The sequence below is a fragment of the Silene latifolia genome, chromosome 9, assembly GCF_048544455.1.
Source record: "Silene latifolia isolate original U9 population chromosome 9, ASM4854445v1, whole genome shotgun sequence".
In the NCBI taxonomy this organism is placed as follows: domain Eukaryota; kingdom Viridiplantae; phylum Streptophyta; class Magnoliopsida; order Caryophyllales; family Caryophyllaceae; genus Silene; species Silene latifolia.
In genome coordinates this window covers 72,689,353-72,761,441 of record NC_133534.1, presented here as the reverse complement: position 1 = coordinate 72,761,441, position 72,089 = coordinate 72,689,353, and the positions used below count along the sequence as shown (strand labels likewise).

The following is a 72,089-nucleotide window of genomic DNA, read 5'->3' as shown; positions in this document are numbered from 1 at the left end:
AATGAATCATATGCTTAAGAGCATGATGAGTCATTGGCAAGCCATAGAAGAATCGTCATGAATTCTCGAGGAGAACTAATGAGCTATTCTAGTGTTTGACAGAACACTCTGTTATGTGACAAGAAGTTGCACATATTGAAGTTCGAACACACATAAGGATTTATGAAAATCCTAAGCTATTCAAGCTAAAAGGAGGAATAAGAAGTTTGAAAAGATACTTGTTATAGTAAGAAGTTACTCAAAACTAGTATTTTCTAATATGCTAGGACTTATGAGAAGTGCTAGGCTAATCATCTTGACAATTGTTGCAAGACCCTACAAAACGTATACCTAGTGCATTGCGAGTTGGTAGAACACTTGACCGGTGCAAGTTATATCTTCCACCACAATTCGTTGGTTATGTGATAAACAACAAGTAAGTTCTTTCAAGATAAAGAACTAAACCTAGGTTGGGAACCTAGATGTGTACTTGGTAAAGTTCATGCTATGAGAGATAACATGAATATAAAGGATAGTTGTAACACCCCGGTTTATAAAAGAAGTCCTCGTCAAGACATTCCCCCATAAACCGGACTGTTACCATCTCGGTTTCCCGAGGTAGTGAATAACAAGTTAAACTCCAAGGCAATTTATATAATATTTAACTTAATTATTACAAATTCTCTTTTCAAATTAAATTACAAGAACTGACGTAAATAAAAGTGAAGTCTTCTAGTTGATGATCTAGTTACTAGGTCGTCTGATCCAGTGTCTCACGCCCATCAAGCTCCCGTCCTATCTCTTAAACCTGTCAAGTCTGCTCCCCATAAAACGGTTCATCACAGGTGTTCACGAATACACAGGGTCAACCACGAGGTTGAGTAGGGAAAACAATAAAACAATAAAATATGATATGCATGATACTCCGTCACCTCCATCTCCATCTCAACTCATCACACACATCTCATAACCGGACAACCCACCCATACCGATCCCGGTAGACTATATATCGACCGAAGCCGATCCGCCACTCAACGGTGAGGACACCAGGGCAAGTCTGCAGAACCCGCTGGGCCTTATCATAACATCACATCGTATCTCAACATCGTCACCACTACCTCATCCTCCAACTCCAATGCATATGAAATGCTCAACGGTTATTAATGCAATGCAATATGTATATAAATCATCGAATCGATAAATCATAAAGTCATGCCCGTTACCCGATGTTGTGATATCATACTCAATACGATCAAATCAGTCAATCACCTTTCCGAATATAAATGATAACGTAAATCAACAACCAGGAATCAAGTTAACACAATTCAACAATGACGATAATAGGACAAGTGTATTTCCCTACCTCAAAGTGCCAGCAAATCCAATTAAGCAGTTAAGCAGTCCAATGGACAGATGTCCAATAATATTCCATCTCAAAATCGTTCTCTGAAAGATAAATAATGATAACAATTACTTAACTATTCCCGTTCCCAACATAGAGGGTTATTAATGATAGGACTTCCTAAAAAAAATGGAAACTTTCCCGATATAGTAACTTTCCTTTAAACCCGACTCAAGATAATTAATTATGATTAATTATTATTTTATCTTAACAACTCGGAACTAAAACCCAAAATGGTAATTAAAGGATTAACGAATTATGTGATTTAATAAAAACCCGAATCAATCATTTGAATAACTCGACACCCGACTCAAAATATGTCTTTAATTATTTTAATACACTCGGGAATCAATTAAATAAATTATTTAATGACACGGGAATTATATTAATTAATTAAGAGTACGACCAATTACGAAATTCAACGATTAACTATGAAAACCCGTTTCAAAAACAACTCGAATAACCCGTCATCACCCCCGTCCCTTCACACACGCTCACCCGCCACCACAGGCCACCACGTGGCCGTGTCAACCGCCAGCCCACACACCCACTCGCCCTGACCACCAACGGCCACCCCCATGGGGTCGATCGCCGCCGGCGAGTCAAACCAGCCGCCATTTGGCCTGGTTCACCACCACGGCTCACCAACACCCCCTGTTCTCCCTTTACCACCACCGCAGCCCAACACGTGTCCCCTGCCAAACAACCACCGTCCTACTCTCCGTCAACCCACGAACACCGACACCACAAAGACCACCGTCTCGACCTCCCCTAGTCCACGGTGGTACCACCCAAAACCCCACTGTCTAAACTCCCCGAAAACCCGTGTAATAACCCGTTTCTACCACCCCCGTCGATGCCGCCAATCTCCGCCCCTACAACCACCTATGACCACCCTAACCACCACCACTATACTCGCCCTATACCACCCATTATCATTACCCCGACACCAACCACCAGCAACCTCACCAAGACACGAACAACCCTCCCAAAAACCCGACGACGTAAATGAAAACAGAGAAGGGAGGTGAACGCTTACCTTTCCGCCACCACAACGGCCACCTATAGCCACCTATGAACGTCGACAAGCTTCCCTAGCTCTTCCTTTGCAGGTGCCCTCAATCACCCACGGCCACTCTCTCTCTCTCTATATGCGTGAGGTTTGATGTGGAGGTCGATGAAGGGAGGGAGGCGGCCGAGGGAAGAGGGAGGCGGGTTGGAGGGGGTTACTATTAGGTTTAGGTTTTGGTTTAGGTTTAGGGTTATGGTTAGTGTTAATTAGGGTTAATTGGGCCTTAGTGTAATATTGGGCTGGACAGTTATTGGGCCAGCTCACATGTGTCAGCTCACATTTCGAATTCCATATAAAACCGTCTCAATTAACTTATATCGATATAACGCGGGTTAAATAAAATAACTTAATGAAATTATCGACTCAATAATTTACCCGACTTAATTAGTAATATGAATTGTATAATAATTAATATATACTAATATCCATTTAATTTATTATATAAAATACGGAGTATTACAGTCTTCCCCCCTTAAAATGAACTTCGTCCCGAAGTTCGCTCCCGTACCCAAACCTCAAAATGGTATTGTATATCGTACCTACGGAAGTCACGCATTTCTAACTTGGTTAACACACCCTTTTGACACATCAATTACACATAACAAATACGAAATGTTACATTCTGCCCTCCTAAAAATAAACTTCGTCCCGAAGTTTAACTCATCATTACTTAGCCAACTAACTATAACTAACAACTACCTGAGAACACAAATGTTTAACAACTAAATAATCACCTGAGAACATCATTGTCTTTCCATCTCAATTCCGATCTCAAACTCAACATAAACTCATTAACCATGGTCGCACTGGACCGCAAACGTATCTCCCGTAACCATAACTCAGCTCATAGGCTAACTCATAACACATTACCGGTAGTTTAATCACACTCTCCTTTTACACATCAATCAACTAACCGAAGTAGGAACAAAAATATATAGGACTCATTTGCATAGATACCCCACAACTAAACGTCAACTAGGTCACTATAACCTACAAACAAGTGCAAATTAAGCATCAAGATTTTACAATCCTCCCCAACTAAAAACATGGTTACGTCCTCGTAACCTTCATTATTATAACAAGGTTCTCAAACTATCGCTAACAATGAAAAAGGATAATGATTCGCAACTCACGTTCAAGTTAACTAATCCTTACCAAGACAACCAATATACCAACTCTCTCAAGGAAGCTACCGTTACCAGTAAAATTATTAGTAGTTATTCATTTTACTAATCATTGTAATCTCACACCTTAGAAACATAGGGAATCAATCAACATGAGAAAAGAATTAGGGTCAAAACTTGATAAATCGATTTATGAAAATTTATAACCTAATAGGTCCAATCTGTCTTTCCTTTTCTTAATTGTACAGATTTAGGTCAAGACACGGAATCAATAAAATGAAGACAACCAGTTTCGCAGTACTTATCATCTTTGAAATATTTTTTAATCCTCATAACAAAAGGGTTTGGTATTTATTCATAAATGACGAAAGCACATTGATTGGCAAATTTTTATAAACTTATTGGTCGAGTCAAACAAGCGATTAAACAGCGATATTGAACATAAAATTTCGTTCTTGGTATTGAATATATTTAAACTGCACCCAACACAATGACATACAAGATTAATGTATTTAACGACACCAATTTTACAAATATTCGTTACCTGTCATGCTAATATTAATGTACGATGTTGACACACAACTCACTTAAATCACCACATTACATTTCATGGTTTGACATTCGTATTTAACCACAACCCACCCATTCGCTATATGAACGAACAACATGACTAATTTATCCCACTACTTATGACTCCGTTCTAGTTTCATTCCTCCAGACTAGCAATTATCATGGACACATACAAACAGACACTGGCTGGAATTCTCATTCCGAATTTATACTCACACGACAAAATTTGACTTTATTTTTCAAAACTTTTACTTTCCTACTGAACGGTGAATACTTTCTCGACATAATCTTGTAACAGGGTCGTCATAGAATCCATTTACAGCTTACTACGAAACTCGAAATCAGATAAACTTAATTCAATTCCTTTAACAAAACAAGCTTAGGTGTCGACTCATATATCGTAATTTACAGGTTCATCTTGTTTATTTCAGTCCTATCTTTATTAATGAACGACCATTATTTAAAACAATGCATATCATGTGAATTATCAAAAGGTTATCCCTTTATAATATTGCCAACATAGTTATCATAACCAATCCTTATTAGAATATAATTGATAGTGATGACTCGAGAATATAGATATGCTAAATGTCGTATTATATCAAACAGTTTCCTTTACATCATGCTCCTACAATTGCAAGAATCCCTTTAGTATTTTATGACAATGCAATGATGAACACATCCACTAAGAATTAACAACACTGTTTATTTTCATGGTATAGGTTTTAGGTTTAACTGAAATAATTTAATGCATTGAAAGTAATAAGTATAACTTTAGGCACACAACTCACATGAAAGTCTTTAAAACTCAGATGACATCCTACATGTGGGAACATTTAGACATAATCATTACTACCATCCATGTGTAAACATTTAAACATAATTATTATAATATTCATGCGAGTATATTAGAACAATCAAATTGACTTTTAACGCCATCAATTTTACCAAGATATGACAATATAGTTTTATTTTTTATATATATCGGACCACTATGCAAATATGATGAACATATCCGAGATATTACAACATGCCAAATGTATATAACGTATGCAAACAATCTGGACTCGTATAGAATATTTCACCCTCGATTTAAATCAAATTAAGCTATCCAATTTTACTCATACTATCATGCCAACAAGGTTATCAACTAAGTTTTAATTTTATCACTTGTTAAGATACCTCACTATCGAACATGCGTGCTACTATCGTCGTATAAGGACATTATAATTTCACATTACTAAGACTCATGAATCAATCAAACAATGTCTAAAACTTAACATAGAATGCACATTTTAAATGTTTTGATTTACGTTGTACCTTCCAAAAATCACGAATAATTAATTATTCGATTAAAACTTGATTCATATTACCTTTATAAAACGCGGTGAGTTCAAAACACAGGGAAAAAGAATTAGGTTTAAAGCACAAGAATTCCATTTTTAAAGAATTTTACAACTCAGTTTGCTAAATTTATTATTTAATATTAAGACATCAAGATTTTTAGGGATTTATCAATTCGAAAACATATGCGAATTTTATGATCGATGGAGTTGGAATTATGCGAAAATTATTAATACAATTTAAATGAGGATTTTTTTTTTTTTTTTTTTTTTTTACAAAATCGTTGGTCAAACATCACTGCACAGAAACTTCCTAACCACAGCTTACTAAAATGTTAATTACTCCTAGTCTGTATATCCTATAAGCGTGAAACTGACGTCAAATGAACACTAACTCACGAGGCTATCTCTCATAAAATTTTCATCCATGGGTAATAAACAGAGAAGAAATGACAGTAAGGTCAATTAAAGAGTAACATCAACCAAAACGAGTTTTATCACTAAGTCATTCATTTCTATGTCCCAATTCTTTCCACTATACTATCGATTCTAATCCATCCTGACTTAAATCTAACACTGTACTTACGTAAACATCTATCCCATAAATACCCTTCGCATCTTGATCTACTCATTACATCTAAATCACGATTGTGATGACTAGAGATATGGAATTCTATCGTGTTTCTTATTACTATCACAAGACTATACTAACATGGCTTTGGGATCACATAACCGCATATTACTAGATATAGTAGTACTATCAACACATCATTCATACAAAAATACTTACCGTAGCGTTGTCCTGCAATAACCAATGTATCAATCAATTAACACTTAGGCAACGATAGATGAATTTCCTGTTCAACCTCAAGCACTATTCTACCCTTTCTCTCGTATACACTCATGGTTTCCGGTTCAACTGAGAGGACCAAAGGTTCGGTGTGAGGGGGCCCCTAACTCATACCTTACCGTAGTATGCTCCTAACAGTTCTATCCCGGGTTCATTTTAATTAGACACATCCTATGTTCATTGGGTTCATTGATTTAGGCCTGAGGATCGTTCGCTCTGATACCACTTTGTAACACCCCGGTTTATAAAAGAAGTCCTCGTCAAGACATTCCCCCATAAACCGGACTGTTACCATCTCGGTTTCCCGAGGTAGTGAATAACAAATTAAACTCCAAGGCAATTTATATAATATTTAACTTAATTATTACAAATTCTCTTTTCAAATTAAATTACAAGAACTGACGTAAATAAAAGTGAAGTCTTCTAGTTGATGATCTAGTTACTAGGTCGTCTGATCCGATGTCTCACGCCCATCAAGCTCCCGTCCTATCTCTTAAACTCGTCAAGTCCGCTCCCCATAAAACGGTTCATCACGGTGTTCACGAATACACAGTGGTCAACCACGAGGTTGAGTAGGGAAAACAATAAAACAATAAAATATGATATGCATGATACTCCGTCACCTCCATCTCCATCTCAACTCATCACACACATCTCATAACCCGGACAACCCAGCCATACCGATCCCCGGTAGACTATATATCGACCGAAGCCGATCTGCCAGCTCAACAGCTGAGGACACCAGGGCAAGTCCTGCAGAACCCGCCTGGGCCTTATCATAACATCACATCGTATCTCAACATCGTCACCACTACCTCATCCTCCAACTCCAATGCATATGAAATGCTCAACAGTTATTAATGCAATGCAATATGTATATAAATCATCGAACGATAAATCATAAAGTCATGCCCGTTACCCGATGTTGTGATATCATACTCAATACGATCAAATCAGTCAATCACCTTTCCGAATATAAATGATAACGTAAATCAACAACCAGGAATCAAGTTAACACAATTCAACAATGACGATAATAGGACAAGTGTATTTCCCTACCTCAAAGTGCCAACAAATCCAATTAAGCGATTAAGCGGTCCAATGGAGATGTCCAATAATATTCCATCTCAAAATCGTTCTCTGAAAGATAAATAATGATAACAATTACTTAACTATTCCCGTTCCCAACATAGAGGGTTATTAATGATAGGACTTCCTAAAAAAAATGGAAACTTTCCCGATATAGTAACTTTCCTTTAAACCCGACTCAAGATAATTAATTATGATTAATTATTATTTTATCTTAACAACTCGGAACTAAAACCCAAAATGGTAATAAAAGGATTAACGAATTATGTGATTTAATAAAAACCCGAATCAATCATTTGAATAACTCGACACCCGACTCAAAATATGTCTTTAATTATTTTAATACACTCGGGAATCAATTAAATAAATTATTTAATGACACGGGAATTATATTAATTAATTAAGAGTACGACCAATTACAAAATTCAACGATTAACTATGAAAACCCGTTTCAAAAACAACTCGAATAACCCGTCATCACCCCCGTCCCTTCACACACGCTCACCCGCCACCACAGGCCACCACGTGGCCGTGTCAACCGCCAGCCCACACACCCACTGCCCCACCACCAACGGCCACCCCCATGGGGTCGATCGCCGCCGGCGAGTCAAACCTGGCCGCCATTTGGCCTGGTTCACCACCACGGCTCACCAACACCCCCTGTTCTCCCTTTACCACCACCGCAGCCCAACACGTGTCCCCTGCCAAACAACCACCGTCCTACTCTCCGTCAACCCACGAACACCGACACCACAGCACCACCGTCTCGACCTCCCCCTAGTCCACGGTGGTACCACCCAAAACCCACCTGTCTAAACTCCCCTGAAAACCCGTGTAATAACCCGTTTCTACCACCCTGTCGATGCCGCCAATCTCTGCCCCTACAACCACCTATGACCACCCTAACCACCACCACTATACTCGCCCTATACCACCCATTATCATTACCCCGACACCAACCACCAGCAACCTCACCAAGACACGAACAACCCTCCCAAAAACCCGACAGACAGAAATGAAAACAGAGAAGGGAGGTGAACGCTTACCTTTCCGCCACCACAACGGCCACCTATAGCCACCTATGAACGTCGACAAGCTTCCCTAGCTCTTCCTTGCAGCGCCCTCAATCACCCACGGCCACTCTCTCTCTTTCTATATGCGTGAGGTTTGATGTGGAGGCTGATGAAGGGAGGGAGGCGGCTGAGGGAAGAGGGAGGCGGGTTGGAGGGGGTTACTATTAGGTTTAGGTTTTGGTTTAGGTTTAGGGTTATGGTTAGTGTTAATTAGGGTTAATTGGGCCTTAGTGTAATATTGGGCTGGACAGTTATTGGGCCAGCTCACATGTGTCAGCTCACATTTCGAATTCCATATAAAACCGTCTCAATTAACTTATATCGATATAACGCGGGTTAAATAAAATAACTTAATGAAATTATCGACTCAATAATTTACCCGACTTAATTAGTAATATGAATTGTATAATAATTAATATATACTAATATCCATTTAATTTATTATATAAAATACGGAGTATTACAATAGTGCAATGTAAGAAGTATGAACACTTGGACACATGGTATGTTCACTTCTATTGCAATCGACTAGTGTCTACACACTTACGATATACATCACAAGGTTGTAATATGGTATTGACTACCCGAATGTGATGTCGACATTCGTCGTTTGAGTTATTATTAACTCACCTTTTACTTTGTTACATCCAAACGGGTTGTAGAGACAATTGAACCCCGTTAAAGTGAACCCGGATTAGCATTGTATTCGCCCATAGTGACTTACATGAGGTGACGTCTCAAAGTGACTAGAGTGTGATGCGATTGATGGCAAGTTCAAGTGCCATGGAGTCATGTGAGATGACTAGTCGATCACATAGGCAAACTGTTAGGAACACTTTGTCGGGCCTTATGACCGCTTATAGAGTTCTAGCAAATTTATATAGCCTGGTCGTGGTGAGAGCTACTATAGTATTCCAATGAGTCGATTCTTTTGACTAAAGACTGTTTGCCTAAGGTGGCACGGTTTCAGATTAACTTTGATTTATGTTACTACGACCTTCGTAAATGGGGTCAAATGGGCATATTTTGGGTTATGATGGTTGTGGCTAGTCGAAGGGAATAAGTGCGATAGGAATTATCCACCCCTTGTCAGGGTTATAATAATATCTCAGCGCCACTCGAGGAGTAATGAACTGGAAATGCGTGGCCACGCTCGGAAGGTATCTATGGTAGATAAATCCGGTCAATCGGTTATTCTCCAGATCGAGGAAACCACTCTCGATATGATCACTTGCAAGTACGACCTGAAAGACACCTTGCATTGAGTGGGAGATAGTAATAGGACAAGAGAATTGGTGACGCACACTTGTCGAGGACAAGTGGGAGATTGTTGTAATATGTGTCCTCCGACAATAATGCGATCACAACTGTCGATCACGATGATCACATGTTTAAGTCTCATTTTAAGAATATATGTAGGAAGTAATATTTTACAGTCAACTGGTCCACACATATCGGTAATGATTGGCTGACTAGAGTTTGACATTACTGTCGTGCGACGGTGGTGATCAGTTGATGCCCTTAGGTCATACCTAAAGGATAACACTCTTAATTGATTATTTAATTGATCGTATAACGATAAGGGTTAATTAAATTACTTAAAATTGACGGACGATTTTGGAAGTAATATTTACGTGTCTCAATGTAATTTGATTAAATAAGATACGGTCTAAGTAATCGAATTATTTTATTGCTTAGATGAAATTATTGTTTACGGAAACAATTGAAACTGAATGAATAATTTATTATAAATACAAGACGTTGTGATTTATAATTGGTAAACCGTTTTGGTACAAGTAATTATGAATTACTAAGTCGATTTTGTACATGACGTATTTTTATTAATACGTTGATTTTTAATATGTTAAAAATACATGACAAATTCACATGACTAGTGACATGTGACAATTGACAAATGACAAAACATAAAATGGACCATCCATTTTATGTCAGTGCCGAAAAAAATGGAGGGAATACAATGTTTAAATTGTGTTAAATAATTAAGTGGAGAGCATAATGATTATAACTAGTTTGTAGCCATGCAAACCTAGTTTTTCTTGAGAAGAATTACTTGCCCATGCATTGGCTCACTTCTCCTCTCCTCTCCTCTCTCCCCACCGGTTTTCAAAGAATAATATAGAGAGTTTTTCTCTCTAATTTTATTCATTCATACTTCACATATTATTTCTAGTGTAGGAAATAAAAACTCTCTATATCTTAAGAAATACTAGAGAAATAAAAACTACAAAATTATCCTCTCTTGGCCGAAATTACAAGAGACAAAAACAATAGTTTGGGGTCAATTTTAATAAAATTAATATTGTTCTAGTTCAAATAATATTAGTTTTTAAGAGGTTATCTTGGGTATACATCTTTGGGAGGGATTCTATCTTTGAATCCTTGTTCTTCCATTTGTAAGGAAAGCTTAAGAACAAGTGAGTAGGAGAACTTATTTGTGCCCATATATCCGAAAACTCATAGTAAGGAAAACGATTTCTTCTTTATTCCTTTTCATGTTTGCATGCATAAGATCTAAATTAATTTAATGACTAATTTAATTGTAACATATATGAATATGTTGTATAATGAGATTAATAATTTCTAACAAACTCAACAAAAGTATTCTCGACCATAGCCGGATGTGTTTTGGGCTAAAGATAAATATTAATGTAATTTTATCGATTAAGAGTTCTAAAAGTAGAATCGATTAAAGAGTTAATCCACCGAGTTATATTGATGAGCGTTATATCGCCAAAGCGTGCCCAAGTTAATATGAATTTGGATCTTGGAATCATTTATCATAGTTGGGTAGAGGTCACTATGTAAATGCTTTACTTGTTAAATTATTTACAAGTATTATTATAACGATAAATGTTTTGTTTTTCCTTATTCCGTTATCATATTGTTCTATTTCTTTACCTCAATTTATACGATATCATTTCGATTTTATTTCAAATCTCCATTAAAACATCGTAAATAAAGACAAAATTTGAATTTTCTTCTTAAAAAAAACCTCGTATTATCCATTGTAAGGATCTCTTGTGAAGAGTATAGATAAAAGTTATTCATGAGCAAAAGGGTTTTTGATTCTTGACTAACATATCTACTTGAAATGGATTATTTCTCATGTGCTTAATTGAGTTAAGTACTTTGAAATGTTAAATCATTTTGGTAACTAGATTTGTTGGAAATCAAAATTGACCAAAATACCGCAACCACTTCAATGAATTTTAAGACTAAACGAATGAATTGAAGAGTAGTCTTCATGAAATTAAATTTTGCTTCTCCAAGAAAAAACTCATTGAAATGAGTGGGAGCATTGTCTTAACCGTTAAGAAAAGGACGAGGTTCAAAGAAGTAAAATTAGAATGGAATTGATACAAGGTAATGATAAGTAATGATAAAAGTAAAGTTATTGAGAATAACGATACGAAACCTATCAATCCCGACCGATACAATTTCCTTTGAAGTGTTAGACACTGAAAGGAAACTACCCAAAATTATTGAAAGAATAAGCAAATTAGTTGTGGGACATCTAATGAGACCTTCTTCTCTAAATGTTTATTTGATTGACATAAGTTTTTCTAGTACTACTTCGTCATTATTATAAACCGATGGTGGTTTTCATCATTGTATTTGATATATAGGATGATTAGAATATGACGACTAGCAACAAATGATGTCGAGAGATAGAGTCATTATGTACTCAATCTAGTTTTGGGTTTATATTTATACCTTAATTATGACTATTAAGTGAATAAACTCTAAATAAGAATATAATTTTGTTACGATACAAAAGGGGTTTCACTTTTGTGACCCCACACACCATGATTTGATGTATGACTAGCCCATTATCAAGGTGATCATATTCTAAACCAAACTAGAATGATATATCATGTAGATGATGCAAAACTCAAATTGGTAACCCAAGATTAAACCTTAAATTCTGGAACAATGAACGCAAAGAGTTATCGAGTACTCTTGGAACCATTAGATTGTTAATCTTATGGTATATGCGTATCTTGAATTCAAAGCAAGAAGTCTCGTACCTTTGGTTTAAAAGGAGATCGAGGTTGTAAATCCAGAATAGGTTGATCATTTTCTTTTACCAACGATTTAAGTTGACAGTAATGTGTTCACTTAATAAGGTAAATAGAGAAATCTTTGAAGAAGTTCAAAGAGTTCCAGGAATCACGATTTAATCGTGATGGGATTATCAAAGTGAAGACTTTGATATAAGCCAAAGGAAATGTGATATTGTATCACAAGTTAATCTCTCTTTGCACGCATTATGGGATAATGTGTGGTTGGATAAAGAAATCAAACCCTATTCGATATGGTTTGAACTTTAATCAAGTTACTTTGAGTTACTTGATCCTTTTGGGGATTTTATCATTTTGTCTAAATTATTTTTCCACTAAATCTAAAACGATTCATATGAGATATAAAATGGTAGGGTACCATGCTTGTAAGTTTTCACAAGAAACAAATGCTCATTTTTTTCCTTACAATAATCACGAGTACAACGGGTTTGTGGCTCGTCAACCTGTCTTTCTAGAATACAAGTTTATTTCTAGAAGACAGAGTGAGAGAAAATATTCAAGAGCCACAAAAGAATTGTGTCAAAAATTGTATGTCGCAAGAAACTGTATTTTCTTGGCTACATGATGTTGTTTCTTCGAAACCTAGGAGGTTGAACTCATCACTTGTTGAAGATGATGAATTCGTGTTACTTTTAGAAAGTAAAGAGCTTGCAACTTACAAAGAAATTGTTTGATTCAAGTTACTTCTGGAAAGTAATGATCATATGACTTAAATGAGAGTGTTTAAGTCACAACTCAATACAAGGCTTAGAGCCATGAAAATCCGAAATAAATTCCAAGTGGAATTGTTGGATATCAAAGAGAGATATCAAAGCTTGATTAGTTGCAAAGTGTTTTGCACTATTCATATCTTCTTAGGGATTGTATTTCATTATGATGAAATATAGCGAGTGAATCTAAAACCCACTTCTTCAATTAGAAGGAATGTATTCAATACATGTCATGAGTTTTGTAGATTCTTGCAATCCTAAAATAATGTGCAACTTAAGAGATTGTCTGAAGTAGGACATCAATGAGTTGGAATCAACATTTTGATCATGTTATAAAACTTTTCTCAATAGGTTGAGAAGTTGTGTTTATACATGAAGTTTAGTGGGAGTTACGGAAATTTTAATTAGTCTTATATGTGGATGACATATTGATCATTGGGAATGATTTGACACTTTTGGAGTATTATAATACATCTTCAATATCCGGATTTATGGAGATCAATCCACATGATATTAGCGTCAAATAAGAAGTCTTATGTAGATAAGATTCATGACTAGTTCAATCATGTTGAACATATTTGATTGATTCCTTTTGCTTCTGCTGCCGGATCAATTAAATGAGTAATGATGTAAAACACTTCATATACTTTGAGTATGATGAATTGTTTCAAAATCGAATTTAAGTAATAGTTACCAAGTAGCCATATAGATTATTCTTAAGTATTTGAGGAAGCATTAAGGATGGAAAGTTAAGTGTTTTTGATGCAATTAACTAATTTGTGAAAGGGTGTTACACAAATGACAATTGAGATTACGAAAGGTTTCAGACAAAACCATATTCAAAACACGTGAAGATGGTTAAGGAACCATTGTGTCTATGTTATTTAAGAAATAGATTTGCTAGAATCGTTCTAGGCAATAAAGAACAATGAGAGATATTTACAACAGAAATTGAGTAGACTTGCAATCATGAGATGTGCAAGAAGGATGAGTCCCGCACACTGTGAAAACAGTGGGAGCTATTCTAAGGCTAGAGGGCCTATGTCTAGATTGGATCTAGACACGTACTCAGAAAGTTTTGTAATGCAAATGTATACATTACAAAGGAAAACGAGTATGTAGTAAGGTTGAGTAAGGTACAAGAAGTTGATAAAACCTACTAACCAAAGCCTTCTCATAGGCTTAACATGATGAGTCATGTCATATGTCATTTCAATTGGATTGAGATGAACAACTACGTACAAACATCAAATTGGAATATAAGAATATGAAGTAGTAATCAGGTATTGACTATTCATATGTAATAATCACATTTGTCGTTCGAGTTTTTAAATCTAAAACTCCTTTTATACTTTGTTACATCCAAACGGGTTGTAGAGAAAATTGAACCCCGTTAAAGTGAACACGGATTAGCATTGTATTCGCCCAGAGTCACATACATGAGGTGACGTCTCAAAGTGACTAGCGTGTGATGCGATTGATGGCAAGTTCAAGTGCCATAGAGTCATATGAGATTACTAGTCGATCACATAGACAGACTGTTGGGAACACCTTATCGGGCCTAACGACCGCTTATAGAGTACTGGAAAATTTATATAGCCTGGTCGTGGCGAGAGCTACTATAGTATTCTAATTAGTCAATTCTTTGACTAAAGACTGTTCGCCTAAGGTGGCACAGTTTCAGATTAACTTTGATTTATGTTACTACGACCTTCGTAAATGGGGTCAAATGGGCATATTTTGGGTTATGATGGCTGTGGCTAATCGAAGGGAATAGTGCGATAGGAATTGTCCACCCCTTGTTAGGGTTAAAACAATATCTCAGGGTCACTCGAGGAGTAATGAACTGGAAATGCGTGGCCACGCTCGGAAGGTATCAATGGTAGACAATTCCGGTCAATCAGTTATTCTCCAGATCGAGGAAACCACTCTCGATATGATCACTTGCAAGTATGACCCGAAAGACACCTTGCATTGAGTGGGAGATAGTAATAGGACAAGAGAATTGGTGACGCACACTTGTCGAGGATAAGTGGGAGATTGTTGGAATAAGTGTCTCCGACAATAATGCGATCACAACTGTCGATCATGATGATCACATGTTTAAATCTCATAATTAAGAATACATGTGGGAAGTAATATTTTACAGTCAACTGGTCCACACATATCGGTAATGATTGGCTGACTAGAGTTTGACATTACTGTTGTGCGACAGTGGTGATCAGTTGATCCGCTTAGGTCATACCTATAGGGAAATACTCTTAATTGATTATTTAATTAATCGTATGCCGATACGAGTTAATTAAATTGCTTAAAATTGACGGATGGTTTTGTGAGTAAAGTTAACGTGTCTTATTGTAATTCGATTAAATTAAATACGGTCTAAGTAATCAAATTGTTTTATTACTTAGAATAAAATATTGTTTACGAAACAATTGAAACGGATTGAATAATTTATTATAAATTCAAGTTGTTGAAATTTATAATTCGATAAACCATTTTGGTACAAGTAATCAAGAATTACTAGTTAAATTTTGTATGTGACATATTTTATTAATATGTTGATTTTTAATATGTTAAAAATAAACTATAGTGTAACATGTCATGTAACATGTGACACATGACAAAATTGACAAATGACAAAATAAAATGGACCTTCCATTTTATGTTGTGTGTGCCGAAATGGAGGGAGTATTAGAGTTAAATTGTGTTGATTATTTTAAATAAGGGAAACACAATGATTGTACTCTAGTTGTAGCCATGCAACCCTATTACTTTTGAGAGGAGCAATTTTTCCATGCATTGGCCACAATACTTCCCCCAACCGGTTTTTAGCATGAAAAATGGGAAAAGTTTTTCATATATTCACTACTTCATCATCTATTTTTCTAATGTTAGAAAAAGTTGTTCAACTACTCTCTACAATTGTGAAATAATTTTAGAGATAGAAAACTCACAAAATTCATCTTCTCTTGACCGAAATATAAGAGAACAAAAACCCAATTTTTGTGTCCAAATTTTAAGTAAGATTAGTATTATTACTAGTTCATAATAATATTAGTTATTAAGGGTGTTCCTTGGGTATAAACTTATGGGAGAGATTCTAATTTGAATCTTAGTTCATCCATTGTTGGAAAGCTCAAGAACTAACAAGTAGGAGATCTTGTTGGTGCCCAATAAATCCGAAACACCAATGTAAGAAGTGACGATTTCTTCTCTACTTTGTTTTATGTTTGCATGCATAAGATGTTGTTTTAATTTTATGACTAAATTAAACTATCATACTATGAATATGTATACTAATGAGATTAATGAATCCTAACAGATTATGATTGAGACCGTCAACTACATAGACATCACTGATTGCGTGTGATTTAGAGATTCCAACTTTACCCACACCAATCACTTTACCCTTTTTGTTGTCCCGAAACGTCACTTTTCCTCCGTTGAACGGTTTGAGTGAAAGAAACAAATTCTTATCTCCGGTCATGTGTCTTGAGCATCCACTGTCAAGATACCATTGATTGTTTTCTTTCATTATTTCCTGCAAAAGGATTAGATACAGTTTTTAGGTACCCAAGCTAGGTTGGGTCCTTTTCGGTTAGTTACTCTATATACTAAATCCTTTCGTACCCAGACTTGTCTTATGGTCGTATTTCTAAACCTTGGGTAGTTTTGCTTAGGTGGAATTCTACGTTTAGGGATTTCTCTAGGTCTGGGAGTTTCTCTAGGTCTAACATAACTATTCTCCTTATCAATAGGTTTGCTATGTTTAGGTCGACAAGGAGTTTGTGAAATGCTAGGTTTCTTGGTGTAGTCAAACGCCATGTCATAGAACCAACGAAAGTGGTTATTTCTTTGTTCGTTAGATTCATCTATAGGGGATTCATCATCCTCGACCGTTGTGTCAACCGTTTCAGCATGGTCGGTATTTTTCTGTATATCATGCGCTCTTTTGACACAATTGTCTTGGATGTGACCCGTATGACCACAGTAATTGCAAATCAGATATTCAGGAAGATCAGCATATTTCCTTTTTCCGAAATCAAAATCCGAAGGTGTTGCTTTGCATTTAGAGTGATCTCTACGGCTGTAGCACTCATGTCCTAACCCCATCTTCATATTATTGTCAGATTGTTCGGTTAGGAAGTTTAGGACTTTTGTGCTACCTTCCCACTTGTCATGGACTTTCCTAGCATGTAAGAGTAAGTCCTTTAGGGTTTTGAGTTCTTCTTGACATTTCGTGTGATCTAAGTCATTTTCCTTTTTGTAATTGTCACGAAAGTCTTGGAACCTTTTGTTAAGAATGAATACAACATCCGAATGTTGTTTCTTAACATTGATCATGTCAGTTATAGATTCTTTTAATTGTTTTGAGAGAGAATCTATCTCTTTATTTTGGTCTAAGATCACTGCTTCATTAGATGTGACCTTAGTCTCTAAAAGTTCTTTGGCTTTTCTAAGTTCTAAAGTTATAGCTTCATTAACAATAGCTTTGGCTTGAAGGTGCTTAATATTAAGCTTTAGGTCTGAAGTTATAGCTTCATTAGCTATAACCTTGGACTCTAATTCCTTCTTTTCAGCCATAGCAGTATCTAATGTTGTAGCTTTATCAGCTGTAACTTTAGATTTCAACTTCTTAGCTTTGGCCTTTAGCGTATGATTCTCCTCTGCAATATCAAGAATCTGTTCCTTTAGATCTTTTAATTCCAAATCCTGTTCATGACATTTATCGAGGGATTGCTCAAAAAATTCAATTAAGGCTCTTTTAGATAATTTATTAACGTGTTTTTTGAGTTCCAGATAACTTACTTCTTCATCGTCATCTTCTTCCGATTCTCCAAGAAAGCAATAATTTGAATGTGAGTTAGTGCTTTCATCGCCGCTGTCGGAGATTAGATCAAAACCAACGCTGCTGAGACAGAGGTTGGCTACTTCGTCATCTTTGGATTCTTCATCGTCTTCTGAGTCAAGATCTCCCCAGCACGAAGCCATCATTACTTGTTTGAACTCTTTCTTTGTCTTCCCGTGTTTCGCCTTGTCCTTGATTTTCTCCCATGTTGGACAATCCTTGAACATGTGATCAGATTCTCCACACTTGAAGCAACCTTTGTTTGCAAATAATGACTTTGATTCTGTTACTTTCTTGTTGGACGACTTGTTGTTGTTGTAAGATGATATTGCTTGTTTGTTTCGAAAGATCCTATTTTTAAAACGGCGGACAAACAAGACGGTTTCATCTTCTATGTCGGAGTTAACATCTTCGCTTTTCAAAGCTATACTTTTACCTCTGCTTGGTTCAGCTATTAGGTTCATATACCTCTTATTAGACTCCTCTAATAGTGAACTAATTAACTTCTGAATTATTTGTTCTTTAGATCTAGTGCATGCATAACAAAATAAGAGATTAATAAGAAAAATAATGTCCCTTACATTATTATTTTCGGATTTATGGGCACAAGTAAGGTCTCCAACCTTCACTTGTTCTTAAGTTATGATGAGTATTAGGATGATCCTCGAAAATCCCAATGTAGATATTCTCCTCTTGATTGCACCCAAGATTAGCCCTTATCTCTACTAAATAATATTTGCTAGATATTTGTTTAGTAGTCTACCTTAAAATTGATTACTAGTACTCATATATTACACTAATAAAATTAGTAATCTTTATGAACAATTGAGATTGAATCTTCTCATATTTTTTAGAGAAAGATTAAAGAGTAGAGAGAATAATGCATGTATGAATGTTGAATGTGTAAGAGTGTAGAATGAAAGAGCCAAAACTACTCTTAAAAGAGTAGTGTGGCCGGCTCATGTAAGGCCATGGAAGGCATCTTCCTTTTTTTTCTCTCTTATCAAAGTGTAGGTTGTGTAAGGTTAGCTAGTTGTGTAGGTTCTATTATTTATCATTTTATCACATAAAATAAAATAATCACAACCCACTAACACTCCCTCCATTTCGGTCCAACACATAAAATGGACTACCATTTTATTTTGTCAATTTGTCATTTGTCACACAATATGTCACATGTAATATGTTACATGTTATTAATTAATTTAATGCATATTTATCACATAAATATCATTTTATAAATTAATTAAATTATATATAACAAATTGACTAGTGATACTTGATTACATAAATAAAATGGATCATATAATTATAATTCACAACATCTTGTAATTATAATTAACCATTCATTCTCATCTCTATCGTTTCACAAACAATAATCAATTTTAGTAATAAAGAATTTCAATTACTAAAATAAATCTTATTTAATCCCATTACAATAAGATATAAATATTCTCTCTCACAAATGAATTGTTCAATTTTAAGGAATTGATTAACTTGTATCGTCATACAATTAACCAACTTTACGGATAAGGGCATCATCCTTTAGGTGTGACCTTAAGGGATCAACTGACCACCACCGTCCTACGACAGTAACGTCAAACTCTAGCAAGCCAATCGTTACCGATTAATGTTGATCAGTTGACTATATAAATGAATCATCCCTTACGTATTCTTAATATGAGATTTAATTATGTGATCGCACTATTATTGAGGACACATACTCCAACAATCTCCCACTTGTCCGAGACAAGTGTGCGTCACCAATTCTCTTGTCCTATTACAATCTCCCACTCAATGCAAGGTGTCTCGTAGGTCGTACTTGCATTTGATCATATCTTGAGTGGTTTCCTCGATCAGGAGAGTAACTGTCTGACCGGAATTATCTACCATAGATACCTTCCGAGCGTGGCCATGCATTTCTACTTCACTACTCCTCGAGTGGCCTTGAGATTTCAATTAACCCTGACAAGGGGGTGGGCAATTCCTATCGCACTATTCCCTTCGTTTAGCCACAATTCATCTTAACCCAAACTATACCCATTTGACCTCATTTACGACAGTCGTAGAGCATAAATCAAAGCTAATAAGAAACTTGTGCCAACTTGGGAGAATAGTCTCTAGTCAAAAGAATTGACTCATAAGAATACTATAGCAGCTCTTGCCACGACCAGGCTTTATGAATTACCAGAACTCTATAAGCGGTCACTGCCCGACAAAGTGTCCCATACAGTCTGCCTATGTGATCGACTAGTCATCCCATATGACTCTATGGCACTTGAACTTTCCATCAATCGCATCACACTATAGTCACTTCATATAATTAACTAGGGGCGAATACCATGTCAATCCAGTTCACTTTAATGGGGTTCAATTTGTCTTTACAAGCCATTTGGATTTAACAAACTAATGGGTGAGTTTAATAGAACTCGAACGATAAATGCGATTATCATATATGAATAGTCAATACACTATTACTACTTCATATCTCATAATCTTTAGTGTACCTTTTACACTAGTCGAAATGCAATAAAAGCTTGGCAAGTGGATATACCCTATATCCATATATTCCAACTTTGTCAATTGCTATTTCCTTTTATTCAATGTTATTTCTAATAACTTGAATTTATCTCTAAGTATTTGTCTAGTCTTCTTACTAGACTTTGACTCTTTAACTTGAAAGATGCTCCCACTGTTATCACATAACTTGTCATAAAGTCATTTGTAGAGGGATTCACCCTTAATCCCTACATTGACCATTTTATCACAACTTACTTAGATTCCTTTTTTAGAATTTGCAATGCGCGAAACTAAAACACTTTTCTAGTCTCTTACTCCTAAGTCAATAAGACATCCTAGGATTTCAACAAATCCCTTTTGGTTTGGAAACTAAATTTTTGTGCAACCCTTCAACACATAACTTAGTATATCATCCAAACATATGAACAAATCCTCAATTGTTCTTTAAGGCTTTCACAAGCCATATTATGGGAATTATATTGTTATTGACTTATTATGCTCCTAGCATATAATTCATCATGGTATGTGCGTCTGTTGGCATACATGATCATTCTAATGGCGGAATCATTAGCAATCGATTTCATGTGATCAACAACTTAATAGGTTCAGTGAACAACTATGACTCCATCATAGTAATTCCACTTTCATCAACATGAATAACCTACTCAACCTTGTTGATGTTAAACAGATATGAAAGATCTTATCATCATAAGACTCTCAATTCTATGCCAATATTCTCTCACATAGATTCAGAAATCTAAAATACATCGCACCTTTTCCTAGTCTCCCAATCACTCTTGACAGAAGAGAGCATTGGTACATTATTCTCAATAAGTAATATGTCTTCAACATATAAGACATAGGAAAAAATAATTCTAGCTCCCACTTAACTTCATGTATAATCATGATTCTTCAATCATGTGAATGAAACTATTCTCAATTATCACATGAACGAAAAGTATAATCCTTTGATACTTGCTTAAGACCATTCTAGGATCACATAAGAAAGCTACGCATAATATGTTAGGATTCTTAGATCTTCATCTAAGATTTTGTGTTCCAAACACATCCTTCTCTAAATTCCTATTTTAGAAAAGCGAATTTTTAATATCATTCGCCATTCTTCATCAAAATGAAATGTGGCGATTCCTAACATAATTTATCTTGATCAACATCTTCATGTAAATCTATTCATTTAAGTACTCTAAAGCTCTATTCACTTTTTAAGGAGACCCTCGCCTTAAAGTAAATCTACTCTTGAGTAACAATTTTTGGATTGTAATGCTATGGATCGTATGTAACAAGGTCGATTTGGGATAAGGTCATAATACCATTACTTTCACAAAGCAACATTTAAACAACAAGACATGTGTGCTAAACTCCCACTGAGCTATACTCTCACTCTATCTTTATAGATTATAGTTCCATTACTTTCACAAAGTAACTCATTAACTATAAGACATGTTTGTGACGATCTAATCTACTCCCACTCTATCTCTTAGAAATACTTCTATCTTCTTGAGAGATAGCTTTGTGAGTTACAAACATATATGGTGGAGTAATTGGAAGTTCGTCTAGACTGATGAATTTGCACATAAAAGACCAGCTCTATCATGACAGCTTGATTCATGTCATATGCCGGTTAGATCCATGTAATTTGTTAAATAGACTCTCTATTTCAGGTATCTCATGGTTGACCATCGGTTTAGAATTATGTGTCCGTTTTGGATTGCAAATTCCCAAAATTCAGTTCAATAACTCAAATTGACTCATATTAGTTTGATCTTATGGGTAGTGACACATGGTCATAATCCATATTTAATAAATCAAATTCATTACTTAGATCTTTGCCACTACGATCGGATCGTAATGCTTTAGTAATTTGTTCAATTGGTTCTCTACATCATTTAGAAATTTCTCAAAATGCTTCACTTTATATTTGATTAAGTAAATATACCCATATCTACTTAAATCATCGGTAAAAGTGACAAAATAGTCATAAATTCCCCTTGCGGTGGTGCTCATTAGAACACATACATCGGCATGTATTAGTTCCAACAAATCACTTGCTCATGTCCCTTTACCACTAAAGGGAGTACAAATCATTTTGCAAAGGAGACAAGATTCGCATATTCCATATGATTGTAAATCAAATGGTCCAATAATTCTAGTCGACACTAGGGTTTAATGTGTTTCTCATTTATGTGACCTAATTGAAAAGGCCAAATGTACAAATCATTTGGATCACTAGTTATGAGTCTTTTGGTTTGTATGTTATAGATATCTTTAGTTGAGTTGGAAGTGTCTAAAACATGAATACCATTAAGAGAATTGACTTAGCTCCCAGCAATGTCAATTTTCAAACAAAATACAGCGATTGTTTTTAATGGCGAAATATGAATCCTTCTATGTCTAACATGAAATAATGTTTTCGATAAAATGGGTACATAATCACCATTATGTAGATTACAACTCAAAACTATTAGCTAAAACAAGTACACAAGTCCCTCTCGAAGTGGCGGCTACCCTAGCTCCATTTCCTTGTCGGAGATTTATATCACTCTTGTTTAGCTTTTCCACATTTCCAAGTCCCACTTGGAGTAATAAGTCCAACTTTGATATCTCCAAAATACTTGGGGCAATTTCGCTTCCAATGGCCCATGACATTACAATAATGACATTCTTCATAAGATTGGGCACCCTTCTTGGTCTTGGTTGTGGTAGTCTCACTATCCATTTCCAAATCATTATCAGGTTTGGGTTCCTCACCCATCTTTGCCTTTTCCTTTATTAATACCATTACTCCTTTTAGTTGCAAGAACATTCTTACTAGAACTCCCACTCAATTTGATATTTCTCCTTGCTTCATCAAACAAGGATGCCTTGGTTTTAGTGAGATTTTTCTTCACAGGGTTTTCTTACCAAAGGGGTAGACATAAATATAGGAGTGGGTGGTATAGAAGTGGTAAAGTGGGAAATATTTCCATCCTAACCAATGCCAAGGCGTAATTCTATAATCGTATCATTGTCATACTCGGAGCATTTTTCATTGAATGATTGGAGCCATGAATTAATGGTGATTGGTGTAAGAGTATTAGATGAATCCATTGCGTATAAATAACTACAAAAACGGAAATGAAGGAAATAATTAACATCTATCGTTTTAATAATACTTGTAAACAAGTATTGCATTTTTATAGTCACCTCTACCCAACTATTATAAATGATTCCCAGATCCAAATTCATATTAACTCGGGCACGGTGAGCCGATTCATCCCTTATTAATATAACTCGGTGGATTAACCCTTTAATCGATTCTACCTCTAGAACTCTCGGTCGATAAAAATTACTTTAATATTTATCTTTAGCCCGGAACACATGCGACTACGGTCACGAATACTTCCGTTGAGCTCAATCCAAATTTCGATGTAATAACATTTTATTACCCACTTATCCAACGTAACAAGTTTAGTACCCCGGTGAGCCGAGCCTACTTTCTCATGAAATTGGGACTCATGGTTTCTACTATTTGGTAAGGCTAATTCTCAATTTTTATAAGCGAGAGGTCATGTCAATTTATTATCTATCACGTTTTAAGTGAACTAAAGCGGTGAACTACGATAATTATAATTGACATGGTTGATGACTCGATATGATATGCATGTGTTGTTATGGCGATTTGGCAATGCATGCAACATATTAAAAAAACGCAAAGCAATAATAAAATTCCTAGTATGGCCGTCCTAAAATATAAAATCAAATAATCAATTACAAATTCGTAAACCAACTCCTTTGGTCCCTTGAATCTTCAAGCGGCACGCCTCCCAAGAACACTGTCTTTGTCGGAACGCCTTTCCGAATGGCACCGTCTTGAAGAAACTCCATGATTACAAATAATAATAAAAATACAAAGCTATTCCTATTATACATTTGTAAAAAGGAAAAACTACTAAAAATAAAAGTGATACGAGATCACATTAAATTACAACCGAATCAATATTCCCTTTCATTACGGGTAATATCGATTAAAACTAAGGCCATACTAAGATAAAATTACATAATTCAAAATTATATAAATAAAAGACATTCAACAATTGAAATATGCAGCATTATAATATGTATCTATCATGCCAAATTATATGCCAAATCGCCCTATTTAACTTATATCGTATATATAACCCGGTCTTATGGAAATGCGTGATAATAACTTCTTAAAATCACAAATTAACACTTAAATCACATCTAAGCTCAAGTTAATTATCCTAACACTCTTAGGACTCAAATATTAGTCATCACTCAATTTTTGACAATAATTCAACTTGATTTAATTTTATGCTCATTTTTTACCTTAAAATCATAATATTTATGAAATAAATACAAATTAAAATATAATAATTTCAAATTTTAAATTTTAAATTTCTGAACAGTCTGAATATTTCCATGACACTCATAATGTCAAAAATCATGGTTAAAATTTTCGAATTAATTTTGAGAAAATATAGTTGTAATTTATCGGTTTTATCTCATAAAACATCTAAAGTATCCAAAAATTAATCTAATAAATTTTACAAATTTAGATCTGATAATTGGAATATTTATGCAACCTAAAATAATTTTCTCATGTCATGCAATTCGTTTTAGCTATTTATGCTAAAATAGTCACTATTTATGCCATTTTTACACGAAAAATTTATAAATCAAGCTAAATTAGATCATTTCATCTCAAAATTTACATACACTCTGTAAATCATGCATGTGACAACATATTAAAGTTTCATGGCCTGGTTCGAAACTTAACTATTTTTAACCATTTTAGCTCTTTTAATCCATTTTTATATCATAAAAATCATAAATCATGCTATGTTAATCAAATTAATACGAGATTTTACACACAACTTGTAACATATTCATATGAGATCATATACAATTTTTAAGGTCAGAGAGTAAGTTTAACCAATTTTAGTCATTTAAGCTCCATTTATGCCATTTTTTACACTAGAAATTCATAAGTCATGAAATATTAATCACATTAATATGATATTTTACATGCAATACATAAAATATTCATGTGAGGTCATACTAAAATATCACGGTCAGTAGTGAAGGTTAACTTATTTTAGTGAATAAAAGTTCATTTTACTCATAAAAATGTAATAAAATCACTAAAAAATCATTAAAATGCGCAATAAATTTCCATAAATTATAAAAATGACCTAAAAATATTTTAGGACCAGAATATATAACATGCATCATTATTTCGTGAATTACTCTTATAAATCACAAATTTTTAATTTTATATGTTAACATTTTAACTCGGAAAAACAATAACCGATTATGCATGCAACATCCAATGCTCTGATACCACTTGTTAGGTTCATATACCTCTTATTAGACTCCTCTAATAGTAAACTAATTAACTTCTTAATTATTTGTTCTTTAGATCTAGTGCATACATAACAAAATAAGAGATTAATAAGAAAAATAATGTCCCTTACATTATTATTTTCAGATTTATCGGCACAAGTAAGGTCTCCTACCTTCACTTGTTCTTGAGCTATGATGAGTATTAGGATGATCCTCCAAAATCCCAATGTAGATATTCTCCTCTTGATTGCACCCAAGATTAGCCCTTATCTCTACTAAATAATATTTGCTAGATATTTGTTTAGTAGTCTACCTTAAAATTGATTACTAATACTCATATATTACACTAATAAAATTAGTAATCTTTATGAACAATTGAGATTGAATCTTCTCATATTTTTTAGAGAAAGATTAAGAGTAGATAGAATAATCCATGGATGAATGTTGAATGTGTAAGAGTGTAGAATGAAAGAGCCAAAACTACTCTTAAAAGAGTAGTGTGGCCGGCTCATGTAAGGCCAAGGAAGGCATCTTCCTTTTTCTTTTTCTTTTTCTCTTATCAAACTGTAGGTTGTGTAAGGCTAGTTGTGTAGGTTCTATTATTTATCATTTTATCACATAAAATAAAATAATCACAACCCACTAACACTCCCTCCATTTCGGTCCAACACATAAAATGGACTACCATTTTATTTTGTCAATTTGTTATTTGTCACACAATATGTCACATGTAGTATGTTACATGTTATTAATTAATTTAATGCATATTTATCACATAAATATCATTTTATAAATTAATTAAATTACATATAACAAATTGACTAGTGATACTCGATCGCATAAATAAAATGGATTATATAATTATAATTCACAACATCTTGTAATTATAATTAACCATTCATTCTCATCTCTATTGTTTCACAAACAATAATCAATTTTAGTAATAAAGAATTTCAATTACTAAAATAAATCTTATTTAATCCCATTACAGTAAGTTATAAATATTCTCTCTCACAAATGAATTGTTCCATTTTAAGGAATTGATTAACTTGTATCGTCATACAATTAACCAACTTTACTGATAAGGGCATCATCCTTTAGGTGTGACCTTAAGGGATCAACTGACCACCACCGTCCTACGACAGTAACGTCAAACTCTAGCAAGCCAATCGTTACCGATTAGTGTTGATCAGTTGACTATTTAAATGAATCATCCCTTACGTATTCTTAATACGAGATTTAATTATGTGATCGCACTATTGTTGAGGACACATACTCCAACATCAGCGTCATCTTTATTAAGAGTAATTTCATGGGACATGAGAGCACCAATGAGTTCTTGGTAGGATAGGTTTTCAAGATCTCGCGATTCCTCCATTGCTGTGACTGGCACGCCACTTTTTAGTCAGGCTCCTAAGAACCTTCCTTGCAATGTCCTCGGTATTGAACTTCCTTCCTAGGTTTTTCAGTTCGTTTATTATGCTTGAAAACCGTGCAGACATGCTATCCAACGACTCATTAGGCTCCATAATGAATAGCTCATATTTCAGCATTAGCAGATCTATACGGTGCTTCCTAACAATGGAAGTACCTTCATAAGCTAGTTCAGGACCATCCCATATCTCCTTGGCCGTAGTACACGATGAGAACCGATCGAACTCTATAGAGGTCATGCCATTTTCCAATAGACTTATTGCTTTAGAGTTCTTTTCAGCTTTCTTGTAGTCGGCCTCGACATAGTCATCTTCCTTCTTCTCATAGGTAGTGCCTTCAGCGGATGCAACTAGAATTTTGTGCGGTCTATTTTGGATAATCCTCCAACACTCCCAATCATGACCTTCACATCGTGAGTCATCACGTTTTTCCATAACCCGTAATTCTTCCCATCAAAGACGGGACACGTGAGGTATTTGGAATCCATTTATCACGTGATAGGCAGCGGAATATAAAATGATAAGATAAATAAGAACAAGATAGATCAGCCTCTTTGCGGTTAGGCAATCAAGAGCACGAGGCTCTGATACCAATTGAAGAGTCTATCGATCCAAAATACTCTAGAGGGGGGTGAATTGAGGATTTAAAACTTTTACTTTTTCAATTGTATGAAATTGATTAATTATTTAAAGTTTATTGATTAAACTTTAACTAATTAACTATTGAATGAGCAATAAACAAATGAACGAAAGAGAGAGAGACACACAGTTTTTGAAGTGGTTCAGTTTCACAAATCGAAACCTACGTCCACTATTCTCGATTAATAAATTTAGCACCTTTTTACGGATTACAAATTTACTAACCCAACTCGTAGAACTAACTCTAGTTGTAACTCAAGTGAGTACCGTTAAATACTCGAGTGACTAACTTACGCTAATAAGAAAGCATTAATGATTCTTGCAACGGTTCACGTTAATGACCAAGTAAGAAATCTATTGAGCACTATTATCTTATAACGATAACTAACGAACGAATAAACGAGTTTATAAACACACGACCTTTTTCGAAAATAGCAAATCGTTTTTCTAGCTTTTGAAACACACGGTTTTGCCTTAAAAATAAAATCAATTTTATGCTTAAAGGTCTTACTTTTAAATGTTGCAAGATGTAAAGTATTTATAGTGAAGGATGAAGCATAGCTCACGGTTTACCCAAAAACCCTAACAGCCGAAATATAGATATGTAAACAAATCATATCTTTTAATATTTCTTTCCCTAAAACCCTAAGAGATAATAAAGGATATTCCAAAAGATAAAATATAAATTATCGTTCTATTATCTTTTCCATAAATCTTAAGATATGATAAGATTTCTATAATAAAAATATTTTTATCATAAATCACCATATCAAGTTAAATATAATAGATATGTTAAAATAATTCTAGAGAATAAAATCTTAACAATAGTAAGCTTTTATACCTTAGGTTACACGAAACAACAACAGCTCATAAGCCTCGTTATCCGTGAAAAACCCTAGCTCGAAATTAGGTTAGATTTTTAGGGTTTAGGAGTATGCTATATTAAAACCCTAATTAGTAACATGGCTCAACTCATAAGTTAATCCAACATGATTACTAATTACACGTTTAATCATAAAACCATACTCCGTATTAAGCCGGGCTTATTAAATAAATACTTTTGCTAGAACATTTAAAAGAAACAAAAAAAAATTTCAAAAAACATTTTGAAAAAATTTTAAGTCGTGTAGTATAAACTCAGCATCTCAATGTTATAGTAGAAGAGCTAAAACATTGAGCTCTTTCACTAGTAATGTTATAGCTGTCAAGCTATAACTTTACCTGTATAAGAAATTCATTCTTATGTTATCATTACGAGATAATCACCTATACTATTCTAATCTTCTTAGGAGATCTTCGAGCATAGGCTACTTCATCATCCAGGCTTGATTAATCTTTAGACGAACTTCGTCTTCTCATAATGCTTGAATAATTCTTATATAATCTTGATCTTTGATTGAGGCTTGTTCACGATATACTTCCATCACAATTCCTTACTGCTCGTAATGAATAAATCTAATCTAAAAGACTAAACAAACAATTACGCGCAACGAGTATATAAAATATAAAGTACTCTTGACATCATCAAAACATAAACATATAACTATATGGTTCAACAACTACACAGTTACCATCACCATAAATACTCCTCCTTTTTCCACCGCCTATCACCATCATTAATCCCTCAAATTTTTTACTCAAAAAATTTACCAACACTCAACCTTAATCATCATCATGTCTCCACCAACAACTCGCCTCAACTCACCATCAACTCGGTCCGCTACTAAGACCGGGTCATCCAAACCACCATGCAACAAACCCATTCAAGCCACAAACACTTTCACACCTCAATCAAACCCCAAACCTACTAATCCCGATCATAACCGAATTGATACTAATCTCGAGGGAAAGCGTCTAAAGTTTAACAAGGGTAAGAAGAAGGTTGTTGGTATCGAGGGTTCGGTTGACGAGATCGAGGTTGTGGTTAACCGAGATGGTTCTCAAAGAACCTTGTTCCAAGAATATATGCCGAATGCAACGATGACGGGTCTTGATAAGGTTCGATTTACCACGGAGGAAAGGACTCAGGTAAACCGTGTTATGAGATACGGTATTCATGGAGGACGGTCCTCTTCCGAAAAGTGGTATACAAAGGTTGAAACTTTACAATATTCGAAGGATTTCTTGACTTATCAAGAATGGACAAAGATTTTCTCCTTAATCGGTCCCGTCTATCCTATCGAGGTAATTCAATTTTATGCTTCGGTTTCTTTAAAGAAGAATGTGTTGCATGCGGTGGTAAATGAGTTGGAAGTCACCATCTCCCTTGATGATTTTCGTAGTCTGTTTTCCGTCCCTGATGATGGGATGGAAATCAACCCAAGTGCGGAATGGGGGGATGTGACGGAGGAGGAGAAACTTCAAATTAAGAGGTCTTTTGATGATGGTGCTACGGGGTCAAGTAACATGTTGCGGGTCCGTTTACTCCAAGTTAAAGTTCTTTTTAAATTTTCTTTGGAATACGGTTGTCCCGAGGAGAGGAGGTCGTGATAAATTGTCGAGCTATGAGATGGTTTTGGTCTCCAAATGGCTTGAAGCTGTTAAGGTTAGTCTTCCCCGACTTGTTTTTCATCGCATTGCCCAAACATCTATCTCCGTCACCGAGGAAAAATTCTATACTACCTTGGATTTACCTTTTGGGATGTGGATTTCTCGGATTTTTGAACACAAGGGGGTTGTCGGTCCTACTAGCTATGGGGTCATGGTCAAGGACGAGATGTGTGATACTCATCTCAAATTAATGAAAATTGCTGCGGTTGGACCCGACTTGATCTTCTTGTCTAAGGGTAATGTGGTGGAAAAGTCGTTGGATGTGACGGTGGTTGTGGAACAGAAATTGGACTCATTTATGACGAGTATTTGTGAAAAATTAGATGTTCAAAATAAGTCGATTGCGAAATTGGTCGCGGGAATGGGAAAGGAAAAAGATGGGGCTCCGGTTTCGAATGGTTCCGGTAATGCCGAGGTCCTTGCCTATTTAAATGGGTTAGAAGGACGTATTGAAGCTATGGCTCGTGATACGGCTAGAGCGGCTAAGGAGTGTGTTTGTCATTTCGGATCATTGGCTAACTTGGCTAGTCAAGGAGGGGCTATTTGGCGTGAAGGGAAAGCTATGCATACGGAAATGGGACTTATTTTCGAAGCTGCTAAGGCCTTGTCGATGAAGGTGCTTAATTTTGAGGCGTATCTCACGGCACAAGCCAATCATGTGCGGTCTTGCTTCGATCGTCTCGACTCTCTTGAGTTTAGGACTCGTCCCGGTTATGTGAACCACAATGTCGTGAAACGCGACTAACCCTAAACCCGCCCCATAATCCTCTTCCTTGCTCTTTTCCTTATTAGCCTTTATTAGACTTTATATTTTGGATACTTTGTCTAATTCGGCCCATTTTGGCTTAATTCTCTATTTGGCCCATTAGGCATTAAACTTGTTATCTATTCGGCCGTTTGGCATTAGACTCCATGGTTTGTAGTAGACGTATTTTATATTTTGCATGCTTATCGTAGATTACTTTCTCGTTTTATAATCTTTGTTTGCATGATTAATAGTGTCTCGATCTATATTATTCTAGTTGTTTTATATCTTTTCTCGTCTTTTCGATGATGTCAAGAGGGGGAAGAAAATGACTGTGACTTAAGTATTTGCCTAAGCTTGCTCCTTTTCAGAACCTTTAATTTCTTAAGGTCCTTAGATGCTATACTTTGTATATAAGTGAATTGTTCTTGCGGTCAAGTAACTATGACTTTTATAGTATTATGTTGAGGGGGAACTTACACTTAGTCACAAATTGTAAGAGATTTATCATCATCAAAAAGGGGGAATTTGTTAGACCATATAGTTATATGATTGTGTTTTGATAATGACAAGTGTGCTTATATATATACTCTTGCTCGTAATCGTTTGTTTAGTCTTTAATAGATTGATTAAAGTTTACAATTTAAGCAAGTAATGTTATAGCAACCTTGGCTATAACATTGAAGATTTGTGAAGCATTGTTTAAGTAATGTTATAGTAGCTTGAGCTATAACATTGAAGATTCTTAAAGCGTCATAGTAACTGTAACAAGTTTCAAGTATGATGACCACTCAACTAAAAGGCTCGATTAAGTCTATAACAAGCTCAAGATGAAGAGCTTATGATTAAGATAAAAAGAAGATCCTACCACTGAAGATCTCCAGGAAGATTAGCTAGTATAGGACTTCATCTAATAACGGTATCTTAAGAAGTAATATTGGGAAGGTATGGTTATAGCTGTTTCACCTATAACTTTACTTACCAAACTTAAGGTTATAGCCATTCCTACTATACCTTTGGGTTGGATTTTAAAGGCACAATTTTAATAGTTTTAAAATAACTTTTCAAAAGATAAAATTCTTCAAATATGTTTCGAAATCATGTGTATATATGATAGAGGTGAAATACGGGTTGTTTAGAGTGAATAATTTACGTTATCCAATTGGTTAGTAAAATGACTTCTGGGTTGTCATGCTACCCAGGGTTTGCTAAATTATCTAAACCTAACCCTAATCTACCCCTAGATATTTTGACCTAGGGTTTCGGCCAAGGAAGGCTTATGAGCCGTGTGGAGGCAAAACTTACTCCTTATGCAAGTAAATCCTATTAGGTCAAATCTATATTATTGCCATAAGATATCTGATACTATCGTTTAGTACCAAAAATAAATACCTAAGTACTACTAACAGAAGTCAGCGGTAAGTAGGGTCGATCTCCATAGGGAGGCGGTCACTATCTATTTCTCAATTTAGTCCGTCTGAGGTCACAAGATGGGGGGTTTGAGTTGAATAGACTAAACTAACTAAAGTAGGAAGAGATTTAAGAGAATAACTATAAAGAGAAAGAGCTAGGATTGTCGGTTCATCAATGTAAGTTAGATGGTGACAGTTTAGGGCACATATCAGTCGCGTGTACCAGTCTAAGGGGCAACCAAATATCTTCTTCCAGTCTCAATTCACCCTAAAACACTATTGGCTTAGCTTCCGCCCTCACTAAAGCATCATAATGTTCACTACAGGTTTCACCCCTTCCAACCTTCCGGTCTAGGTCAAGGCTTACCAAATCAATTATCTAAATGCGTCGACTCAATCAACAAATTGGAATTATATGCAATGATTAACAACAAACACATGATAGCAACAAAAGACCTGTAAACCTAGTTAGCAACTAACAACAGTTGATTGAATCCCCAAAATCCTAGCTGGAGAATTAGCTAACATAAATAGAAATAGATCAAGAACAAGAGATGAATAAGAAACAAACATAATAAAGAAACGAGCAAGAGAGAAATAGCATAAAAGAGAGAGAAAATTACAAGGATTAAGGTTCGGAAAAGAGTAGCAAAACTTCCCGCAGTATTGAAAAGTAAAAAGCACTCTCTAAACCTAATGATGTCTATCCTATTTATAGGGATGTCTATCCTATTTAGAGGAAAGATAAATATTAACCTAATACGATATTAAAACCTTGCGGCAGATAGAAAGTACTTGATCGAGTGGTTCAAAACTCCTCTATCGAGTAAATTATAGCAAAAACTCTCGATCGAGCAGAAAACCTACTCGATTGAACACTATCTAAAATAAGCTATTCGATCGAGGACTTAAACTACTCGATCGAACACTATTCTACTCGATCGAGTGGTTTCCAGCGCATAATTCCTACTTCGTGCACTAAACTTCAAACGGCTGCCATTTCTTCGTTACTTGGGAAAACAGAGCGTTTCTGGTGGCGTTGGAAAGCTAAGAGGACAAGATTTCATCTTCAATTGGAATCACCTGAAAATCAGTTTTATAACTCGAGATATGTCTCTTCAAAATAGACACTAGTAATTTGAAGTTCTTCCCTTGCTCGCCTAGCTATCTTACTTCTTTGTGCATCACAATTAGTAGTTTCAAAGCTCTGACTTAACTCATCTCCTAAATGCATGAATAGGGACATGTTTTAAGCTTGATTATGCTCCTTTCCGGTTCATACCTGCAAATAATACAAGAGAAACCAAAGTAGACAATTCGGGGGACATTTGTAGCTAAACACTACTAAATAAGCACAGGAATGCGTGCAAATGAAGTACGAAATGCCTATATAAAATGCACGCATCAAACTTCCCCAAACTAAACCTTTGCTTGTCCCCAAGCAAAATATATGCAAAACTAATGGAATAGAAAAGAAAACTCAGACCTAGCTACAAATTGTCCACTTAAACCGATTTAATGCAACAAACTAACACTTATAGCAAAAACTGTCAAATGCAAACGAGTTGTAAGATGTTTATAATAAAGCTGAACCGTCGACCTTGCAAGACCTTTAATGATGGACTCTCACGGGTCATTCTTCTCTCATGAAGCAAAGGGTAAGCATATGAGTGTAAGAGAGAAAGAAATATAGTCGCTCACCTAAACTACGACCCACATAAACATGCATGCAACTAATATGATAGACAATTCTAACTACCGTACATACATTCCAACCAAACAAGGTCTGTCACAGCCGAGCGCTTACAAAAGAATGGTTAAGTGAGGCTACAGGTAAAAAAAAGGCAAAATGATTATGGGATATGTGGAGGTAAAGCGTCAAGCTAGCACATAAACAGACCATATAAGAACATCCAATTCTCAGCTGATTAGAAAATAAAGCACAAGTGCCCTTCTTTTGACATTCAAACTCACCAAACCGAACCAAACATACTCCTCAATAGATATAAATAAAGCATAGGAGTAAAACCGTCAACAATCAAACATCTTTTTTTTCAATATTTTTATTTCCCACGGTTTCATGTTCTTTCTCTTTCTTTTTCTGTTTTTCATTTTTTCTCTTCCTTCTTCACGTTTTTTTCATTTTCTATTTTTTCTTTCAATTTTTTTTTCTCATCCTCCTTTTCCGTAAATTACCAACTCCTGATAATACAATATAAACCAAACTTGGCACAATAAACAATATACCACAAAACAATTTAAACTAGCTTGACAAGGCCGGCTAAATTTGGATGTAGTAAAGGGTCAAAAAGGCAAATTTGGCTAATGTGGTGTTAAATGGGTAAAAATGATAGAAAAGGGGAATGTAGGCACCTCCCCGCATGTGACATCAACCACTAACCCGAATGTATGCAGGCAATAAGCAATTGAATTTCATATACGTGCAAATTAATGAACATGTTATGCAAGGAGCAACTACTCACAATCCTACATGAAACTGGCCATAAATGACACCAGTTTATAAGGCTCTAAATCTTAGAAATTATAAGTAGTTTGCCAAAATTTTCAGGTCAAGTCTATTCGTTCAGCTAAATTTTAACATTAACTCGTAGATATGCAAAAGACAAAGCTAAAAGATAACAGTTTAATTCAAGGCTTAAGCAAAGTCACAAATCATAGTGCAATATCCTCATTGAAATCTACCGTTCCGACTCGACCTATATGCAAAAGTACACGTGAATTTTTTTTTGATTTTATAGATTTTTGAGATTTTTTTGAGATTTTTTTTTGAATTATTATGGAAATAAACGACAATGCATACATAAATTAAACGTGATAACTGAAATGCAATAAAAACAACATGTAGACACAAATATGGATGCATAACCTCCCCAAACCAAACCGTACAATGCCCTCATTGTACTCAAAAATAGGGAAGGGAAATGCAAACTAAAAAGAAGAGTGAAGTTGTAGAAAACTTACAAGATTGCGCGAAGTAGGGACCTCCCCAAACCAGCCAGCAACATGGGAGGTCACGAACAGCTGCATAAAAGCAACACTGGAAGCGAATCAAAACAGGCGAACTTGGTGCTCGATCGAAAAGATTAAGTACTCGATCGAGTACATTAGACTCCAAAAGTGGTCGATCGAAGGAGTCAAGCACTCGATCGAGTAAAAAGAGTGCTCGATCGAGAGCTACCTGCAGAAAAATGTCGACCAAAAACCAAGCCTAAATCCTTCACAATCTATGGTTTGAAAACCATTTATTACACACACAACAAAACTAAAATATTCGAAAATCAACTAAAAATTAAACTCCGGGTTGCCTCCCTGACAACGCTAGTTTCAGACAAGTCCCAGCTCGACCATCTTTTCTTCAACAGCCAGTCCAATTGAGCCCAGTCAAAACAGCTCAAAGCACGCAGCAGCCGATCAAATAACTGCACATGTGCTACACAAAACTGTAAGTAGCACCATAATAAAGAAAGAGCATATGAAAGCAATATAAAGTACCGTCTCAGCCTAATAAATTTTCGATGACAAATATGGTGAAACCTTATAAGCTTATTTATCCAACTAGGAGGGGGTGGAGTATTGAAATATATAGCATAAGTCATACGAGGTAATTTACTTTTAGTCATAACAATAATCATGAAATCATATTTAATTACCTCAGGTCGGTCGCTCCTAACGTCGGAATCATTGATAAAAGAATGTAATACCTCTTCCGTGCTAAAAGCGTTCTCTAACTCAGCTACCTTATCATTCCCCTCCTCTGTGGGTTCTATCCCATAAATCGGAGCCTCTAAAGTATCCAACTCGGCTTTGAAAATGGGGGATTCACCATAACCATTTTATTCATCCATATCGTCATCCAAAATGGACCAAAGTGACATAACAATGCTCTCCTTAGCCATATCACTCGATCGAGAATGCATAGTGCTCGATCGAGGAGTTTCTTCATCAAAAGTTCTCGACCGAGGAGTACTTACCGTTCGATCGAGTTGTTCTTCCTCAGCAATATTTGATCGAACACTCACATCTGGTCAATCGAGCAAATCTTCCTCCAAAGTGTTCGATCGAGTGGTAGAATCTTCTCGATCGAGTGGTGAAATCTGCTCGATCGAACCCCTTATGCTGAACCGTGGTGAATAATTCGAGAAAAGCTTCATCTTCATTAACACCCTCAATTTCCGAGTCATACACGTCTTCATCAATAGACAACTCAGGTCTTTCATGGGAAAGACTATTGTCGGTAAAAAAAGCATATACCGTCTCTGAGTCCCTAGAATCCGACTCGGCAACTAATTGAGCTAGTTGAGATTTAAGTAGCTTGAGGTAAGCTTCTCTAGATTTATCAGATTCTTGCACTAGAAGTGCAAGTGCCTTCACCAAGGACTTCAATTCAACAACGTCTTCATTCTCTTCAATGGGAGGAAGGAATTGTTGTTGCGGGGGCCAGATAAACGGAGACTTTTGATAGCCTCGTTGCTGAAGCGGATGTGGTGGCACATATGCAAAGGAATGAGTGGCTTGCCTACGCTGCCTAAACGCATAGACTTCATCGCGCCAAGTTTTGATACGGTCGTTTCCCGCTAGACAGATAATAGCATTGTGCCCTGCAGCACCACATCTCTTACTGTAAACCACCTGCTGCGCTATAGGATAGAACATAGGTGGAAGATCAAAGGTACTCAAGCCTTCCCTTTGATGATCTTTTACCTAGAACTGTCTAGGTAGGACCTGTAGGGCCTATCAAAACACCACTAGAGAAAAAGATGAGAACTGCCTCAAGCAATTAATCCCTTGAGGCTAAAGACAGACAAATATAAACAAGTAAATAAAATAGTTGCCTCCCCGACAACGGCGCAAAAATTTGATACCGTCGTTTAGTACCAAAAATAAATACCTAAGTACTACTAACAGAAGTCAGCGGTAAGTAGGGTCGATCTCCACAGGGAGGCAATCACTATATACTTATCAATTTAGTCCGTCTGAGGTCACAAGATGGGGGGGTTTGAGTTGAATAGACTAAACTAACTAAAGCAGGAAGAGATTTAAGAGACTAACTATAAAGAGAAGGAACTAGGATTGTCGGTTCATCAATGTATGTCAGATGGTCACAGTTTAGGTCACAGATCTGTCGCGTGTACCAGTCTAAGGGGTAACCGAATATCTCCTTCCGGTCTCAATTCACACTAAAACACTATTAGCTTAGCTTCCGTCCTCACTAAAGCATCCTAATGTTCACTGCAGGTCTCACCCCTTCCAACCTTCCGGTTTAGGTCAAGGCTTACCAAATCAATTAGCTAAATGCGTCGACTCAAGCAACTAATTACAATTATATGCAGTAATTAACAACAAAGACATGGCAATAAAAGAACTGTAAACGTAATTAGCAACTAACAACAGTTCATTGAATCCCCTAAATCCTAGCGGGATAATTAGCTAAACATAACTAGAAATAGAGCAAGAACAAGAGATGAAGAAGAAACAAACATAATAAAGAAACGGGCAAGAGAGAAATAACATAAAAGAGAGAGAAAATTACAAGGATTAAGGTTCGGAAAAGAGTAGCAAAACGTCCCGCAGTATTGAAAAGTAAAAAGTACTCTCTAAACCTAATGACGTCGTTCATATTTATAGGAAAGATAAATATTAACCTAATACGATATTAAAACCTTGCGGCAGATCAAAAGTACTCGATCCAGGGGTTTAAAACTCCTCTATCGAGTAAATTATAGCAAAACCTCTTGATCGAGTAGAAAACCTACTTGATCGAACACTATCTAAAATAAGCTATTCGATCGAACACTATTATACTCGATCGAGTGGTTTCCAGCGCATAATTCCTGCTTCGCGCACTGAACTTCAAACGGCTGCCATTTCTTCGTTACTTGGGCAAACAGAGCGTTTGCAGTGGCGTTGGAAATCTAAGAGGACAAGCTTTCATATCCAATTAGAATAACCTGAAAATCCTTTTTAGAACTCGAGATATGTCTCTTCAATGTAGACACTAGTAATTTGAAGTTCTTCCTTTGCTCGCCTAGCTATCTTACTTCTTTGCGCATCATAATTAGTAGTTTCCAAACTCCGACTCAACTCATCTCCTAAATGCATGAATAGGGACATGTTTTAAGCTTGATTATGCTCCTTTCCGGTTCATACCTGCAAATAATACAAGAGAAACCAAAGTAGACAATTCGGGGGACATTTGTAGCTAAACACTACTAAATAAGCATAGGAATGCGTGCAAATGAAGTAGGAAATGCCTATATAAAATGCACGCATCAATATCTTCATATCTTATCAAATATATTAGATTTACCTTATTTACTTAATCAAAATATTTAGTAGATTAAATTAAGAAGAGATAAGATTTGTTTCTTATGAAACAATTCACCTTGCCTCACGGCACCTCTAGGGTTTCGATCAAAACCCTAGTGTTTCTCCTCTACTAAATATACTCATGATATTCATCAATTCAAATTAGCTTTCCAAAATATAAAAATCCCTTGCAAACAATTTGAGTTTAAATTTCAATTAAGTATTTTTATTGTTTTGCAATTGAAAATCTTTTACGAAAAGTCGTGCTCTTTAATTTGCGTGTTATTTCATAAGATTACGTTATAAGATAATAGTACTTAATATTGTTTCTACTCGTTCAATTGTGTGAACACCTAGAGGAACAATCAAGTGCTTTCTTAGTAACTTAAGATAGTCAAAATCGAATATCTAGTGATATTCAAATTGAGTTATAGCTAGAGTTAGTTATACGAGTGGGTTGATAATTTTGTAATCCGGAGAAAGGTATTAAAATTATTAATCGAGAATAGTGGACGTAGGCTTCGACGTGTGAAGCTGAACCACTTCAAATATCGTGTGTCCTTGCAGTTTTCTTTAATGTTCATTTCATTACGTTTATAATCGTTTAGTTAATTAGTTAAAGTTTAATCAATAAACTTTAAATAATTGATTATTTAGGCATAAAATAAAAAGTGGGCACAAGTTTTTAAATACTCAATTCAACCCCCCCCCCCCCCTTCTCTCTCTCTCTCTCTCTCTCTCTCTCTCTCTCGAGTATTTCGACCTTGATAGACTCTTTAGCCACCCACACGCCAAGCCGATCTGTGGACATGCGGCAGTCTGAAAACCACGTTTGGAGGCGTAGAAATGCTTTCGACCGGATCGCCTTAGATTGGTCGGTTTCGTCTCAATGAAGGTATCGAAACGATGCAGAGATGTTCAGAGTCGCCACCAAGCAATTATAGGATGCTTGGAAACCGTGCAAAATCAACTTTATACCTTGGTCAATCAAGGCAAAAAGCGGTGCTTGACATAGGTACTAAAGATAAGGACTCGTCCCCCTTTAGCATCTTATCGCTAGAATGACTCTCCTATGCCCTGGATAAGGCCATCCACTATCCAAAGGTTATGAGTAAGGGGTGAGGGTATGTATTGGGAAGCTCTTTAATCGAACACCCAATCCCGCCCGCGTTAGCGGCCTCTACTAATCGATCGTGGTTGCTAAGTCCAAAAGTTGATAAAACGGTAAATGCATGAATGCGCATCCAAAAGTTTAACCTAACATGTGAAAGTTTGCTAAGTCGGTTTGTTTATCCAAATATCAAGTAATTGATGTCGAGTTGGATTTAGATTGATTTGCATGTGAAAACGAAAATTAAACATATATTTACCAAACTCGGATTATGGCGCTTAACACGATCCATTTATTGTTAAAATGAAAGAATAAAAGGATGAATAAGAAAATGTTAAAATGTTTAAAGAGTGTTAACTCGTCAATCTATTCCATGTAGATTCGGGTTAACTGTAATCGGGATCGTCCTAGACAAGTGCTAAAAATGAGGCAGAACAACATTAGGCAACCCCATAGGGGCGCGAGCCATTAGGCGATGCAAAGAGGGCCTGCTTTGGTTTATAAAAGATGAAAACAGGAAACCTTGGGGCGCGAGCCATTGGGCGGTCCAAGGGGCATCTCCTGGTTGTTTAAAAGGTTTATTAACACCGTCTTAAGGAAGGTAAATACAAACCAATTTTTGTTGAAAAGGTCAGTAAGGCCGCTTTAATGCTAATTTTTTGAATATGATTTGCATGAATCCGAATAATTACCCTTGTATTGGTAATATTCGTTGTCGGATTCGCAAGTTTGAAAAGCATAGTAAAATGTGTAAAAAGTGTATGCTTAACCATTTCATCATCGTAGTCGAATTAAATCGACAAGGCGTATATGTTAGGCAAGGATGACATATGATATGGTCATGACAAAGATTAAAATAAAATAAAATAAAATAAAAAGAAATGTTTGATATGAACTAAATATGTTAAGTTCATTTATTTGTAATTAGTCAATATTTATCATCGTACTCGGATTAAACCGACATGATATAAAGAACTAAGGATGATTATGAACATGACTAAAATGCTTGCAAATGTGAATATGTGAGGAAAAATGCTAAGTAAAAGAAAAGGGTGTTAAAACACCCATTAATTTGTAATTAACCAATAATATCATCGAGTCACGGAATAAAACGTCATGGTATATGGAACCAAGGATGATTTCGGTAATGGTCAAAATATTTGTCATAAAAATTAATTAAAATGGTAAAAACCGTAAAAATAAAAGAAAGTGTTGAAGGAAGATGAACTCAAACACGTTTGAGTCTGACCCGAGAAGCCACAAGAGGCGCGAGTCTCTTTGCATAGCAAAGAGCTTCTGTCTCAGGCCAAAACTCGGTTTTGGCTCATCTAACCTATATTTGAATCGTGTTATGCATTGTTCATGCTTATAAACTCATAAAAATAGTAAAGACATGAAATAAGTGAGTTGCTTACACCTTCAAACTTACATGTTATGATGTTTCCGAGGTAGACGACTATAGAGACGGTTTTCTCGTTATGCGACTACTCGGTATCAAAAGAAGTTTAAAAGGATGCCTTAAAAAAGGATTTAGTTTTGAAAATATGTTGTTGAGAAACATATGATTAGTGTGTTGAGTTGGTCGAATGGGTCGCTCGAATGCACGACGACGGTACCAAACAAATGTGTAAGGCTTGTGTTTTCAATCGGTAGGTCGAAAACACGTGTCGATTTGTGATTTAGGAAGTCGAGTCTAGAATTTTAAGGGAGAAAGAGGGTACGGACGCTCGCGTGAGTATTATGGTGTGTGAAGGTGGCTATTTATAGAGAAATATGGGATGGTAGGTCGATTGAGTTTGCTTGGAGGCTAAGGAGGAGGCCTAAAGAGACGCGAGCCACCTAGTGCCCCAATTGGGTATCCTGTCCTTTTCAATTTGGACGTGGCCTTTGCTCTATCTATTGTTTGGTTGGTTTGATTTGTGGTATTCAAATAGGATGTCGTGTAATAATATGGTCATCTAATAAGATGGTATTTTGGTGTTATTTGAGGCAGGTATTTTGTGTGCTTGACTCGGGTTTGACCCGTGTTGAGTAGGGATTTGAATTTTGAGTCGGGTTTTGGCCCGTTGTCGATTTTGACTCTAATTAGAGTTATTTTAATTCAAATGGCATGATAAAACCATTTATTGCATTATTTTTTACATTCGAGACTGGGGTTGACTCTGGTTGCCTCAGATTGACTAGGGTTGCGGGTTTTTGAGTCGGTTTTGGGTCCAAAGATGGTTTTAACTCTAAATAGTGTTGTTTTAATGAAAATGAAGTTAGAAAACCATTTTTGAAATTATTTTTCATATCCGAGTAATGCATTAAACCGTCTCATGTATAGCTAATCCACGCACGCATATCAAAAACACATTGTAGTCCGATCATCATCGGGTGGTTTTTGGAAGTTCAGATATTGGGTATCTACACCTACACCCCAGAGTTGGATGCTACAATAGACCCTTGATTTGCTACATTTGTAAGAAGCCCGGACATCGTGCCAATGATCCTCCTGAGAAGAAGGATGCTCCTACTCCTAAAGCCAAGCCAAGAGGAACCATCTTTGTCATGAGTCGAGCCGAAGTCGCCGCTCATCCCGAGATCATTACGGGTATGTTCTCAATTCTTGATCAACCATGCCTTATTCTTTTCAACACCGGTGCATCTTTACCATCCGGAGAAATCACTTCATGTTCCTACTCTTTTTCTGATGTTCCTATCTTGATTTCGGGAACTATTTTCCCCACTAACCTACTTCGTTTTCCCCTTGAGGAATTCGATGTAATTTTGGGTATGGATTGGTTGTCTAAGTACTATGCAAGATTCGAGTGTAGAGATAAAAAGATTTGCCTCAAGAGCCTGCTAGGCACCCGTGTATCCTATAAGAGAGTCCGTTCCCAAGTAGGTATGATGTTGATTTCCACTTTGAAGTTGGTGAGTATGGAGAGGAATGGTTACTAAGTCTTTTTGTGTGTGGTGACTTCTACCTCTTCTTCTTTTCCAAAGCTTAAAGAAGTGCATGTGGTTTGTTAGTTCACAGATGTCTTTCCCGATGAGTTACCCAGAATAGCTCTCGAGCGTGATATAGAGTTTTCTATCGACCTTGTGCCCGGAACCGGACCGATTGCTAAAGCTCCCTACCGTATGGCGCCAACTGAACTAAAGGAGTTGAGGAAGGAACTTGATGAGATGATTGAGAAAGGATTTATTCGACCTAGTGCCTCGCCTTGGGGTGCTCTCGTTCTATTTGTGAAGAAGAAAGATGGATCCATGAGACTTTGTATCGACTATCGTGAGATTAACCGTGTTACTATCAAGAACAAGTATCCTCTACCAAGGATTGAAGATTTGTTTGATCAACTCAAAGGTGCTTCTACTTTTTCCAAGATGGATTTGAGATCCGGTTATCATCAAATTCCCGTTCGTGAGTCCGATATCCCTAAGACCGCCTTTAGCACGAGATGTGACACCCCGCGATAACGCAAAAAATATAACTAATAAATTAAAGCGGAAATTTATTATGTTTTAAAAACTTTTTGTTACTAGTTAAAGATTAACACGCGGGTGCCAAAAATGAAATGAAACAAATACAACAATAGGCAAACATAGGTTATTACAACCCAGGGATTGCCTCCTTCCTCCCTGAGGGGCTCTATGATCATAGCCCTTGCATTATTAGTCTCTGGGAGGACACTGCCAGGTCTAATTACTATTTCAAATACTTCAATATGTGGGGACAATATGGTAGATTCAAAGCTACTGTTCTTGCATCTTGTAATCAACAGATTAAGGGGTGTAAAATGTTTCAAGTGGCCAAGAAACTCAAACTGCTCAAACACCCTCTCAGGTAGCTGAATAGAGAGGGTTTTGGGGACATCCTTAATACCACTAAGGTAGACCAGTTGGTACTTGAAGATCTTCAAAAGAAACTTCACCAGGATCCTTGGAATGTTAGCCTTCAAGCTGAGGAAATAGCTGGATCTGCTTCTTTCAAAGATCTGGATAAGGCCAGGAATATGTTTCTTAACCAGAAGGCCAAAATTCTCTAGATGAAGTGCAGTGATGAGAACTCCCACTACTTTCACAGTTCCATCAAAGCTAGGAGAGCTCAAAATAAGGTGTTGACCATCAAAGATCACCATGGTGTCACCTGCTCTGATAATCAAGCCATTGAGAATGCCTTCCTAGCCTATTACACTTATCTCCTAGGAAGCTCTAAGGCTGTTGTCATGGTTAATCTTGGGGTTGTGAGGAGAGGTACCTGTATTAATGATATTCAAGCTGATAGCTTAACTCAGAGGGTTACTGTAGATGAAATAAGGGCTACACTTTTGTCTATTCCTATTGACAAGGCTCCTGGGCCTAATGGGTACACTTCAGGCTTCTTCAAGGATGCTTATGACATTGTTGGAACTGATGTGATTCAGGCTGTGCAGGAATTTTTTGCCACTGGTAAATTGTTGAAACAGATGAATGCTACAGTGGTGACACTTATCCCTAAGAAGGAAGTCCCTGAGACTGTCATGGATTATCGGCCCATTGCTTGCTGCAATGTCTTGTTCAAGTGTATTTCTAAAGTTATTTGTGGTAGATTGGCTCAGATACTCCCTGACATCATAAGCCCTAATCAAAGTGCCTTCATTCATGGGAGGGAAATTGTGGATAATGTCCTCATTTGTCAGGATTTGATGAGACTTTACAATAGGAGGATTTGTTCTCCAAGAATTATGATGAAGATTGACCTTAAGAAGGCATATGACTCCATTGAATGGAGCTTTGTGGAGGATATGCTTGTTGCTCTAAAGGTTCCTGATCAGATGGTCACTTGGATCATGTAGTGTGTGACCACTCCTTCTTATACTTTGGCTCTCAATGGCTCCCATTTTGGGTATTTCAAAGGAGGCAGGGGGCTTAGGCAAGGGGGCCCACTATCCCCCTCCTCTTCACTATTTGCCTTGAGTATCTTACCAGGATCCTTAATGTGGTGACTCTTAGACCTGACTTTATATTCCACCCTATGTGTAGAGGACTTGGTCTTTGTCATTTAGCTTTTGCTGATGACTTATTGCTCTTCAGTAGAGGTGACACAAATTCAGTCAGGATTCTAATGAGAGCTCTTCACACTTTCTCTATTGCATCTGGTCTTACCATCAACAAGATGAAATCAGATATTTATATGAATGGCATGAGTGCTGATGTTGAAGCACAAATACTTGGCATTTCTGGTTTCAAAAAGGGCAGCTTCCCTTTCAGATATTTAGGTGTGGACATTTCTTACAAGAGGCTTACTAACCATCAGTGCAACAAACTGGTGGATAAAATGGTGCTACAAAACAGCTGAGTTATGCAGGTAGATTAACATTAGTGAAGACTGTTTTGACTCAACTCCACTGTTATTGGGCTAGAATCTATCTGCTACCTAAAGGTGTCATTCATAAAGTTGAAAGCATCTGCAGGAACTACTTGTGGTCTGGAAAAGATGGGTACCACAGAGTCCCTGCAGTATCCTGGGACAGTTGCTGTCAACCCAAAATCAATGAAGGCCTGGGGATAAACAATAGTCATGTTTGGAACATTGCAAGCATTGGTAAATACACTTGGTGGGTTGCTAATAAGAAGGATAGTCTTTGGGTGAAGTGGATTCATCACTTATACATTAAGCAACAGGATTGGTGGACTTACTCCCCTAACATCAATTCTAGTTGGGTTTGGCGCCAAATTTGCAAAGTGAAAGACAAGCTGAAGACGTTTTTGGACTACCAGGTTTGGCTCCTCTCACCCTACTCCACACAGAAGACCTATGATTATTGATGGGTACCAGGGATAAGACTAGTTGGGTGACTCTTGTTTGGAACAGAGTGTGTCTCCCTAAGGTTAACTTCATAACCTGGTTATTTGCTCAGCACAGATTGCTCACTAAGACTAGATTGCTGAAGTTTGGGGTTATTTCTGATGGAGTATGTTGCATCTGTGCAGCTGCTCAGGAGTCACAATCTCACCTCTTCTTTGATTGTCACTTCAGTACTCATTGCTTGGAGTTGGTTAGGCAATGGCTGGGTGTGACATGGTCATTTCATTCTCTGGAATGCATTCTACGCAGACGTTTTCAGAGCTTATTGCAGAAACAAGTGCTGATGGCCAGTTTTGCTTGCTTGGTGTACCTTATTTGGATGAGCAGGAACACTGCTAAACATGAAAGTATGATTCCTCGACTTGCCAGGATCCTTCATTAAATTCAGAATATGATTAAGTTTCGCCTGCAAGCTGTTGAACCTAAGGTTACTATGAGAAGCCGAGTTTGGTTAAGTGATAGAGGATTGATTGCTTGTTAATGACTGTTGTGTAATGAGGTAGCTGCATGTGTTTTAGGGCCTTTAATTTATTTGGTCCTATTTCGTTTGCATCCATGTAATTGTCTTGATGAGCTTAATGAGAATTTCACATTCTACCAAAAAAAAAATAGGTTATTACAACCCAAGTCTAGAAAGTGGGGAAAAGATATCCCACGAATAAACAGATAAGGGGTTTCTAAACTAGCAAATTAAGGTCCAAGGGTTTAGTTCTCGCTAGCCCACACGTCTTCCCCACGTAAGCATATTCACCACCTGTCATTCATGTAAACATGAACGCCACAGTCAATGGGGAGTAACTCAAGGTTCTCCGAGCTACAATATGTCGAAATGCAAGTAAACAAGCACTTAATTAAACGTATTGATCATACAACATATTTGAACAATAAAGAACAAGGAAATATAATTGATAATCATGATAAGATAGGCATAATACTTTCTCAATGGAATAGGCATGATACATTAGAATAAATATGCATTCAAGGAAATAGAATAATCAAGTCAACCAACTCATATTGACACGACTCAACAAGTGTAAGATGACACAAAGTGTAGACGGAGTATCCGACTCAGAGGCTACCTTTAAAGCATGTCCGAGATACTACACACAAGACTACATCCTAGACTCAAATCCTCCTGGTAGGACGACGATAATAATACAGTCCTAGTCTAAACCTGGATCCAGACTCTCGGGATGGACGACACCTGATTCGACATGCGGTGACCTATCCGCATCCAAGACTCAATACATGGCAAACATACCGTAACCAAGGTCGAGTAACCCCAAATCAGAAACATGGCACACAGTCCGTAACCAAAGGTCCAAAGAGGCGGAAGGATATCCCAATCCGGAAACATGGCACACATATCCGTAACCAAAGGTCCGAAAGGGTAAATAAGAAAAGTCAAGTCGTCACACAATGTAAAACGTCATAGTTGAGTCACAATAAGAGTAAGACTGATTATACAAACATAAACACAATAGATTATCATATGTCACGGATAACCAAGATTATACCACGGAATCACTAATGTCACATTCATACTTATGGCTTACATCTCACCATAAGTACGGATGGGAACATCAATTCTGACAATCATATCGTAACTAGAGGGCTTATAGCTCACCTCTAGTATCCGATAGGACCAAGACTCTCACAACCGAACAATACAAGACATTATCAAGGATGTGACTCTTACAAGTAACAATAAATATCTCGTACTTGTATTATATTAATAAATATTCCACTTCAAAATTTAACATGTCGGTTAAATAAAATATGACAAGCGATAATGAATAATTTGCGTTACGTAAAATACGAGATAAAATATAAAGAACGATAAATGGACTATTCATAGGTCTATACCATGATATTGGGTTGGTCCAATACCATGAGGCATACAAGCCTAGCTAAATGAACATTTCAAGCCCAGCTAAATCACCATGACAGGCCCTATTAAATACAATACAACACCTATATGGCCCAATAGCATATAATATAAAACAAGCCCAATTTGCCACATTGCTAAATAACGAGACGAGTAAATGAGCATGTTTGAGACGGAAATTTAAATAATTGAATAACGGAATTCTATAATTATAAATCATGAAAGGAAGATATATAAATGAACAATGTTTAACGGATTGCGTTTTATAAAACACGAGACGGAAATTAATTATTTCAAATGACTCGAACTATGCACCAAGAGCATCCATAACCACTGTTCAAAGGGTTGTTTGAGCAGCCTCTTACACGACCCGAAAATCAGCCGTACACGGCCTCACCACCAGCCACCATTTCCACCCCAAAACAACCACCGTTCAACCCACAACCAACCACCAAAACCTATACAAATAGCCATCAACAAAATCGTGTAACAACAATCAAAACAAGACAAGCTTAAGACGGGTACATACACACACGCATTTATTCGCTCATTTCCCAAACTAACTATCCAACCTTTACTACTCTATATCCCGTCCCAAATCAGACCCAAAACGGACCTAAAACAGACCACCATTACGACCCAACTCAGCCAAAAATCACCTGCAAATAGTCACCACACACCCGTCCTGAAACAGGGCTCACGCACTTTCCCCCTGTCACGGTTTCAAGCTGAAATCGACAGCCCCAACAGCTTCAATTTGAGACGGAAATAAAATGCAATTCTACATGAATAACACCTTCCCACAAAATCATCTTAACCAAGCTCGACCATCCAAGTAAAACGATCCAATTCAAGCATCATTTTGAGACGAAAATATAACACAACCCGTTAGCACATAACAATCAGTAGTCCGAGCATAAAGACAGAAATGAAACGATGAAATCGAGCATACGAATGAGGAAGGATATAAAGAACTGAACTTTATCAAACAAAGACACATAAAACGATAAATAAGACAGAATTTTGACGTTTTTGTCGAGTAACCTATCACCGTTACCTTATAACTCCTTCAACGAACTCTATTTTGACTCAAAGCTACTCCAGACTGTCCAAGCTTGCTCCTAGACATCACCATACACGAAGTTGTCAAAGATTTTTGAGCCATAAAGGAACGACCGAACAGAAACAGAAGGCAAGATGGCGTCTTTCTTATATACAAAGAGGGGGAATGAGAAGGGGAAGCTAATGGTACAAAAATCATGGAGTTTGGTTGAGAAACAGGTGAGGGATCCGGGTTTTAAGTTGACGAAAATGGGTTGAGTATGGTGTTCTGTTGTTCATTGTTGTTGCTGCTTGTTACTTCGAAAGAGGAAGGAGAAATGAGGGGGTGGGGGATACAGGGGACACGGTATCAAAACAACAACAATAATGGAGTATATAGTAATAATAATAATATATATATAATATAATATAATAATATATAATAATATATAGTAATATATAAATGTAGAGTGTGATAGGGTAGGTGAGTGAGTTGTCGATATTTGGTTGGTCTGAGTTTAGTCAAGATTCCCAATTGAAATGCGACGGTCTATGTTAGACGGAAATTAAGACGGGAATTATTATTATTATTATGATTGTCACTATTATTGTCCGGCCAAAAATACGTATACATATATTCTTATATAAATTATGCCTTAAAAATATAATTTAATAATACATATTTTTATATAAATGAGCTTTTATATATTACTTTTATAAAAATCGTGTTTGAAATAAAATGAATTAAATTGAATAGTTCAAAAATATAAAATAAAGTAATTAAACGGTTTAATAAATTTTAAATGTCAAAATGGAAAATTCGAGGGTGTTACTCGAGATATGGACATTTCGAGTTTAAGGTGATGCCCTTTGGTTTGACCAATGCTCCCACTATCTTTATGGACCAAATGAACCAAACCTTTAGTGAGTTTTTGGACAAGTGCATTGTGGTTTTCATCGACGATATTCTCATCTTTTCTAAGTCCGGGGAAGAGCTTGTCGATCATCTTCGTACCATTTTGGAGGTTCTTCGTCGTCAAAAGTGGTTTGCCAACTTCTCCAAGTGTGAATTCTGGTTGTCTAAGGTATCTTTTCTTGGCCATGTGATATCCAAGGAAGGTGTTATGGTAGATCCTTCGAAGATAGAAGTCGTGATCGAGTAGAAGAGCTCTACCGACGTTGGTGAAATTCGTAGCTTTTTGGGTTTGGCGGGTTACTACCGTCGCTTCGTGAAGGATTTTTCGAAGCTTTCTAGGCCTATGACCCAGCTGTTGAAGAAGAAGAACAAGTTCTTGTGGACCGAGGCTTTCAAAGAGGCGTTTCAAGAGTTAAAGAGAAGACTTACGACCACCCCCGTGTTGCCCTTGCCCGAGGATAGACTTGACTTCGACGTGTATTGCGACGCTTATAAGTTGGGCCTACGGTGCGTTGTCATGTAAAATAGGAGGGTCATTGCCTATGCTTCGTGTCGATTGAGGGTTTATAAGGTGAACTGCCCTACTCATGACCTTGAGTTATCCGCCGTCATTCATGCTTAGAAGATGTGGAGACATTACCTCATTGGAGTCCATTGTCGTATCTACACCGATCATAAGATTTTGAGGTATATTTGCACCCAGAAGGATTTGAATATAAGGCAGCGGCGTTGGTTAGAGTTGTTGAATGATTATGACATGGAGTTGTTGTATCATGAAGGAAAAGCGAATGTGGTTGCCGATGCCATTAGTAAGAAGTCTATTCATTCCTTGAGTGCCTTTCGTGTGATTCCTGATGACCTTTGTGCCAAGTTTCGTAAGTTAAGTTTGCAACTTGTGGAGAGTGGTTTTGTATACCTTGGTGCTATGGTTGCCGAACCCGTTCTTCTTCATGCGATTCGTGATAACTTAGTGGACGATGCTACTTTCAAAAGATTTCAAGCCAAGCTTCTTGAAGGGAAAGCTAAAGATTGTGGGATTGATGCTAGTGGATATCATCGTTACCAAGGCTGTCTGTATATTCTAGATTTTGTTTAATTAGGAAGAGAGTTCTTGATGAAGCCCATCTATTCCCTTATTTGATTCACCCCGGAGGAGACAAGATGTATAAGGACTTGAAGCTTCAATTTTGGTGGCCTAACATGAAGAAGGACATAGTGTCATATGTTGGAAGGTGTCTCACTTGTCAACAAGTGAAGAATGAGCATAAGAGACCTGGAGGTTTGCTACAATCGTTGGATGTGCCTTTGTGGAAATGGGAGTCCATCTCCATGGATTTTGTAATTGGCTTTGCCTAACCGTTGGTGGAAAGGATGTCATTTGAGTAATTATGGATAGGTTGACCAAGTGTGCTAGGTTCATTCCTATCAAGGAGACTTGGAGTTTAGATCGACTTGCTAGTGCCTATGTTGAGGAGAACGTTCGTTACCATGGTGTTCTTAAGGAGATCGTGTCGGATCGTGACCCGAGGTTTTGTTCGAGATTTTGGAAGGCCTTGTAAGATGCTATGGGTAGTAAGTTATCGATGATGAGTACCGTTTTTCATGCCGCTACCGATGGATAAACCGAAAGGACGATTCAAAATCATGAAGATTTGTTGCGTGCTTGTGCCCTTGACTTTCATGCTAGTTGGGAGAAGAGCTTACCTTTGGTGGAATTTTCCTACAACAACAGTTATCATGCTTCTATCAAGATGGCCCTTTATGAAGCCTTGTATGGAAGTAAGTGTCGTAATTTGATTTGTTGGGATTATGCAAGTGATGTTCGTGATCTAGGACCCGATAAGCTAGACGAGACAATTGACCAAGTGAAGATCATCCGAGAGAGAATAAAAGCCGCTTAAGATCGCCAAAAGTCTTATGGCGATGTTCGTCGTTGACCCTTGGAATTCAAAGTTGGTGATAAAGTGTTCCTGAAGATATCCCCAATGAAAGGAGTAAAGAGGTTTGGAGTCAAAGGAAAGTTGAGTCCAAAGTACAATGGACCCTATGATGTTGTGAAGAGAATTGGTGTCGTAGCTTACAAATTGAATTTGCTACCGAGTTTGGGTAAAGTTCATGATGTTTTCCATGTGTCTCAACTTAGGAAGTACATTAGCGACCCAAGTCATGTGTTGCAAAATGAAATTCCCGAGCTTGAGCCTAGTCTTTCTTTTGAAGAGAGACTGATTCACATTTTGGATAAGAAGGATAAGAAGTTGAGGAGTAAAGTTGTGCCCTTGGTGAAGGTGTTGTGGAAGTGTGGCAATGTGGAAGAAGAGACGTGGGAACCGGAAGCTACCACGCGTATCAAGTACCCTAGTTTTTTTTTTTTTTTGTAAGGTAATCTCCCTTGCTTCAGTTTTCGAGGGCGAAACTTTTTAAAAGGAGGGGTGATTGTAACACCCACTTTTTTGCAAAATAGTTTTAAAATATTTTTATCGCTTTATTTAAATTATTATATTTTTGAGACCTAATTTCTATAAAAGTATAGTTTTAGTCGTATAATACTAATAATGATAATAATTTCCGTCTTAAGTTTGTAGTAGGCTGGAACGTAGTTTTTAGTGAAAAAAAAAGACTCAATTCACGAGTTGGGCCTAGTATGACTATGGACCAATCACTTATCTTTTTCTCTCCACCTAACCCTTATCCTAAAACCCTACCATCAACCTTTTTCACCAAAATTTCAGCAAACTTCATCTTCTCCACCACCTCCATTTTCACAACTACCTCCATTTCACTAAAAACCCCATAACTTGCTCAATTCTTATCCAAATCGACTCATTTTCACGCCTATATTCTACTTATTCCGTCCCCCATCCTTCTATGTAAGAAAAATATCTGCTTTTCTTCTCTTCCATTTCGGCCGTGACCTTTTTTTGCTCGGATTTCCATGCTTAAGCCGTTTATTGTGTGTTTTAGGTTTAAACTTGGATAACCCGGAGGAAGATAGCTTTGTGATGGACGATTCTTTAGAGGATTGAAGAGCTAAGGTAACGGTGATAGGATGACTCGACATTTTGTTGATATTGTGTGTTATTTAGTGGTGTTTTACTCTTTTGTGACATGAATTGTTAGCCTTATGAATTTTCATGTTGTGTTGGATAAAACGGTTTTATACAAGATTTCTATGACTAATTTGAGAAAATATGGTGACTTTAGCTTCATGGTGAAATGGATATATGAATTTGGTAGTTTAAATGGGTGAATATTATCCTTTTCATGCTTAAAAATTTGTCTTAAGACGGTTCATAATGGCCTTTGAACCGTGTATTAATTCGTAATTTACAATCTGCAACTCTAATCTAATGTCCTAATGCATAAGTAATTATAATTACTAGAGATAAACGACTTACTAGTGTCTCATAAATCAGCCGTGTGCCGTGGATGCGTAAACAGATGAAACGCCAAAGAACGTTAAAATTTAAGAACATAAGACATTTTGAGCACTAATAAACACGATTATTAGATAATTAAATGGAAATTTAATAGATAATTAAAGGAAATAGACTAACACAGTGGAAATTACAATGGAAATTGAAACTACCAAATAATTTAAGATCCAAAATTAACAATCCCGAGTTTCCAACTCCCGCTTCATAATCGGCAATTCGAAATACCAATAGGCAAATTAAAATCCCCAATTCACATCCCACAATTCACAATACGCAGAAAAACAATTACCAATAAAAAATTTAAAAATTGAGTATTAGGGATAGGACTACTAACTGATGTCGTCTCGTTTGTCTTGTGTGATTCGTAGACAGATGACCGTGTGTTTGCTAAAGCCTCAAAGGCTCAACGGAGTAGGAGCAACTGAGCAAGGGTTTGTAAGGCGTATGAATGGGTTTTCGATTTTGGTGGTGTATTTGACTTTGGTTTTGTTTAAGTAATGAAAGTTTGTGGGTGATGATCATGGGTTATATATGTGTGGTCTTTGTGTTTTTTTTCCCTCCATAATGCATTTTTATTAATTTTTTTTTGTTAAATGGTTTTACAATAATCACTTTTATATTATATTTCCTCCATCTCCATCATTTGTTTACGTTTTATTACAATACACTTCACAAAAAATCCTTTTTTGGTCAATAATGTTTACTAATTCTTGTACGAGACGGTTTTATAATAATACAAAGTCATATACTCATATTCCCTCTGTCCCGATGTTTGTTGGTGAATAGAGTTTTACTAATTCTTGTAGAAGAGGTCTTACAATAATCAAGATTAAAGTCATAATCCCTCCTTTACAATCATTTATTTACCTTTTATTCTTTCTCCCTTTTTTATTGTTGTTAAGCCCCCTTTTGAAATGAATTTAACTAAATGTTATTGAAATGGATGTTGTTGTATGAAGTTTGACTAGCCCCATTAAAAATTTGATTTTTGTTTCAACGATTACCTTTACGACACTACAATTGAAAAAAGAATATTATTACATACTAACTCGTGTTTAGGAGTTTATATCTGTCAAAATATTTTGGTAAAAAGTAGGGTACGTAGTACATAAAATTTTACTTTGAAGAATACGATGATTTTAAACAAAAATAAAAAATATGTTCGACAATCATTCAAAAAAAACTATGGACTATGATATTAAAATATTTACTTGGACCATTATAGGTACCAATGTGACAAAGATCACTAAAGTTATTTAAGCAAATTGAATATTTTCGTATGTACTCATGTCTGAAATTATTTTTTATGACAATTACCTAAATTGGGCTCAAAAATATTGTTCACCACGATAATGATTTATTACGTAGCTCGTGGCAAAAAACAACAATTAGCCACGATCGTGGTTTACCGTGGCTAAAAGGAATTATTAGTCACGGTCGTGGCCTAATTCGTGACTAAATGCAACGCTTAGCCACGGTCGGTGGCCTAATTCGTGGCTAAATGCAACGCTTAGCCACAACCATGGCATAATTCGTGGCTAAAATCAGTTACTTGCCACGGTAATATTTTTTCGTGGCATAGTTTTTCATACCAATTTAATCAAACTTTTTTCCCGTGGCCAAGCAAATTTCTGCCACGAATCTCAAATTCCCGTGGCATAATTCGTGACGCAAGTGCCATTTTATTGTAGTGCAAAGTAAGTTGTTTGGGCGTGTATTCGGACTATTTTGGACGGTTATATGGACTGTTTTGGTCGAATGGTTAGTGTTGATTTGATCCAATTTGTTAGCTTCCGTCTCAAGTGCATATCCATGTATAAATTGGGTCATTTGTATGGGAGAATTTTCATCCTTTTCATGCGTAAAAACTTGTCTTAAAATGATCTCAAAGTGAATTTTATACGTTGGTCGTGGCTGGGCAGTGGCTAGCCGTGGCTAGGCAGTGCTAGTCCTGGCTAGGCAGTGCTGGTCGTGGCTAGTGGTGGCTGAGCCGTGGCCTAGTGATGTTGTTGGTTTGTCTTAACCGTGTTTGGCTTGGGTTCGTGCTTGATATATTTGAATCCCGTCTAGTGTTTTATAGGATATAATTCATTATTTACCGTTCACTTACATTTTTTCTCACATGAATCATAGATGTGAAATTTATTATTTAATTACGGCATAATTGTATGAAATGTCATATTTTATTTATAAAATGAGATTTAATTCATTCAATCTCATTTATTGATCATATTTCAAATACGGATGATTTATTTTACATGATTAATTGAGGTGAGTCGTGTCCTTGTGAAATTGTCACTAGTTCTTGTACTCATGCAATACACGGGGTAGTTTTAGTATACTATTCTAACTTTCATTTCCCTACTTTTTGAGGTGGCAATTGGGCCAAGTTTGGTTAGCAATCGTGATAAAGCTAGTCGAGGAAAATATAATTTGGGTTCTATTTGAGTCTTTTGACTATATTGATCTTCACGAGCGAATTCTTATTTAAAACGGAAGTATCCGGTTTTAACTTTAAACATGTTAGTTTTTCTGTTTTAATCTTAAAGACCATTTTTTGCTAATAACCTTGTTGGTGACATGCTAACCAAGCCCAATTCAAGTAAGTATATGGTTAATTATCAACATACATGTTGATTATGTACTCGTAAATGGAGCACTAATTGATTCTTTAAGCTATTTGTAGTCGTAGATCTAGCAAACAGGTCAATCGAACTGGGTTTTGGATGGGTCAATTTGAAATAGGGTTGTTCGGGTTTGCAAGAATTCCAACCAAGTCATGTCGAAATCGAGTCATTTTCGAGTTTGCAAGAGTATGCCTTTACAACCAACCCCGTAAAAAATATTCTAAATACTATCAAGAGTATCAACATGTCAAAATAGGTTAGAACTTATAAATGTGCTTTAGGTTAACTCTAAGTTAACCGTGTATACAAGTCCTAAAATATTTTCAATTAGCTGTGAAAATAAATTTAGTTGAGTATACCGTAAAAGGCAACGAAGCACCATACAATTAGAATCACTTATACTAACCCAAACCATTGATAATCCATATCTTCATTCTTCATTAATGCATGATGCAAGCAAACATGGTAGATCAAATTAAACAAAAGAAGCCCATAAAACAGACCAATTGTTAGTAATTTATAACTATTAATGTCTTTTAAGTCTTTTATCTTTAGCGGGTGTTTGAATAACAAAAATGGAATATAAGCAAGAGAGGAGATAAGGGAAGGGGAAGGTGAAACCGAAGAAGGGAGTATTCCATCTAAATCTCTTATTTGACGGAGGGATTTTGATTAGGTTTGCAGAAGAGAAATGAATTAGTCTAATTTTGAATGACGTTAATTGAGTTGTTTTGAATCTGAGTTCTATTGCTACTACGCCGCCAAGCTCAATGAGCTATCTATCTTTTGCCTTGACATTCAAAAATCATCCACCTAGAGTCAAATTACAAAAAATGACTATAAAACGTTTGACAAGATATTAAAATCAAACTATCACATAAAAATTTACAATACTCAATTATAAGAATCATAAAAACTAATGAAATGGAGAACATACAATCATATATCAATGAAAAATTACTATCGTGAATCTCAAATTTCAAATGACATTTTATAACATGTCACAAGAAGTTGAATAGGATAGAAGCATTAAAGGTCATAAAAATTTGACATTATTGATTGGGAAAAAATAAAGAGACAAACCATGATGTAGTTAACCTCTTTCACTTTCTTCAACCATTAATGTAATTAATTGAGAAAGACATTGAATGGACAATTAGTTTTAGGGAACTAATTAGATGGAATGTTAAGAGTTTAGGCTAATCAATTTACATGTAATGTTAGTGAATCCACTTGGCACATTTTTTAGGAAGGATTGTAAAATAGTTGCTCAAGCTGGCCTTTTAATATTATTTATAGATTATGCTACACCTTTTTGCTTGACTTATATTTACGCCCTACTTCTGCTTTTCTAGCAAGTACGGGATTGGCCCACTTGTGATGTTCTGGCAAGTGAGTTTTATCTTAGTCTTTTCCGCCACTTTCGTGTTGTTCTAGCGATTGGGGTACTCGATTTCGTTCTGTCATCGAGTCTTGGATACGGGTTGTTCTGCCGTATGTCGAATTGGAAAATATTAATTCTGAGATTCTGGCCAGGTTTAGACTAGGACCGTATTATTATCGAAGTCCTACCCGGGGAAAATTTAGTCTAAGAGTAGTAAATGTCTTGCATTTTTGGTTAGTTGCATATGTCATATTTCCTTGGAATCCGTGCTCGTGTCTAATTATCGTAGACTTGTTTTTATTTTATTTAAATGCCTCACGTGATTAGTTGAACCTATAACATGCTAGTATTAGCTTATTTTGTTCTCTTTCATTTAATAGACAAGTTTGATCCATGTTATTTAATACTGAAGTTATTTGTAATTGTCTTCTATGCCTTGCTTAATTGAGTGCTTAATTATGTTTATATTGACAAAATGTGGCTGGGAGAATCTTGAGTTACTCCCCACTGACCGTGGCTTTCATATTTACATGAATGACAGGTTTGTAAAGACGCAATCTATGGGGTTATAGACGTGTGAGCTAGCGAGTACGTTGGACTAGTAGTTTACATATTTTCCCCATTTTTGACTATCGTGGTTGTATGGACCTATATTTTATTTCCGCGTACTTTCTTTCCGTTGTGTTTTATTCAAGCCGTGCTTTATACTTCAAAAAGTTTCAAAATTTTCATAAATTCCGCTGCATTTTACTCATTTTATGTTATGTTTATCGCGGGGGTTCATAGTACGTCATGCGCCAAAGAGATTAAATCTATTTGTGCAATATTGTGAGGATAATCATATTCATAATATTGCTCACCTAAATGATGATCCTATGTGCTTTAAAGAGGTTATGGCAAGGCCAGATCATGAGAAATGGCTTAAGGCTATGGAATCTAAGATGGAGTCTATGAAAATCAACAAAATGTGGACTTTGGTTGATAACTCTAAGGACATCAAACCCATTGGATGCAAATGGGTGTTTAAGGAAAAGATTGGAGCCGATGGTAAAGTTGATACCTATAATGACCGTATCGTTGCTAAGGGGTATAATCAAAACAAAGGTATTGATTATGAAGAAACGTTCTTCTCTGTGGCAATGCTCAAATATATTGGGATTCTGCTTTCTATCGCTGCATACTATGATTATTAGATATGGTTAATGGATGTGAAATCAACTTTTCTTAATGAGGAGTTAAAGGAAGATGTCTATATGACTCAACCTCAAGGTTTCACATTGCGATATGCTACTGATAAAGTATGTAAGTTTCAGCGGTCCATTTAAAGATTAAACAAGCTTCTCGTAGCTGGAATATCCGTTTTCACACGACAATTGAAAAGTTTAATTTTGTGCATTTTGAGGAGGATCCATGTGTGTACAAGAAGGTTAGTGGGAGCGTTATAATTTTCTTAGTATATCTATCGATGACATTATTGTGTGAACATCTACACCCTTCTCAACAACAATAAGGGAGAAATTCCAAAATCCCGAGTAATTTTATCTTTATTATCTACTAAAAAATTAAGCAAATCTGCAAATTTTTCCATTTAAGACACTACAAAGTAGAATTAAATTTACTTTTTGAGAATGGAGTTTATATTAATAGATTAGCCTAAAGCGGACAATAAATCTAAGGTAACAATCACAGAAATATCATCCGGTTCGGAGTCCATCCAAATTCTAGTTGAGTAGGACATCAGGGATAGATGCGCCATACAATGAGTACTATGTTTCCGTCCAGCCTAACAAACTTAAACTCGACACAAAAAAAAAAACTAGCTAAGTTCAGAAAAACTCTACCAATATTTCCCAAGTAATTTGCAGCGAAAGAAGCAGCCTTCATCATACTAATCAAAACCATGGTATCAACTTCCGAATTGATATTCTCTAGACCCATTTGTCTCGCCGTCGTTAACCCAAATTCAGCAGCCATAGGCTCCTCTATATCCAGAGCCCATCACTCCTTAACCTATATAACATCCACTCTCACAACGCTCCCATTATAATCCCGGCTAAGTGGATAACCATCGCAAGTCCACAACCCACGTCACCCATAACTGCCGCATCCAAATTAATTTTGTAAAACCCGACATCAGGCGGACTCCACCTCTCATGTACTTCAGCACGTAGTTGCTTGAATCTTGGACAGACCACCTGCATATCCCTCCATGCTCTCCAGTACCCTCATGCATCATCAGCATCTCTCATTTTTGGTTCGCTCCTCGCCTCACCATCAAACATACAATTGCGCGCATTCCAACATACCCACAGCAACATAAGCATTATGCTTTGTCTCTCCTCTAGATTACGCTGCAAAACCAGATCCGCCGCCATAGTCGTAATATTCTCCCATTCGTCCTTTAGGGATCAAACCCCGCGGCTTCCCAATATATCACGAGAAAATGGGCAAAAGAGGAGCACATGAACATCTCTTTCCACTGCCAATAAACAACGGGAGCCTCATTTATGCAAATTAAGTCCATTTGGTAAAGCTCCCGAATAAGCCCTCCACAAGAAACTCCTAACCTTGGGAGGAATGTCTACGTGCCATAGCTTCAACCAGAACTTAGGTAGCTCGCTCGCCCCCTCTCTTCCCTTACTCTGCTCCTTACGTCCTCGGATAAAATGGAAGCCCTGACTTAACTGAATATTTACCATCCTTTGAATATAACCAAACAATATGAGAAATAACACGGGTGAGACTGTAACACCCCCGTACATCAGGATGCCTTACCAAGGACCATCCCAGTATATGGAGGTGTTACCATCTCGGTTACCCGAGGTAGTATATCAAATAGACAATAAAAGTACATTAATAATACATTATCGTACTCTTTACAACTCGATACAAAACTAACAACATGTGATTATAGAGACTACTATAACTCTACGTTGCACTTCTAAACCGATAGCGTGATTACTCGATCCCTCCAAGCCCAGCAGCTACAACCAACTGTACCTGCTCACCATCCCCGAATGGATCACAGCATATTTTTCAAAACAACAACGGGGTCAGTACTGTATAATCAATAAAGATAAACAGACAATGTAATCAGCTGATCATTCTCCACAGTAACCGACTATACACCAGAGTGTGTAGCCCTGCCAGATTACCCATCACAACAGGTAATCCACTCCGCCAGTGGGGGACCGCATCCCATCCTCACCAAGTCCAGCTCCTCAACGAGCGACTAACAATCCCTATCCCTTAATGTGCACATCCCCTCCCGTGACGGGTTCCACGGAGGGCGAACTAGGGTGTGAAGCCACTCCCGCAAGTGACTCCACCACAATCACACACACCACAGCATCACATCTGTTACAACACCACAACCGTCACAACACAACCACATCACCACCGTCACCACAACACCCACACTCCGATGATCAGCAGATAACAACAATTACAAAACAAACACAATCTTAAATCAATTAACAGTAACCGAGTAGGGAAACCCTACCTCGTCGCAAGCCATGAAAAGCATCCACACACAGCCAAGCAAGACTCCAATATGCATCCTACAACGATAGCCATCCCCTATTATACAACTATCCTCAATAACCTACTAGAAGACACAAGGCAGAGACTTACCTAATGATGCGAATCAATGATGACACGGACGACGACCACGCACGCAACCTTCCTAAGCGAATCCCGTCTTTCCCATGGTGGAGATGTAGGCTATATATATGAGAGTGTATGGAGGTTGGGGTGATAGGAGAGAGAGTGGCAGGCTAGGGTTAGAGAAAGAGGAACTGTCGAGAAAATAAGAAATGAAATGAATCTCGCGAACTTGCGTTTTATATTAACACGTCAACAGCAGCCATACTCGGTCGAGTACTGGAGTACTCAGCCAAGTAGGCTCTACTCGGTCGAGTATAGACGATACTCGGCCGAGTAGCCTCTGCTAGGTCGAGTAATCAATCCTATAAGGTTCATGTTCCAATCTTAGTCCCTCACCCATTCGTCAACAGAGTCCCTAAATATCCTGGGTATTACAGTCTTCCCCCCTTAAAAAGAACTTCGTCCCCGAAGTTCAGTCCCCACGACACCAACAGCAAGGTTACGCATTATGAACACAACCCACATACATAAAGACATACGAACTCTGGCCATCCTTGATACCACCACCGCACCACATTATTCCGACAAACGACCATACGACCACGACTATTCTCCCATGTATTATCGATCAACAACTATCACACACAAAACATACACCATACGACCACGACTATTCTCCCATGTATTATCGGTCAACAACTATCACACACAAAACATACAGAGAAATAATCCTATCACAGATTCACAGCAAAATATGTTCCTATCCCATACCACCTGTTTTTCATTATACACCATCTTTTTAAAAGTAACACAACAACAAGCAAAGATACACATCCGCGAAACTTCAATGCAACTACAAGGAATCATACATGCAACTTCAATACATGTAATATAAATGTAATTTCAAATACTATAGACATAATTTCATCATTTGCTTTTGCGACATTACTCTTCCCCTCTAAAAGGAACTTCGTCCTCGAAGTTCACTACTAATAACTTCCCCGTTCCCAAAATCAACACCTATATCCTAATAGTGACATTACACACAAACTGCGACTAACATTGATTCATGGTACGAAACTTAATTTATGACGTTACACAATTACGACCCATAGCAATATAATGTGACGGAAATTAAGTAATCCATATATATATAGAGATATTGCTACCGAATAATACTAACTCTATCAATTAACCATTATCTAGTGACGTAATTGTAACACCCCCGCACACCAGGATGTCTTACCAAGGACCATTCCAGTGTATGGAGGTGTCACCATCTCGGTTTCCCGAGGAAGTAGATCAAATTAGACAACAAAAGAACATTTATAAAATATTAATGTACCTTATACAATAAGACTCTATACAAACTCTTTATACAAAAGATAAAGACCACAACAACTCATGTTACAACACTTCTAGACTGGTAGCGTGATGACTCGGTCCCTCCAATCCTAGCAGCCACTAGCACAGTACCTGCTAAGCCCACTGCTCACCATCCCCGAATGGATCACCGCAGATACCACAAAACAACACGGGGTCAGTACCGACTAATCATATGTAAAGCAAATAAACAATGTAACCAGCTGATCATCCTTTAACCCAGTCTCCCGAACTCGCACAGTAACCGACTACACACGGAAGTGTGTAGCCCTGCCAGATTACCCATCGCAATAGGTAATCCTCGTCGCCAGTGGGTGACCGCAGCCCATCCCACCTAGTCCATCTCATCAACGAGCGACTAACAATCCCTGTCCCTTAATGTGCACATCCCCTCCCGTGGCGGGTTCCACGGAGGGCGAACTAGGGTGTGAAGCCACTCCCGCAAGTGACTCCACCACAAACACAACACACACAACATCACAGCTGTCACAACATCTCCACACCCACACCGTCACAACAACGCCCGGACACCGATGATCAGCAGATAAAAATAATTATGAAACAATAACAATCTCAATCAATTAACAGTACTGAGTAGGGAAACCCTACCTCGTCACAAACCATGAAATACATCCATATACAGCCAATCAGGACTCCAATATGCATCCTACAACGATAACCACTTCCTATTACACAACTATCCTCAATAAACCACCCAAAAGAAACACAAGGCAGAGACTTACCTAACAAAGCGCATCGACGGCGACATAGACGACCACCACGTACGCCATCCTTCCTAAGCGAATCCCGTCCTACCCATGGTGGAGGTTTAGGCTATATGTATGAGGGTGTATAGAAATGGGGTGATAGGAGAGGGAGATAGGCTAGGGTTAGAGAAAGAGGAACTGTCGAAGAAATGGCAAATGAAATGAATCTCGCGAACTTGCGTTTTATATTAACGCGTCGACAGCAGCCATACTCGGTCGAGTACTGGAGTACTCGGCCGAGTAGGCTCTACTCGGTCGAGTATAGGTGATACTCGACCGAGTAGCCTCTGCTAGGTCGAGTAAGCAATCCTATAAAGCTCATGTTATAAGCCTGATCCCTCACCCATTCATCCATACTGTCTGTCTTGGTCAACAGGGTCGATCAACAGAGTCCTTGAATATCCTGGGTATTACAGTCTTCCCCCCTTAAAACAACTTCGTCCCCGAAGTTCAGCCCACACGCCACTCACCACAGGGTTACGCACTATGACACTATCCATCTACATAAAGGCGTACAAACTCAGACCATCCTGACACTACCAACACACCACCTTACTCAAACAACAATCATCCATCGCAACTATTCTTCCAAGTATTACTGGCCATCAACTATCACACACAAAACTTACAGGAAATAATGAATTCATATGCACCCTCTTGTTAAAAGCAACACAACAACTAACAATAATACACAACTATAAAACAATACCCAACCACCACAGTACACGTCAGAAAAGTACACGTCCCACACACCCATACAGAGTGGTTCAACGCACATTCATATCACTTGACTATGACATAGATACAGCTTCAAGGAAACGTAAGTGTAACTACAATAACCTGTAACATGAATGTAAATCTGAATACTAACATACATACATGAATGTAATTCCGAATACTAACATACATACATACATACATGTGATTTCAAGTATTATAGGCATAATTAACCATTTGTTTCCGTGACATTACTCTTCCCCTCTTAAAGGAACTTCGTCCCCGAAGTTCACCACTAACCACTCCCATACCCACAATTAACACATACCTCCTAACTGTGATATTACTCACAGACTGTAATGACTTTAGATCATGTTGCGAAACTTAATCTATGACATTACACCATTGTGATACATAGCAACAGAAAGTGACGGAAATTAAGTAGTCTATATACATCTAAAGATGATGTAATCAAATGGTAACAGCTTTATGCATTATCTGTTATTTTAGTCACATACTGACCACCAGTTTCGCTCATCCAGTTGGACTTGTTATCACTGTAACCAATATATATACGGATAAGACTCATGGCAGCTACAACATTTTCTTGTTATTGCGTTACCTTTCCATATTATTTAAAGACTCATGCATCACCTTGAACAATTTAAGTTCCTTGATGTCAACCACTGCCCTATGACTAAACATTCATAAATTGATACGCTATCCAAGCCATTTCATATCTGTGACGTGATCTTAGTCCATCTTTTGGACAATTTATTACACTAAGCTACACTATGAAGCACCCACACACTCTGTCATACAAATGTTCACATAACCCTTACAATTCATAATTATCAATCACATAATGTCCATGTAACAGTAATACTCGGCCGAGTATGAGTGGCTACTCGGTCGAGTAAGCTCTACACGGTCGAGTATAATTGTATACTCGGTCGAGTAGTGTCTATACTCGGTTGAGCTGTGATAGGCAGAGAGCATTTGACGCGGTTCACACAATGCATTCACGACTTATCCTGCAACCAAACTCCCTACAATATTACTAAACACAACGAAATCCAACACGTCTCCACACGATAAGCTAAAGTAAGTAACGGCCTTATGGCCAAGTACGGTCATCCAACAGTAAGAAATAAATCCAGCAAAATACACATCCAACACAAGGAAACCAATCCAGACAATACAACAAAAGGATCAAAAGCCAGGACCCTCCTCCATGTTATCGTCACCACCTGCACCAGAAGTACCTGCACCCGAACTACCCGTTCCTGGAAAGCCTGCTGCTGCTGAGTAATCCTCTCCTAGCTGGCTACCGTAGTTGGCTCCCCATGGTCCCGCGAGGCAGCCAAACTCTGTCTCCTCCGGTGGCCTCCAGTAACCCAGGATCAACTCCGTAGCTGTGGAAGACTCCCATGTCCACTCCAGGTCCTCTCCACCAGACAGGCTGTGCTAGTTGTGTTCCTATGCCCTGGTTATGGGCCATCTCATGCATGTTGCGGAGCACCAAAGTAGTGGAGATCCGCTCAGCCAAGTCACTCGGTTGCATCTTGGGGTCATGCACTGTGGGGTAGGGTGAGTACTAGTAAGGGTAGAAGTCAGGGGCGGAGTAAGAGGGCTCAGGTACGACCGGATCTGTCTTAGACTGCCTGACCTTACGGCGCTCTCGAGGTGGGGGAGGTGCCTGCTGCTGTCCCTCAGGCACAGTGACCGGCTCAGGTAGGTCCAAAAGAATAGTAGGATCAATCAGATAGGTTTGGGGCTCAGGCCTAGGTATAGCACAGGATTCCCACTCAGCCAAATGGTCAACAACAGGGAGACGGGCAGGGTCAAGAAGTACCATCCACATAGATCCCCTCACCCTCCAGGCATAAGACCCGTCATCCAACTTCCTCAACCACCTATTCTGACGCCAATACTGGGCGTCCATGGTAGGAACAGTCTCCACATACTCATCCCCCTCAAGAGGTGGGGCCTCAAAATCAGCCAGTCGCTGAGCTAGGCGGGTCACTATGGCCCCACAAGCAATGTGTCGGGTCTCAGACTATGTCATACGCTCCAGACTAGAGCACACTATCCCTGGAGCACTATAATAAACCGGCTTCCTACGGTGCAAGTTAAGGTAAGACACAAGTAACATGACCTCATGAGAATTTAGCTTACTCACATCATCTCTCGCATACAACAAATAAGTCATCATCCTAAGGAACATATGAAGGGAAACATGCTGCACATTATTAATCAGCATAGCACTGGCACTAGGGGCAGGTCGGACAGTCAAGAAAGGAAGGTAAAGAGGGGCACCACTATTCTTAGCAACATCACTCAGGTATCCCGTCCCCTCCTCCTCCAAACCCATATGGCCCGCAAACTCATCCAAAGTCAGCTCGTGATCCTCATTCATGAGACGGAAGGAGACGGTCTTCTCCTTCTTATCATACTCATACGAGCTCAGGAATTCTAAGGTCAGATGGGGGTAGGACTTCTTCCTTAAATGATATAACCCCTTCATTCCCAAAATCTCAAATATATGAATTATATCTCCCCTAATCCCCAAGGTCTCTAAAATCCCGGGGTTCACACACCGAGTAGGTCGGAAAGGACACTTCATCAAGGCTACAAAGGCCTTGCACTGCTTGAAATCAGAGAAAACTACCGATGGATATGCCTCCACCGGTGGAACTACAGGTCCACTGCTTGACTGGCTCGTCTCAAGTTGGACATTAGGACGGATCCTCTTGTTGGGTAGGCCTCTGGTTTTCACCATGCTGCAAGGAAACAAGCTTTAACAAAGAGATTGACACATCAACACTTACCGCAAAAGACGGACTGCTTTTCAATGGTAAACAAATTTTGTGACGAACTTTTACGACAAATTTTATCAGAAAAATTACCAAATACTTTACTCATTACATCGTTACCAGCTTCAAGTTGTCTCAAACCAAATGTTAATCAACAAAACAGAGGGTATTTCATTTTTAGCAAACCCTAGAATTCGAAATCCAACTTTAAACCATGTAATTGCTCAAATAAGGGTATAATCAAGATTTATACACAATTAAATCTAAGAAATAGCAAGAGGACCTACAAGTGCGGATGTTCTTAAGGAGAAATCCGTTCATGAAGTTTTCGGAATTCCTGCTTTGAATCTTGAGGTCTTGGTGGAAGATGAAACAGAGGAGGCAGAGGATAGCAACAATGTCACGTCTTTGCCAGTCATTGAGGAGGAGCCTTCTGGTTTACTTCAATTTACTGCTGAGGAGGTGAAAGTGGAGCTTGAATACTGGAAGAACTCTGTCTATTGCTTTATTCTAGGAGCTAACCCTCCCTGGGACATTGTTGAAGGCTACATCAGGAGACTATGGATTAATCATCAGGTAGATAAGCTTTCCTTTTTACCTAATGGTGTGTTCATGGTATGCTTTCTCTCAAAGGCTGCTAAAGATGCTATCTTAAGGCAAGGACATTTTGTTTTTGACAATAAGCCCCTCATAATTAAGCCTTGGACCCCTGATGTGGAACTTGTTAAGCATGAAGTTAAATCAGTACCTGTGTGGGTCAAGTTACATAAACTCCCTCTGAAATTCTGGGGTAAAGGTCTTGCTCGTATCTCAGGACTAATTGGGAAATTTATCAAGTGTGATTTGGCTACAGAGGATAAAACTAGGATTGGGTATGCTAGGGTTATGATTGAATTAATGATTGGTGACCCTCTACCTGACAAAGTAAAGTTTTTAGATGAACATGGTGATCTCTTTATTATTGGTGTTGAGTATTAATGGAAGCCTGTGGTGTGTGCTGGTTGTAAAGGTATTGGGCATACTACAACTGAGTGTAGGAGAACTAAGAAGACACAGTCAGTGGTGCCTAATACCAAGAAACCTGCTGCAAAAGTATGGAAACCTAAGACCAAATCTACTGAGAATGTTCAGAAAGATAAACCAGTCAAGACTCCTGTCCATTCTCCCCCTGCTGTAGTTATAGCAGCAACTACCCCTGTTGAAACACAACTTTAAACCCCCGTGGTCTGGCAATCCTCTGGGACTTATTCTATGGGGCCTGCTCCTGCTCGTGCTAAGGCTACTGCAATAGGGAGACTCAGTAGATAAGATATCAGTGAAGGGGGGTATACTGTACACAGATTTGGGCAACATACCTTTCTCGAAACCTTGAATACTCCTACACCCAAGGTAGGCATTGGGATAAGTGGTAGTGTTCCTCGCCTTGTGGTGAGGAATGCATAACCTTGGGTTTTGGAATGTTAGGGGCCTGAATAATCCTACCAAACAAAAACATGTTAAGTGGTTCATGCATATGAATAATGTAAATCTGTTTGGGCTCCTTGAGACAAAGGTTAAGGCCTTGTCTCTAAATATTATAAATAGTTTAATGGTTGATGGTTGGAGTATAGCTACTAATAATAGTTGGCACAAAGGAGGTAGAGTTTGGATACTATGGAATCCAACTATTTTTATTCTTGATTTCTATGAATTTTTTGCTCAATGCATCAACATGAAAGTCACTGAAGTTGCTTCTACTACTCAATTTTTTGTCTCTATGGTTTATGCTTTTAATGACCTTGTTGATAGAAGAAGTTTATGGAATCAGCTTATCAACTTTGCATCTGTCATTAATGGGCCTTGGATGGCAGCTGGAGATTTTAATTGTGTGTTATCTCACATTGAGAGGCTTGGTGGTACTAGTACTGATGCAGAGATTGATGAGTTTCAGAGTTGTTTGGATGCTTGTGGTCTAGTTGATAGCCCTGCCCAAGGGGCCTATTATACGTGGAATAATAAACAGGATGCAAGCACCAGAGTTTTCAGTAGGCTAGACAGATTACTTATTAACAGTGAGTGGAGTCAGAAGGTGTCTTCCATGTATGCCCATTTTCTACCTGAAGGAACTTTTGATCATACTCCTTGCATTATTAAGAGCTCTGATCAGTCTGATAATTTAAAGAGTCCTTTTAAATATTATAATATGTGGGGTAAGGATAAAAGCTTTATTCCCAATTTAATTGGCTGATGGACTGTGCAATGTCAAGGTACTAAGATGTTTCAAGTGGTTAGGAAATTAAAAAGCTTAAAGGTCCATCTAAGACAATTTAACAAAGATCACTTTGCTGATATTGAAAATGCTGCTGCTTTGGCTTTAAGGAATCTTGAGGCCATTCAGACCAAGCTCATTGATGATCCTAGTAATCAGCAGATGTTGACCATGGAGACTCAAGCTGCTGAGGAGTAAAAGAAATTACAAGCAGACTGTAACTTGTTTCTCAGTCAAAAAGCCAAATTAGCATGGAGTTAAGATGGAGATTATAACTCAAAGTATTTCCATGGAGTCATAAGGAGCCGTGTTCTTAGGAATCAGGTCATGAGTGTGAAAGATACTAAGGGACAGGAATATTCTGCTCCTCAGGCTGTTAAAGAAGCATTCTTAAAGTACTACAAAGAGCTCTTGGGGACTGCTGTCCACACTGACAAAGTTAACTTTCAGATCATCAAGAGAGGTAGGGTGTGTGATGCTGGTCTTCAAGATATTCTTGTACTCCATGTGACTAATCAGGAGATTAAGGCAGCCATTTTTTCAATCCCTGATCATAAAGCACCTGGACCTGATGGGTATTCAAGTGCTTCCTTTAAGGACTCCTGGACAGTTATTGGTGATGAAGTCTGTGCTGTTGTTCATGATGTTTTTAATTCTGGTAAACTTCTCAAGAAGTTGAATGCTACTATTGTTACCCTGATCCCTAAATGCAAGATGCCCACTTATGTTCATCAATTCCGACCCATTGCCTGCTGCAATGTTCTCTACAAGTGTATCTCCAAACTTTTGTGCAACAGACTGGCTCTTGTTTTGCCTGAGTTGATTAGCAAGAATCAGGGAGGGTTCATAAAAGGGAGAAGTATACTAGAAAATATAATGGTGTGTCAAGATCTGGTGATATTGTACAACAGACAGTCTTGTTCTGCTCGTTGTATGTTTAAAATGGATCTGATGAAAGCCTATGACTCAGTTAGTTGGGAATTTTTAGCTGAGATCCTTGATGTTTTTAATTTCCCAGCTTCTTTTAGTAGGCTTATCATGGAATGTGTGAGTAGTTCTACTTATACTCTCAGTCTTAATGGGGATAACTTTGGTTTCTTTCCTAGGAAGAGAGGTCTGAGGCAAGGTGACCCTATGTCCCCACTACTCTTCACTTTGTGTATGGAATATTTTACAAGAATCATTGACTGTGCTACTGAGAAGTTGCCATTTCATTTTCATCCCCTTTGCAAACCTATGAGGCTTACTCATCTGATGTTTGCAGATGATTTACTTTTATTCTGTAAAGGGAATACACAGTCTATTATGGTCTTGCTGAGGGCTTATGAATCCTTTTCCAGAGCTTCAGGGCTTAAGATGAACCCACAGAAGTCCTGTGCTTATTTCAATGGTGTTCCCTCTGGTTTAAAATAGGATATCTTGTTTGTTTCTGGTATTAAAGAAGGCACCCTGCCTTTTAAATATTTAGGTGTTCCTATTACAGCAGGTAGGTTAAAAAGGAGTGATTGTGGGGTTCTCATTGATAAAATAGTTGAGAGGATCATGTGTCTTGGAGCTAAGAAACTTTCTTTTGCAGGGAGGCTTGTCCTTGTTAAATCAGTGCTCTCGACCATGTCTAGTTACTGGGCCTCTTTATTTGTGTTGCCTAAAGGAGTCATAAATAGAGTAGATGTCATTTGCAGGAATTTCTTGTGGGAAGGGAGTACTGAGCATAATAAAGCTCCTTTACTTGCCTAGTATAAGGTTTGTGTTCCTCAGAAGGAAGGGGGACTTGGTCTTAGAGTCAGTTCAATCTGGAATATTGCTACTATTGGCAAGCTGGTCTGGTGGCTATCAGTGAAGCCTGATAAGCTATGGGTCCAGTGGGTGCATCAGGTGTATTTAAAGGGGCAATCCTGGCAATCCTGAAATCCATCCTCTGATACCAGCTGGCATTGGAGGAAAGTTTGTCATGTTAGAGATACTATCAAGGAAGGGTTTTCTGATGGAGTCTGGAGTATAGGTGTTGGTGACTATTCTGTGAAGTCGTGCTATTCTTGGTTGAGAGAAAAAAGGCCAGTGGTTAACTGGCACAGATCTGTTTGGAATGCTGTTTCTCCTCCTAAGCATTGCTTCATTGCCTGGCTTATTGCTAGTCACGCTTTAATGCTGAAGGAGAAGTTATTTAAATTGCATATCTCTAATGATGACAAGTGATGTATCTGTGCTCTTGCTACTGAGAGTCATGCCCATCTGTTTCAAGAGTGCAGCTTCAACCATAAGATCTATAGCTATCTGGCTGTGAAGTTGGGTGCTCGGCTAGATGCTACTAATCAATTGCAGTGTATCAGGAAGAAGAGATGGAGCAGGCTGAGGAAACAGGTGACCACTGCTACTCTTCTGGCAGCTTGGTACCTGATCTGGAACCAGCGTAATGAGGCTAGGCTATTCTTTAAGGTTTCATGACCTGAATTAATAGCTGAGCAAGTTTGACGTGCTATCCATACTAGGATTAGAGTTTGGAGTCCTAAGTTTATCAATGATAATGATAACCTTTGGTTGTCTAGAGCGCATTTGATGTAATATTAGCACTAAATTTGTGTTCATTGATTAGTGTGTGTTAGGCCTGGAAATCCGCAGACCTTCCTGGTCAGTATCTCATCTAAACCCGACTGTCAGGCTGTCAGGGTGCCAGGCTATCAGGGCACATGAAGATAGACGCCAGGCCATGGAGAGGACAACGGTCAAAATATCAGGACGATATTAGACCATATACGCGTGTTATAAAGGAATTATATACGCAACATTAAGTATGAAGATTTCGCAGTAAATGCAGTAATTAAGGGAGGAATAATTGGCAATTATTACTGGTAATAATGGAGAATAATCTGCATTTAATACTGTATCAAGCAACCGTTCAGGGAAGAAGCCTATATAAGGAATACTTTGAAGATATTGGAGGCATATGGTACACACACAAGAAGAAGCATACGCAATACATAGAGAGAACTAAGCATTGTTATAATCATATAATTATTCCCCCAAATTACATAGTGAAATCCTCTCATGGCTTGGTGCCCGTGGTTTTTTCCCATTCAAGGGTTTTCCACGTACAAAATTTCTTGTCTTATTATTGTTGGTGTTATTTTATTTACAGCTTATTATTGTATCCTGACGACCTG

The 72,089-nt window shown here is 37.4% G+C and overlaps 1 protein-coding gene and 1 long non-coding RNA gene across 3 annotated transcripts; both read left to right on the top strand.

Annotated features, from left to right (window-relative positions):
- The first annotated feature begins 49,522 nt into the window (after positions 1-49,522).
- LOC141599924 (uncharacterized) lies at positions 49,523-61,711 on the top strand. 2 transcript variants are annotated; one of them, XR_012524031.1, is made up of 3 exons: positions 49,523-52,813; positions 52,908-52,978; positions 57,933-61,711. It is a non-coding gene; the product is annotated as an uncharacterized LOC141599924 (long non-coding RNA). The 2 variants fall into 2 exon arrangements; XR_012524030.1 differs by lacking the exon at positions 57,933-61,711 and adding an exon at positions 53,749-53,864.
- A 6,557-nt stretch (positions 61,712-68,268) lies between these two features.
- LOC141601201 (uncharacterized) lies at positions 68,269-69,126 on the top strand. The gene is made up of 2 exons (XM_074421465.1): positions 68,269-68,842; positions 68,927-69,126. Exons 1-2 carry the CDS (start codon positions 68,269-68,271, stop codon positions 69,124-69,126), a joined length of 774 nt encoding a protein of 257 aa, XP_074277566.1.
- Positions 69,127-72,089: the final 2,963 nt, after the last annotated feature.

Coding starts and splice junctions, on each gene's coding strand:
- LOC141601201 (XM_074421465.1), top strand. CDS start 68,269: ATGGTTGATGGTTGGAGTATAGCTACTAATAATAGTTGGCACAAAGGA. Junction 68,843..68,926: donor TCAGTCTGATAATTTAAAGA/GTCCTTTTAAAT, acceptor TGCAATGTCAAG/GTACTAAGATGTTTCAAGTG.